Here is a 72,089-nt window from a genome sequence, read left to right as displayed (position 1 = left end):
AACTGCATGGTGAAGATGAAAAGAGGGAAAGTTTGGGACGAGGAATGCTTGGACAGGAAGTGGCAGGTTAAATACACAGAGCGAGGGGGGGAGTGAGAGAGAGACAGGCGGAATGTGGGTGAGGGAGGGAAGGCAGAGAAAGATGGAGAAAGACAGACAGAGAGACAGAGAGAAAGGAATCCACAATAAAATCCTTGGTTAACTGAATTTTTAAGTGTCACCATTGCTGGGAACTTGCTGTGCACAGCTTGCCTGCAGAATTCCCTGCATTGTGACAGTGACAACATTTTGGAAGTGAATTAATTGTGTGTAAAGCTCTCCTGAAGGCCTGGAATTAAAGTCCTGAGCTTGAAGCCGGTATGAATCCCGAATAATCCTGGTGTCTTGGGCAGTGCCGTGAATTTGAGGGTGAAATGGAATGTGCAGCTGCCATTTGAATTGAGAGTGGTGCTCTGAGAGTGGACTTTTCAGTCTCTCTTTCTCCATCTGTCTCTCTGAATGAGAGTAACAGGAGGGAGAGGGACGCAGGGAAGTGAGGGAAACATGGAGGGAATGAGAGGGCTTGCGAGTTGTTATCACACTGCTGCTTGTGGGATCTTGATCTGCACAAATGGCCCGTTTCCAGTTTAAAGAGTGAGTTTCGCTCTTTCTGAGGACTGAGGGGAAATCTAGCTATTGTATCATTGCTGCTTGTGGGATCTTGCTGTGCAAGATCCAACGGGGTACGACAGGCTCAAAGGGCTGAATGGCCTCCTCCCTTCCCTGTGCCAGTCAGTGTGTGTGTGTTTGTGTGTGTCTCCCTCTGTTTGATTTCCTGAAGCCGATGGAGAGAACAGGTGAAAGACCTTTCTGCAGAGAGGGATTTTGTGGGGCTGGGATCTTCCTGTGCGTTAAAGGCTCAGAATACCAGTTAGCCTCTGAAGGTCCTTGCTCTATGCCCGGCCCAGTGTTCGGCCTGACATGAGTTAAAGGTGCCGGGGGTCTGGGAGCCAGTTGTTGGAATACCAGTGTCTTATTCAGATCAGGAATTGAAGTGAATGAAAGATTGTCGGGAGACGGAGCCAAACCCAGGAAAGTGATGGAGGTGGGAATAACACGGGGGGGGGGGGTGTGGGGGAGGGAAGGGGTCTGTTCACGAGGGTGATGATACAGGGTGGGAATTAGTAGAGGGGGGGCTTTTGCAGGACATGGAGGGTATTTACAAAACGGGAGAGTTTACAGTGGTGAGCGGGGGGAGAAGTAGATTGGGTTCAATTAATGGGGGGGTATTTAGATGGGAGTCTGTTCACAGAGCGTGGGTATTTAGATGGGGGTCTGTTGCGGGCGGGTATAGAGATGAGAGTTTGTTCCCGGGGGATATTTAGATGGGAGTTTGTTCCCGGGGGGTATTTTGATGGGAGTTTGTTCATGGGTGTTATTCAGAGGGGAGTTTGTTCCCGGGTGGTATTTAGATGGTAGTTTGTTCATGGGGGTGGGTATTTTGATGGGAGTTTGTTCCTGGGTGTGTATTTAGATGGGAGTTTGTTCCTGGGGTGTATTTAGATGGGAGTTTGTTCCTGGGGTGTATTTAGATGGCAGTCTGTTCCGGGGTGGAGGTATTAAGATGGGCGTTTGTTCCCGGGGGGTATTTAGATGGGAGTTTGTTCCTGGGGGGTGGGGTGGTATTTAGATGGGAGTTTGTTCCTGGGGGATATTTTGATGGGAGTTTGTTCCTGGGGTGTATTTAGATGGAAGTTTGTTCTGGGGGGTGTATTTAGATGGCAGTCTGTTCCGGGGTGGGTGGATTAAGATGGGAATTTGTTGCCGGGGGGGGGTATTTAGACTGGGGTCTGTTCCTGGGGGGTGGGGGTTATTCAGATGGGAGTCAGTTACTGGGGGGTACTAAGATGGGAGTTTGTTCCCGTGGGGAAATTTTTATGGGTGTTTGTTCCCGGGGTCTATTTAGATGGGAGTCTGTCCTGTGGGGTGGTATTTTGATGGGTTGTCTTGTAACAGAGGGAAGGGGATAATTCGATGGGGGACTGTTGATAATGAGGGTATTAGATGGGGGTTATATAACAGGGGAAATCAGACAGTTGTCTGCAGACGAGCATTATTTAGATTGGGGGGTCTGTACAAGGGGGAGATGTTTTCGAGTGGGGGGAAATTGCAGGGTAAAAGATTTGCGTGGTGGATAAAAATTGCGGGCGGTGGATAAATTGAGGGCGGTGGATAAATTGAGGGCGGTGGATAAATTGAGGGCGGTGAATACGGTCAGGAAAAGACAGAAAAAGTCGGAAAGAGAGAGAGAAATGATGGAAAGAGAAATAGAGAAGACAGAAAGATACAAAGAAAAAGAGAGAAAAAGAGAAGGGAAAAAAGTGGTGGGAAAGAACAGAGACACAAATAAATTGCAGGCACCAAAGAGATAGACAGAAAGCCAGTGAGAAAGGCACAGAGAATCACAGAGAGATTGAGAGAGAGGACAGAGAATCACAGAGAGATTGAGAAAGCGAACAGAGAATCACAGGGAGATTGAGAGAGAGGACAGAGAAAGCCATTGAGACAGAAAGACGCACAATCACTCAGAGAGAGAGAGAAACACAAAGTGAGGGAGAGAGAGAGATGGAGGAACACAGAGAGTGAGAAATACAGAGAGAGAGAGAGAGAGATTGAGGAACAGAGAGAGAGAGAAACAGAGACAGAAATGCAAGGTGAGGGAGAGATTGAGAAATAGAGAGAGTGAGAGAGAGATTGAGTGCGAGAGAGAGAGATTGAGTGCGAGAGAGAGATTGAGTGCGTGAGAGATTGAGTGCGAGAGAGATTGAGTGCGAGAGAGACGTTGTGTGAGAGGGACGTTGAGTGAGAAGGAGGGAGAAAGGCAGAGAGTGACAGTAAAGATGTGATACTCACCATCACACACTGTCTGGGTTCTGTCGTTGGACTCGAACACGTTCCCTCCATCAGCTCATCCATGGGGAAAAGATCCTGGAGAGGGGCATTGGGGTGGGATTTGGAGAAAAGCGTCAGGACTGGGACAGAGACAGTGGGGGATTCAGACTGGACTCTCTCTCACACACACACTGTAATCAGTTCCAATTCACCTGGGCACAGAGACACAGAAACTGAGACTTACAAACTCACCTTCACAAACCAGCCGCAAGGAAAGAATGAATAGAGACTGATATTGTCCTAATATATACCAGAACCCGTCACTCAAAACGGACAGTCCACCCCAAATACAGCTCATCCAACCAGCTCTCAGCTTCCACCATCTCGACACTCCCTCCCAGGTATGGGACAGTCCAAGGTGAGTCTCTGTGTCAACGGGGAATGGGGAAGAGGATATTCCAGACGTGTCCCAAATGGACCATTCCAGACAAAAACCTGTCTGACTGTCTCTCTCTCTCCCTCCCACAAAATCCTCATTAACAGAGCAGAAAGGCTGCTGTCATTTAAAACCTGGGGAGACCGGTTTGGATGATGACCATTTAACACTCATTGTATTAAATGTCTTTCACTATTCACCTCCAGTTAACAGAAAGATCAGAAAATGACTCACTGCAATTACCTTGAAATTGTGACAGAGAGTTGTTGATGGAGAGGCCGGTTTGACTGTAGTATAAACAGGCAGTTTTTATTCGGTTTTTCATTTCCACTGTGTGACAAAGACTGAAACTAGAGCCAGGTTAATGAGGCAGCCAAGAGATCTTTTATCACCAAGATATTTCACACAACAATTCTTACCCATATTTACTGTTATATTTGTCAATGATTTTTTGCACTGTATTTGATGCTGCTGTATTTATGTATTAGCCTGTAATCAGTCGAAAGCAACCTTCTTAGCATTTACCAGTTTAATGTTACAAGCGTTTACAAAGCTGGGAAATGGCCATTTAACACAAATGGTATTAAAATTCTTCCACTTTTCACCTCCAGTTTATATTAAAGTTCAGCAATAAAGACGAAGAGTTTTTATTGTTGCAATAAAGTGTCACTTGTTTCCATTTGCTTCCTGACTGTTTCTTTCCTCTGCTGTCCTGGGAGATTCAGAGGGATTTTTGTTCATTGTTTGTCCACATTCCTCTTCAGCTGCTGTCCTGGAGAAATTATTTGTTTTGTATTCAAAATCTTTCCCCCAGTTTGGAGATATGAGGAGAGACTGTGTACACTAGCAGAGGGGAGAAACAAATAGGCAGGGAGTTGCTCTGGTCTGAAATTCAGTGTCTGACAGATTTCTGAAAGCAGATTCAATATTAACTTTCAAAAGACAATCGGATCAAAACTTCAATTACTCTGAATTATAGTAGAGAAGATACCAGCCTAGAGAAGTGAGAACGAGACAGAGATGTCATAACCAAAGTGATGAAGAATTCAACACAACTTATATAGAGAGTTTTTATTTGAAAATGATTGAGTTTAATTTGATGCTGTTGTTTTATTTATACATTACCTTTAATCACTGAAAATAATTTTCCAAACAGCAACCATTTTAATGTTACAAGTGTTTACATGGTAGTAAAATAGCCATTTAACACAAACTGTATTGAAATTATTTTATTAAGCATCTCAAGTTTACAGCAGGTAAATTCCTCAAAATTGTAAAAACTTTCAAACATTCAGAAACACAGAATCTCCCATCAGCAATGGCTCGGCATCTCCATCTGCTGGTGTCACTCTCTCACTGCAGTTCCAGTCCCCCTCTCACCACCTCCATCTGCTGGTGTCCCTGTCTCGCTGCAGTTACTGTCCCCTCTCACCATCGCCATCTGCTGGTGTCCCTCTTTCACTGCAGTTACTGTCCCCTCTCACCATCTCCATCTGCTGGTGTCCCGGTCTCACTGCAGTTACTGTCCCCTCCCACCATCTCCATCTGCTGGTGTCTCTGTCTCACTGCAGTTACTGTCCCCTCTCACCATCTCCATCTGCTGGTGTCCCTGTCTAATTGCAGCTACTGTCCCCCTCTCACCATCTGCATCTGCTGGTGTCCCTGTCTCACTGCAGTCACTGTCCCCTCTCACGATCTCCATCTGCTGGTGTCCCTGCCTCACTGCAGTTACCGTCCCTCTCACCACCTCACAATCCCTGCGAGTTGCAGCTCAGTCCACTGGCTGCTGTTGTTGACAAAGCACCCAGTTGGTGGCGCTGTAACGGCACATGCGCAAATGTCGCCTGCTCCACTTCAACGTCAGGGTCTGCCACGTTCTGGCAGCTGCCAGGACTAAAGATAGCGCCGGTCAAATAATCACAAAGGCGGGTGGAGGGTGGGTGGTGGAGCGGGGGTCGGGGGGGAGGGCGAATGGGATTTAGTTCCAGTGTTTGAAACCCTTCAGCTCTTTCTATGATTTCCCTAATTTAACAATGAGATTGAGAAGGTATTTCACCCCCTTCTTCAGCTCCTGTCTGAATTTAGTCTGGGTCACAATGTAAATACATGTGTTGATGCAGGAACTGAGAAGCTGCAGCATCTTTGATGTGTGATCTGTGATAAAGACAGGGTCCGTGTAGGAGGGATAATAGTAAATATCTGTAATTCGACTATAAATGATAAACACAACCCGGGTCACCCATAACAGTAAGAAACTGCCGGATATACTGAAGAGTAAAATAATTGATTTCCTTCGATTCTCCATCTCTGGGTCCTTGTGATTCTCTGCATTGCTGTGGCGCCGGAATCCCCTGCGGACTTTACTGGAGAATAAAATCCGTCTGACAGTCAGAACATTGAGCAGCAAAATCAGAAAGACCGGGACACAAGGGGTTAAAATGAGGTCAAACAATTCAAATGCCCCCCATATGGGGGAAGTAAAGAAGCTCAGTTTATTAACACAACCTATGGGAACATTATCAATAATGTAAACCTGTTCCAGGGAAAAGTACCAGGCGAGAGACTCGAAACAGCCCAGCACACTCACTGTTCCCACAACCACAGCCGCCGTTTTCTCGCTGCAATATTTTGTTTTCAGCTTCTCACAACAAATGGCCACAAATCGCTCAAAGGTGAAAGTGACTGTGAGCCAGACAGAAAAAACTGTGGATGCAGAACGCAGAATGGCAATGAGAGAACACACAGGTGTAATTCTCAGGAATGAATATGGGAAATAAATTGAAACAATCCAGGTCAATATGGGATCAGTGATAACGACCAGGAGATCAGACACTGCCATTCCCACCAGGTAGACGGTGATACATTTGGAGAGACCGCACTTTCCTCGGGACAGGATCACAATCGCCACCAAGTTAACTGGCAGAGAGAGAGAAAAGGAAGCTGAGAAATTACTGATCAGACCTGGAGACAAAGCAGCAGTTTGACAGGATCTGGGCTGAAATTTCCAGCTTTGTTGCTGCATCGAGCAGTGAAAACTGATTCATTGACCTGGGCAGTGCTTTGTCACAGTGTAATGTTTGAAAACACAGTTATTAATAATGAATTGGGAAATTGATACAGAAAGTGAATAAAGTCAGCACCGGATCTACTGGGAGTACTGAGTGAGGATGGAGTGCCAGGGAGGGATGAGAAGGTGTTTTACAGAGATGGAATCTTATGGGTTAATTGGGAATTTGTCTTCAGACTTTTGGGTGGGAAGGATTGGGGGCAGCTGGATGTGCAGCTGTTTTGTTGCTCTGGGTTCAAGGAACTGACAGGGACTGTTATCAAATGGGAAACGGCTGAAAACTGCAGCGGTAAGTTTGAGTATCAGCCATGATCTAGAATGGTGGAGCTGGTTAGAAAGGCTGAATGGCCTCCTTCGGCTCCTATGTTCCTGTATTCCTCTCACGTTGGACAAGGCAGCTGGATGTAGAACCATTGAGTGAGATTGGGAGGGAGAGAAGGGAAAGGACATGTTGGAGCAGGAGGGTGGAGTGGATCAGATGGTTTGGGAAAGTGGATATACCGAAGCAATGGATGAGGAGATTGAGGATTCAATACAGAGAGGAAAGGCTGAGATTCACAGGGAGAGACTACAGCAGAGTGTTAGAGGAAATCTCATCGATAGATCTCAGTAATACAACACAATTCATACATTCAAACAGTAATCCCTGTGGTTATCGGTTTTGGAAAGCACTTCATTGTTTCTACAATATGATCAATATATTTAATTTGTAAAGTCAATTAAATATAAATTTAAATATATTTCTGATATCAGCCTCGCTCTTCATTGAACTCAGCAGTCACAGAGATTTTAAAGTGCAGTATTTAAATAATGAATTACCATCAGTGAAGAACGGATGCCATTCTGTTTATTCAGTCACTAAGTAAGGAATAGGGACTTTCTACAAAACAAAATGAGGACCTGACAGAAATCAACACAGAGGATCAAGTCCAACAGGAAAATGAACACAATCTGACAATAGACAACTTCAACTCACAGTTTCTCTCACTAATTGTTATGGACATTCCGGCACTTCATGATCGTGAATTATTCACACTGCTGCTTCTTTCTCTTTGTCTTTACTTCTGCTATTCTTTTTCCCTCGGTTTCGTTTTCCCTGCTCCTTTCTCCTTCCCTATCTCTCTGGAGTACTCACACCCTGTAAATTGGTACTTAATGCTACTTTTCACATATGATTGATTCCTAACATTCTGCGTCTGTGTTCTGTTCACCAGCCCCAGGTTCAATGATTCTATTCTCAGAGTCAGATTGTTCAATGGTGAAACCTCTGTAATAATTTAATGTATCTACAGAACACCCAAGTGTCCACCTGTTCACCTACACTCTTCACTTCATCTACAATACATGGAATAAACAGGATCGACAGCTACTTCCAGACAAACCTCACAATCATTGAAATTCCTTCTCCTGGAATTATAAAGTAATCTGTTAGAATGTGGGATTGTTTAATTAATAAAACACAAACATCAGCGCTGGAGCTGATAATCTACAGATAAATGGAAGACTTTTGATTCCAACTGACAGAGTGAAAACCAGCAAAACATCACATGAATACTGTCTATTTTACAATGTAGTCCAGTGACAGTGAAGGTCCACTGTGAAGCAGAGAAGGAGAAGTGAAAGTGTCAGCAGCAAACTCAGTTCAGTATCCAGACCTCTGAAGCAGCGTCAGACACACACAGAATGAAATAATATTTGATAACATGATAATCAATAAATACATTGAATTTCCAGTTAAACTGAGCCATGTTATTGGGGAGGGAGGACATTGTTCTGTCCCATTGGAACACTGAGGCCGTGAGATGTCTCATTATCAATCACAGAAAAAAAAATCATAAAAATATTCCAGGACCGGTTAGATACACGTCATGAAACTGTTAAAAACTCCTCATGGTCTGATTATTGATCCTAACTGAAACATCTCATTCCAATACATTCAATACACAGAATAATCCAGTAATAATGCCACATTTACTTAAAACAATACCATTAAATACATAATACAGTTCCTGCAAGAATGAAACAGTAGACAATGAGGAGATTCCATCAGTAAATTGCTGGAAAAGAACAGGTGGCTGTGTAACACACACAGAGGGAAATAATACCCAGTGCAGCAGCACAGTTAACATCGATTTACACCATTAACAGCTGAGATACTGGCTTACCAGCAACTCCTATTGCTGCAAGTACCGGATAGTAAATGTCTTCTATTTGATAGATTACTGGATAATCCATTTCTATGAGAAGCAGAGACTTCTCTTAGCCTGGAATCCACAGCTCCACCAGGCACTCTGAGCTGATCCATTCCAATGGGTCCCGATTTATACAGGGGATAAGTCTCCACTGACACGGTTATATCCCTGATCATTGCTATTCGTTACACTCTCCTGAACAAACACATTACATCAGCAGCATTGACTCTGATGTACATAATATGGTGGATAAAACACAATCATTTCAATGTCAATGACATTTTCTGAGTAAGACCTCTCTCGGGAAGAAACCTGAAATCGGTACTCATACTGGATGGATGGCAATTATGAGAGGCGTCATTTACATTTTCCTTATTATTGTATTGACCTTGTTTACTCCTGGCATTTCTATTGTAAATGTAACGGATCTGTCTGCAGTGGACACTAAATCCAGGGACAAAAGCAATCCGTTTCACTCTGATCCTGCCTTTGCCCAGTTAAAATGTGAACTTTGAGTCTCTGATTCAGGACCATGTTCAGGGTTACAGCCCAGAAACTACTGTGAGTGATATTACGGGACAGACACTGTACGCAGCCATTTGGGAGGCAGTTGGGTAGTGATAATACCACTGGTCACGTAATCCAGAGGTCCAACCTGATGGCCTGGGGACAGGGGTTCATATCCCACCACGGCAGCTATATAAAACAGAGGGAGCTCCCTTTGTATGTGTAAAGTCGAGGGAGCTCCCTCTTTGTTTGTAAAGTGGAAGGAGCACACTCTCTATTTATAAAGTTGGGGGCGATGACGGAAAGAGGAGAGAGGGAAACAGAAACAAATGGGGAAATGGAGAGAGAGAGACAAGGTGGAAGACAGTGAGAGACAGAAGAGATAGCGAAATGATACCGTGACGGAACACCAGTAACATTCCCCATTGTCTGTCCAGTCCTGTATTTGGGGTTTAATGTGAGGGTTTTTGGGATGGGTGTTAGATGAGTGTTTTATATTTACAAACTGCATTGATATTCCCAACAAAAGCAAGAGTTAAAGATTCAAAATTAACCAAACAAATGGCTCAAAGCATTGCTGTCCAAGTACAGAGGGACGGAGAGATGGAGGGAGTGAGACACAGATGGAGAGAGACACTGACAGAGTGGGACAGAGACAGAGGGATAGACAGAGACAGAGCTAGAATGATAGAAAAAAGGAGAAACAGAGAATGAGGGAGAGAGACAGAAAGGGAGGCAGGCAAATGCAGAGGGAGAGAGACAGAAAGGGAGGCAGGCAAATGCAGAAGGAGAGAGACAGAAAGGGAGGCAGGCAGATGCAGCGGGAGAGAGACTGGGAGAAAGCGAGGGAGACAGATACAGAGGGAGAGAGACAGAAAAGGATGCAGGAAAATGCAGAGTGCGACAGACAGAAAGGGAGGCAGGCAGATGCAGAGGGAGAGAGACAGGGAGAAATCGAGGGAGAGAGACACAAAGGGAGAGAGACAGATGCAGAAGGAGAAAGGGGCAGAGAGAGAGAGAGAGAGGAAGAGAGACAAACAGAGGGAGAAACAGAGACAGAGGGAGAGGCAGACAGAGAGAGAGGGAGGGCGAGATTATAGGAAAATCTTTACATCTAATAATGTTGAAAAATGTGCGAGAACTAATTTTGAAAGGAAAGGTCAGGGGTTTAGTGTAAGTGTTTTGGGGGCAAGTGTTGGATCAGTGTTTGATATTTTCAAACTGAAGTGACATTTAATATTATTGAAAAAAATACTATGAAACACTGACAAACTTTAGAAGCAGGGAAATGGGATACAGTGTGTGAGGTGACCTTGTCAGAACCTCAGTAACAATCCCCATTATCTGCACAGTCCTGTATTGGGGCTTTAGTGTGAGAGTTCAGGAGGCGAGTGTTGAACAGTGTTTGATATTTTCAAACTGCAGTGAAGTTCCCAGCAAGGGCAAGATTTAGAGGTTCAAAATTAACCAAGAAATGGATAAAAACATTTCTGTCCAAGGAGAGAGAGATGGTGTTCGAGACAGAGTCATGGAAAGAGGTAGAGAAAGAGGGAGAGGGCGAGAGAGAGAGAAAGAGAAAGAGAGAAAGATGGGAAGAAACAGATATGAGAGGGAGAGACAGAGAGAGGATGAGACATGTTGTAACAATCATTAACATACCTCATTATCTATCCAGTCCTGTTTTTGGAGGTTAGTGTGAGTGTTTTCGGGGTGAATGTTGGATCAGTGTTTCATATTTTCAAACTGCAGTGCCATTCCCAACAAGGCTGTTAAAGTATATGAGAGCAGGGAGTTTATGCTGGAAGTGTTTAACTCATTGCTTAAGCACCAACAAGAGACCTCCCAGGGCAGGTACAGTGTGAGTTTAGATACAGAGTAAAGCAGTGGCTTTAGTGAAGGAGGGAGAGACGGGCAGAAAGAGTGAGGAGATACGGGGAGGCAGTCAGATTGTAAGAGAAACATTACATCTAACCACGTGAAAAAATAAATAATTAAAAACATAAATGGACTGCGAACTGAAAATACTGTCCGCACACAACAACTAAAGTCACACACCATCCTAACTTGAAATTATATCGCCATTCCTTCACTGTTACTGGGTCAAAATCCTGGAACTCCCTTCCGAACAGCACTGTGGGTATACCTACCCCACATGGACTGCAGCGGTTCAAGAAGGAGGCTCAACACCACCTTCTCAAGGGCAATTAGAATGGGCAATAAATGCTGGCCTGGCCAGTAACGCACACATCCATCAAATAAATAAGGCAAATAAAAAGTTGACAACGAGTCACTTAAGGGGATATTACACGAGACGAACAAAACTTGGTCAAAGAGGTTGGTTTGAGGGAGCGTCTTCAAAGTAAAAGAGAGTTAGTGAGACAGAGAGGTTTAGGAAAGGAATTCCAGAGTTAGGGCCTCGGTAGCTTGAAGGCACGGCCACCAATGGTGGGACGATTCAAATTAGGGATGCTCAAGAGGCAAGAATTAGAGGATCACAGATATTGGTGGATTGTGGAGCTGGGGGACATTGCAGAGATAGGGAGGGGTCAATTGCGGAAGACACTTCCAAACTTCTACACCCTTTGTATGTAGAAGTGTTTCTGAATATCATCTTTGAAAGGGCTTTCGACTACTTTTTGATTTTTAGACAGTCCCCCCCGTCCGAGACTGTCCCCATCGAATACTCACAGGGCAGGTACGCACGGGGTTAGATACAGAGTAAAGATCCATCCACCAATGCCAGACTCACTGTTCCTCTGTCTCTTTCTCCTCATCTCGCACTGCCTGCAACATCCTTTCCCTGCCTCTCTTTCTCCCTCTTCCCATCCTGAGGGCAAGAGAGAGAGCTTGAGATAGTGTACAGAGGGAGATAGAGAGAGAAAAGGGAGAGATAGACTTGGAAAGTGAGTAACAGAGAGAAGAAATAGGGTTTCAGAGAGTAGAAGAGAGGGGAAGAGAGAGATAGAGATGGAGAGAGATCACCAGCAAGAGAGTTTACCGGAGATTACCTCTCTCTCAGTCCCTGTCACTCCTTTCCAATTTGTTGCCATCTCCATCTATTTTTCACCCTCTCCCCCGATGTTTCACGCTCCATGCCTCTCGCTCGTATGTTTTTAGCTTTAGTTTTTAGTTTAGTTTAGAGATACAGCACTGAAACAGGCCCTTCGGCCACCGAGTCTGTGCCGACCATCAACCACCCATTTATACCAATCCTACACTAATTCCATATTCCTACCATATCCCCACCTGTTCCTATATTTCCCTACCTCCTACCTATACTAGGGCCAATTCATAATGGTCTGTGTATACTGCAGTGAAGGATTACATCAAATTATTATGTTTTACATTTGCTCTTTCAATCTAACTGAACAATCTCTCAGACTGTGAACAGAGGGGCCTTGGAGTGACTGTCCACTGATTCCTGAGGGTAACAGGACAGGTGGATCAGGTGGTTAAGAAGGCTTACGGAATACTTTCCTTTATTGGCCTATGTAGAGAATATAAGAACAGGGGGGATATACTAGAACTGCATAAAACACTAGTTAGACCACAGTTAGAGTACTGCGTACAGGTCTGGTCACCACATTACAGGAAGGATGTGATCACACTAGAGAGGGTGCAGAGGAGATTTACAGAGGATGTTGTCAGGAAGGGAGAATTTTAAATATGAGGAAAGATTGGACAGGCTGGAATTGTTTTCTTTGAAACAGAGAAGGCTGAAGGGAAGATTTAACTGAGGTGTATAAAATAATGATGGGCCAAGAAAGAGTGGATAGGAAGGACACATTTCCCTTAACAGAGGTGGTCCTGCTTAGAATACAGGATCTCCACACCAATATCATGAGGGTGTGATGGCTTCCATGGTGGAATACCTTGCTGGATGTTTACAATGGAGCGTTTTCCTTCCTGATCATCAGAAATGGCCGCCTGGGCCCCAACTTCATCCACATTTCTCCTACTCTACCAATATTTCACTCTACATATCTATCTTTCTCTATTTGCGTACACAGCAGTGAAGGATTACATCAAATGAATATATCTTACATTCTCCCTTTCAATCCACCCCAATAATCTCTCTCTCTCCAACCTTGTCCCTCTCGACAGCCCTCCCTCTGCCTGCATATCTAACCCTCTCTCCCTCTGTCTCCCTCTTAGTGTCAGAGATAGCAGGAGGGAGAGACAGAGAGAGGAAGACAGCGAGAGACACAGAGAACAACCCCAGCTTCTCCAATCTATCCACGGAACTGAAGTCCCTCATCCCTGGAACCATTCTTGTAAATCTTGTCGGCACCCTCTCCAATGCCCCCACATTTTTCCTAAAGTACGGTGTCCAGAATTGGACAATGCTCCAGTTGAAGGCAAACCAGCGTTTTGCAAAGGTCATATTTTCCTTGCTTTTGTATTCAATGTCTCTATTTATAATCTCAGGACCCTTATGCCGTTTAACCACTTTCTGAACCTGCCCTGCCACCTTCAGTGATTGGTGCACAAATACCTCCAGATGTGTCTGTTCTTGCACCTCCTTTAGAATTCTATCCTTTACTTTATATCGTCTCTCCTCCTTTTTCCTAATCGTGGAGGTGGAAGATGCGGGCATGGTTCTTAATGAATGCATAGCGTCTGTCTTCACAAAAGAGGGGACGACACAGACATTGCAGTCAATGAGGAGGGTTTTGAAATATTGAATGGGTTATTAGTGAGAGAGGAAATATTCAGGGGTTTAGCATCTTTGAAAGCTGATAATTCACCAGGCTCAGACTGTTAAGAGGTGCAAAGGAGGAAATAGCAGACCATCATTTTCCAATCCTCTCAGGTTATAGCCGTGCTGCCAGAGGACTGGACGACTGCGTATGTTGTACTGTTGTTTAACAAGAGAGAAAGTAATAGACTGAGTAATTACAGGCCACCCAGCCTAATCACAGTGGAGGGAAAATCATTGGGCACAAGGGAATGATTAATTCCTTTCTAGTACTGTGCGTCTCAACGTCTCCATGTCTGTGTCTCTGTCATAATTTGAGCACAACCCTTACTTTGGTGAGGAGTCGGTCTCTGGAATAAATGTCCCAGTGTTGTGGTAACATAAAATGGCCACCGAGAACCAGCCTAAAATAGCTGACGAATGTTTGTAGATTTCCACAGATGGTTATGAGAGGAGAGAGAGACAGACAGACAGCCAGAAAGAGAGACAAAGAGAGAGACACAGAAGGTGATAGCAAGATATTTGTCATTGGACTGAGGAAGAGGAGGAGGCCATTTGGCCCCTCAAAACTCTTCTGTCATTCAATGAGCTCATGGCTGATGTGTGATCTAACTCCGTGTACCTAAATTCGCCCCTTAATACCTTTGGTTAACAAAAATCTATCAAGCTCAGATTTAAAAACTAACAAGTGTCTCAGCATCAATTGCCGTTTGTTGAAGAGATTTCCAAACAGATACCACACCTGGTGTTTTGAAGTGTTTCTTCATTTCACTCCTGAAAGGTTTTTAGACTGCGTTTAGATTTTTAGACTATGCCCCCAAGTTCCTGACTCCGCAACCAGTGGGAATTGTTACTCTCTGTCCACCCTATCAGTTGCCTTTATTATATTGAAAAGATTCATCAAATTACACCGATCCAGGGAAAGGACATGTTGGAGCAGGAGGGGAGACTGGAGCAGATGGTTTGGGAAAGTGGATAAACTGAAGCAATGGATGAGGAGACTGACGATTCAATACAGTGAGAGGAGACGCTGAGATTCACAGGGAGAGACTGCAGCAAGAGTGTTAGACGAAATCTAATCTAGAGATCCCAGTAATACAACTCAATTAATACATTCAAATAATAATCCCTGTGATTGGTGTTGGAGAACTGTTCATTGTTTCTACAATATAGGCAATATATTTAGTTTGTACTGGCTATTGAATATAAATTTAATTATATTTCTGATATCAGCCTCGCTCTTTATTGAACTCAGCATTCACAGAGATTTTTAAGTGCAGTATTTAAATAATGAATTACCATCAGTGAAGAACTGATTCTATTCTGTTTATTCAGTCACTAAGTAAGGAATAGGAACATTCTGCAAAACAAAATGAGGACCTGAAAGAAATCAACACAGAGGATCTAGTCCAACTGGAAAATGAACACAATGTGACAACAGACAACTTCAACTCACAGTTTCTCTCACTAATTGCTCCGGACATTCCAGCACTTTATGATAGTGAATTATTTACACTGCTGCTTCTTTCTCTGTCTCTTCACTTCTGCTTTCCTTTTTCCATTGGTTTCGTTCTCCCTGCTCCTTTTCTCCTTCCCTATCTCTCTGGAGTACTCACACCCTGTGAATTGTAACTTAATGATTGCTTTTCACATATGATTTATTCCTAACATTCTGCGTCTGTGTTCTGTTCACCAGCCCCAGGTTCAATGATTCTATTCTCAGAGTCAGTTTGTTCAATGGTGAAACCTCTGTGAATAATGTAATGTATTTACAGAACACCCAAGTCTCCACCTGTTCACCGACACTCTTCACTTCATCTACAATACATGGAATAAACAGGATCGAAATCTTCTTCCAGACAAACCTCACAATCATTGAAATTCCTTCTCCTCGAATTAAAAAGTAATCTGTTACAATGTGGGATTGTTTAATTAATAAAACAGCAACATTAGCGCTGCAGCTGCTAATCTACAGATAAATGGAAAAAAAGCTATTGATACCAACTGAATGAGTGAAAACCAATAAAACATCACATCAATGCTTTCTATTTTACAATGTCGTCCAGTGACAGTGAAGGTCCACAGTGAAGCAGAGAAGGAGAAGTGAAAGTGTCAGCAGCAAACTCAGTTCAGTAGCCAGACTTCTGAAGCAGCGTCAGACACACAGAGAGTGAAATAATATTTGATAACAGTGATAATCAATAAATACATTGAAATCCCAGTTAAACTGAGCCATGTTATTGGGGAAGGAGGACATTGTGCTGTCCGCTTGTAACACTGAGACTGTGAGATGTCCCATTATCAATTACCAAAACAAAAATATTCGTATAAATATTCCAGGACGGATTAGGTCCCGATCATGAAACTGTTAAAAAGTACAGGATAATAAATGTCTTCCATCTGATAGATTACTGGATATCCCATTTCTGTCAGAAGCAGAGACTTCTGTTAGCCTGAAATCCACATCTCCACCAGGCACTCTGAGCTGATCCATTCCAATGGGTCCTGAGTTAAACAGGGGATAAGTCTCTACTGACATGGTTATACCCCTGATCATTGCTATTAGTTACACTCACCTCAACAAACACATTACATCAGCAGCTTTGACTCTGATGTAAATAATGTGGTGGACAAAACACAATCACTTCAATGTCAATGACATTTTCTTAGTAAGCCCTCTCTCGGAATAAACCTGTAATCTGTGCTCATACTGGACGGATGCTACAATTATGAGAGGCGTCACTTACATTTTCCATATTATTATATTGATCTTGTTCACTCCTGGCATTTCTATTGTAAATGTAACTGATCTGTCTGCAGTGGACACTGAATCCAGGGACAAAAGCAATCCGTTTCCCTCTGTTCCTGCCTTTTTCCAGTTAAAATGTGAACTTTGAGGATCTGATTTGAGATCATTTCCAGGGCTACAGCCTAAAAGCTACTGTGAGTGATATTAGGGAACAAACACTGTAGATATTCATGAAGGAGGCAGCCGCAAAGTGATAATAATACTGCTTAAGTAATCCAGAGGCCGAACCTAATGGCCTGAGGACAGGGGTTCAAATCCCACCATGGCAGCTGCATAAAATAGACGGAACTCCGTTCCTACTTATAAAGTGGAGGGAACACCCTCTGTATCGATAAAGTGGAGGGAGCTCCCTCTCTAAGTATAAAATGGAGGGAACACCCTCTTTGCCTCTCTGAATATAAAGTGGAGGGAGCACCCTCTCTAGGGACAAAGTGGAGGGAGCTCCCTCTCTATGTATATAGTGACGGGAGCTCCCCCTCTATGTATAAAGTGGAGGAAGCTCCCTCTCTATATATAAAGTGGAGGGAGCTCTCTCTCTATATAATGTAGAGGGAGCACCCTCTCTATGTATAAAGTGGAGGGTGCTTCCCCTCTACCTATAAAGTGGAGGGAGCTCCCTCTCTATGTATAAAGTGGAGGAAGCTCCCTCTCGACATATAAAGTGGAGGTAGCTCCCTCGCGACATATAACGTGGAGGGCGATTAAAGACAAAGGGGAGATGGAAATGTAAACAAATGGAGAAATGGAGAGAGGGACGAAATGAAAGACAGTGAGAGACAGAAGAGATAGTTAAGTGAGAGCTTGACAGAACCCCAGTAACAATCGCCATTGTCTGACCAGTCCAGTGTTGGGAATTTAGTGCGAGTGTTTTAGAACTGTGTTTTGGCTCATTGCTTGATATTTTCTGACTGCAGTGACATTCCCAACATGCGCAACTTAACCAGGGAATGGCTCGAGGCATTGCTGTCCAGGGATAGAGGGAAGGGGAGATGGAGGGAGACAGACACAGACAGAGTGGGACAGAGACAGAGGGAGAGAAAGAGAGTTAGAGGGACAAAGACAAAGCGAGAGACAGATACAGTGGGAAGGAGACAGACAGAGAAAAGGAGAGAGAAAGACAGAGGGTGAAACAGAGACTGAGGGAGAGACAGACAGAGAGAGTGTGACAGGGCGAGATTATGGGAGAAAATTTAGATCTAATAATGTTTGAAAAAAGATATAATTAAAAACTAAAATTGGCTGTGCGCAAGAACTGAATTTGAAAGGAAACATTAGGGGTAAGTGTTTTGGAGGCAACTGCTGGATCAATATTTCATATTTTCAAACTGCAGGGACATTTATGGTTGTTCAAAATATATTATCAAAAATTGACAAACTTTATAAGCAGGGGAAAGGGGAGACAGGGTATGAGGGGACCTTGACAGAATCTCAGTAACAATCCCCATTATCTGCACCGTCCTGCATTAGGGGTTTCGTGTGAGAGTTTAGGGGGCGAGTGTTGATCAGTGTTTGACATTTTCAAACTGCAGTGACGTTCCACGCAGGGGCAAGAATTGCAGGTTCAAAATTAACCAAGAAATGGATTAAAACATTTCTGTCCAAGGGGAGATAGAGGGAGAGATGGTGTGAGACAAGTACAGGCACAGTCATGGACTGAGGCAGTGAAAGAGGGAAAATGAGATAGAGGGAGAGAGAGAGATGGAGAGAGACAGACATGAGAGACTGAGACAGATAGAGGATGAGACAAGATGTAACAGTCAGTAACAATCCTCTTATCTGCTCAGTCCAGTATTGGGAGTTTAGTGTAAATGTTTTGCGGGTGAGTGTTGGATCAGTGTTTGATATTTTCAAACTGCAGTGACCTTCCCAACAAGGCAGGTATAGAATAGAAGAGCAGGGAGGTTATGCTGAAACTGTATAACACATTGGTTGGACCACAACTTGAGTACTGTGTGCAGTTCTGGTCACCTCATTCCAGAAAGGATGCAATTGCACTAGAGAGGGTACAGAGGAGATTTACGAGGATGTTGCTAGAACTGGAAAAATGCAGCTATGAGGAACGATTGGATAGGCTGGGGTTGTTCTCCTTGGAACGGAGAAGGCTGAGGGGAGATCTGATTGAAATGTGAAGGGCTTGGATAGAGTGGAGGTGAGGGGTCTATTCACCTTAGCAGACAGCTCAGTGAAGAAGGGGCATAGACTTAGAGTGATTGGTAGAAAGATTAGTGGGGAGATGAGGAAAATATTTTTCACCCAGAGGGTGGTGAGGGTCTGGAACACACAGCCTGAAAGGGTAATTGATGAAGAAAACGTGAACTCATTCTAAAGGAGTCTGGATATGCACCACAAGTGCCGTAATTTGCAGGGCTATGGACCAAATGGAGGCTAGTGGGATTAGAGTAGGAGGATCGTTTTTTGACTGGCACAGACACAATGGGCCAAGTGGCCTCTTTTTGTGCCTTAAATTTTCTGTGATTCTAAAGGAAAGAGTTACTGTGTCAAAATTAACCAAGAAATGCCTGAAAGCATTGCTGTCCTGGGACACAGAGGAAGGGAGAGAAGAAAAGAGAGCGACCGAGAGAGAAAGAGGGAGTGACAGAGAGAGAGGGAATCACAGACAGATAAAGAGGGGTGACAGAGACAGAGGCAGAGGGAGCAACAGAGACAGAGAAGGAGGGAGAGACAGACATAGGGGAGATAGAGACAGGGGAGACCGAGGGTGGGGAAATTCAGACAGAGAGGGCGTGGCAGAGAGACAGATAGAGGGAGTGGTAGAGGGAGAGATAGGGAGCGACAGAGGGAGAGGAAAAGACAGACAGAGGGACAGATGGAGATGGAGAGACAGAAAGAGAGAGAACGATTGGGAAAGACAGAGATTGGGGGAGAGAGGGGTAGAGGGAGAGACCGAGACAAAGAGAGAGAGGGCAGAGGTAGGGATTGGCAGAGAGAGGGAAGCGAAAGAAGGAGAGACCAAGAGAGAGCGAGGTAGAGCGAGAGAGATAGAGGGTGGGACAGAGGGAAGGACAGAGGGAGGAACAGAGAGACACGGGGAGGCCGAGAGAGAGAGAGACAGGACAAAGACAGAGAGAGAGAGAGAAAGAAAGTAAAGAGAGAAACACAGAGAGAGACAGAGAGAGAGAGTGAGGAGAACAACATCAGCAACTTTAGGTAAGTTATTTTAACTTCGGTGGTGGAAAACATCTAGAAAAAATAATTCGGATCAACATCAATAGTCACATGGACAAATGTGAGTTAATTAAGGAAAAGCAGCATGGATTTCCTAAGGGAAAATCATGTTGAACGATCTGGCTGGAGATTTTGACGAGGTAACAGAGAGGGATGATGAGGGCAATGTTGTTGATGTGGTGTACGTGGATTTTCAAAAGGCATTTGATACAGTGCCACACAACAGACGTGTAAGCAAGCTTTTAGCTCATAGAATAAATACTGCGGTAGCAACATGGATACGGAATTGGCTGAGTGACAGGAAACAAAGAGTAGTGATTAATGGATGTTCTTCAGGCTGGAGGAAGGTTTGTAGTGGAGTTCCCCAGGGGTCAGTGTTGGGACCCTTGTGTTTCTTGATATATATTAATGACAGAGACCCCGGTGTGCAGGGTACAATTTCAAAGTGTGCAGATGATACGAAACTTGGAAGCATTGTGAACTGTGAGGACGACAGTGACGAATTTCAAAAGGACATAAACAAGTTGATGGAATGGGCAGGAAGGTGGCAGATGACGTTCAATGCATAGAAATGTGAAGTGATTCATTTTGGTAGGAAGAACGTGGAGTGACACTATAGAAAAAGGGAACAATTCCAAAAGGGGAGCAGGAGCAGAGGGACCTGGGTGTATATGTGCAGAAGTCATTGAAAGTGGTAGGACAGGTTGAGAGAGCGGTTAATAAAGCATACAGTATCCTGGGATTTATTAATAGGGGCATAGAGTACAAGAGCAAGGAGGTTATGTAGAATTTGTATAAGACACTAGTTCATCCTTAGCACGAGTATTGCGTCCATCTCTGAGTGCCACACTTTAGGAAAGATGTGAGGGTATTGGAGAGAGTACAGAAGAGATTCACGAGAATGGTTCCAGGGATGAGGAATTTCAGTTATGAAGATAGATTGGAGAAGTTAGAACAGTTTTCCTTGGAGAAGAGAAGGCTGAGAGGTGATTTGATAGAGCTATTCAAAATCACGAGGGATCTGGACAGAGTAGATAGGGAGACACTGTTCCCACTTGTGAAAGGATCGAGAACGAGATGACACCGACAGAAAATATTTGGTAACAGAAGCTGAAGTGACATGGTGAAAAACCTTTTCTTGCAGTGACTGGTTAATGTCTGGAATGCGCTGCCTGAGAACGTGGTGGAGGCAAGTTTAATTGAAGCATTCAGAAGGGAATTAGGCAGTGATATGAAAAGGAAGAATGTGCAGGGTTATGAGGAGAAGGCGGGGTAATGGAACTGAGAGATTTGCACTTTCGGAATACCACTGCAGACAAGATGGCCTGAATGGCCACCTTAAGCACTGAAACAACTCTGAGACAGAGGCAGAGAAAGAGAGAGAGGGAGAGATAGAGAGAGAGAGAGCATGTGAGAGAGACAGAGACAGAGAAGGTGAAGCAGAGAGAGGGACAGGCAGCGGCAAAGTGAGAGAGGGAGAGGCAGAGAGACAGACAGACAGATGGAGACAGAGAGACAGAGACAGAGACATACAGAGGGAGGGAGACAGAGGGAGGGAGAGGCAGCGGCAAAGTGAGAGAAGGACAAGCAGAGAGAGAGTGACAGAGACATAGAGATAAAGAGGGAGACAGAGATAGAGTAAGAGAGAGAGAGAGAGAGAACGACAGATAGAGAGGTAGAGAAGGAGACAGAGTGGGAGGGAGAGATGATCTGAGAGAAAAACAAATTTAAGTATTGAGACAGAATAAGAGGGACAGAGAGAGGGAGTGACAGAGAGAGGGAGAAAGAGAGACAGAGACAGAAAGAGGGAAGGAGAGGCAGAGAAAGGGAGAGGCAGATAGAGAGAGAGAGAGAAGGAGAGGCAGAGAAAGGGAGAGGCAGATAGAGAGAGAGAGATCACACGGTGGACATACACTAATAAGAGAACCACACTGAGACACTGCCTGCGGAGATACTATAATAACAGATGCACTCAGAGACTCTCCCTGTGGAGATACTAGAAGAACAGACCCACTCAGTTACTCTCTCTGTGGATATGATAAAATACAAGAACCACTCAGTGACTCTCCCTGCGGAGCTACTGCTATAATAGACCCACTCATTCACTGTCCTTGTGGAGATAGTATGATAACAGATCCACTCAGTGAATCTCGCTGTGGACATACATTCAGAACAGAGCCACTCAGTGACTCTCCTTGTGGAGATACTATAATAACAGACCGACTCAGTAACTCTCTCTGTGAAGAGACGATAATAATAGACCCACTCAGTGACTCTCCTTGTGGAGATTCTATGATAACAGATCCACTCAGAGACTCTCCTTGTGGAGATACCATATTAACAGATCCACTCAGAGACTTTCCTTGTGGAGATACTATAATAACAGACCCACTCACTGACTCTCCCTGTGGAGATACTATAATAACAGACCCACTCAGTGACACTCCCTGTGGAGATACTGCAATTTCAGATCCACTCACAGACTCTCCCTGTGGTGATAGCATAAGAACAAAACAACTCAATGATTGTCCCAGTTGAGATACTGTAATTACAGACCCACTCAGTGACTCGCTCTGTGGACATGCTACAACAGACCAACTCAGTGATTCTCTCTGTGGAGATACTGCAATAACAGACAATATCATTCTCTCTCCTTGTGGAGATACTATAATAACAGACCCACTCAGTGACTCTCCCTGTGGAGATCCTATAACAACAGACACACTCTGTGACTCTCCCTGTGGAGATACTATAACAGACCCACTCAGCAACTCTCCCTGTAGAAATCCTGTAATAACAGACCCATTCAGTGACTCTCCCTGTGGAAATACTGTAATAACGGACCCACTCACTGAATCGCCTATTGGAGATACTGTAATAACAGACCCGCTCAGTGACTCTCCCTGTGGAGACACTATAATAACAGACCCACTCAGTGACACTCCCTGAGGAGATACTATAATACCAGAGACACTCTCAGAAACTCTCCCTGTGGAAATCCTATAATAATAGACCCATTCAGTGACTCCCCCTGTGGAAATACTGTAACAACAGACCCACTCACTAGTTCGCCCATTGGAGATACAATAATAACAGACCCACTCAGTGCCACTTCCTGTGGAGATACTCCAACAACAGTCCCACTCAGCGACTCTCTCTCTGGAGATACTATAGTAACAGACGCACTCAGTGACTCTCCCTGTGGAGATACTATAATAAAAGACACTCAGTGACTCACCCATTGGAGATACTATAATAACAGAGCCACACAATGACTCTCCCTGTGGCGATACTATAATAACAGACCCACTCAGCGACTATCCCTGTGGAGATACTACAATAACAGACCCACTCAGTGCCACTCCCTGTAGAGTTACTCCAACAACAGTCCCACTCAGCGACTCTCTCTCTGGAGATACTATAGTAACAGACGCACTCAGTGACTCTCCCTGTGGAGATACTATAATAAAAGACACTCAGTGACTCACCCATTGGAGATACTATAATAACAGAGCCACGCAATGACTCTACCTGTGCAGATAATACAAAAACAGATCCACTCAGTGAATCTGCCTGTAGAAATACTATAATAACAGACCCACACAGTGACTCTCCCTGTGGAAATACTTTCATAACAGACACAGTCATTCTCTCTGCATGTGCAGATACTCTAATAACAGAGACACTCAGTGACTGTCCCACTGGAGATGTTATAAGAACAGACACACGCAGTGACTCTCCTAGTGGAGATACTATTATATTAGATCCACTCAGTAACTCTCCCTGTGAAGATACTTTAAGAACAGAAACAGTGACTCTCCCAAAGGAGATTCTAAAATAACTAACCCACTCAGTGACTCTCCGTGTGGAGACACCAGAATGGCAGACCCACTCTGTGATTCTCCACATGGAGGTTATATAGTGACACACACACTCAGTGACTCTCCCAGTGCTGGTTATATAATAACACACCCACTCAGTGGCTCTCCCTGTGGAGTTACTATAATAAAAGATCAACTCAGTCACACACCCTGTAGAGATAATATATACAGACCCACTCAGTGACACTCCCGGTGGACATACTTGAATAACAGACCCACTCAGTGACTCTCCTGTAGAGATACTGTAATAACAGACCCACACAGTGACACTCCCTGTGGAGATACCATAATGACAGACCCACTCAGTGATTCTCCATTTGGCGATTATAAAGTGCCAGACACACTCAGTGACTCACCCAGTGGAGATTCTATAATAACAGACCCACTCAGTGACTCTCCCTGTGGCGATACTATAATAACAGACCCACTCAGCGACTATCCCTGTGGAGATACTACAATAACAGACCCACTCAGTGCCACTCCCTGTAGAGTTACTCCAACAACAGTCCCACTCAGCGACTCTCTCTCTGGAGATACTATAGTAACAGACGCACTCAGTGACTCTCCCTGTGGAGATACTATAATAAAAGACACTCAGTGACTCACGCATTGGAGATACTATACTAACAGAGCCACACAATGACTCTACCTGTGCAGATAATACAAAAACAGACGCACTCAGTGAAACTGCCTGTAGAAATACTATAATAACAGACCCACACAGTGACTCTCCCTGTGGAAATACTTTCATAACAGACACAGTCATTCTCTCTGCCTGTGCAGATACTCTAATAACAGAGACACTCAGTGACTGTCCCACTGGAGATGTTATAAGAACAGACACACGCAGTGACTCTCCTAGTGGAGATACTATGATATTAGATCCACTCAGTAACTCTCCCTGTGAAGATACTTTAAGAACAGAAACAGTGTCTCTCCCAAAGGAGATTCTAAAATAACTGACCCACTCAGTGACTCTCCATGTGGCGACACTAGAATGGCAGACCCACTCTGTGATTCTCCACGTGGAGGTTATATAGTGACACACACACTCAGTGACTCTCCCAGTGGAGATTCTATAATAACAGACCCACTCAGTGACTCTCCCTGTGGCGATACTATAATAATAGACCCACTCAGCAACTATCCCTGTGGAGATACTACAATAACAGACCCACTCAGTGACTCTCCCTGTGGATCGACTATATTAACAGATCCACTCAGTGACTCTCCCTGTGGAGATTCTATAATAACAGACCCACTCAGTGACTCTCCCTGTGGCGATACTATAATAACAGACCCACTCAGTGACTATCCCTGTGGAGATACTACAATAACAGAGCCACTCAGTGACTCTCCCTGTGGATCGACTATATTAACAGATCCACTCAGTGACACTCCCTGTGGAGATACTATAATACCAGAGACACTCTCAGAAACTCTCCCTGTGGAAATCCTGTAATAACAGACCCATTCAGTGACTCCCCCTGTGGAAATACTGTAACAACAGACCCACTCACTAGTTCGCCCATTGGAGATACAATAATAACAGACCCACTCAGTGCTACTCCCTCTGGTGTTACTCCAACAACAGTCCCACTCAGCGACTCTCTCTCTGGAGATACTATAGTAACAGACCCACTCAGTGACTCTCCTGTAGAGATACTGTAATAACAGACCCACACAGTGACACTCCCTGTGGAGATACCATAATGACAGACCCACTCAGTGATTCTCCATTTGGCGATTATAAAGTGCCAGACACACTCAGTGACTCTCCCAGTGGAGATTCTATAATAACAGACCCACTCAGTGACTCTCCCTGTGGCGATACTATAATAATAGACCCACTCAGCAACTATCCCTGTGGAGATACTACAATAACAGACCCACTCAGTGACTCTCCCTGTGGATCGACTATATTAACAGATCCACTCAGTGACTCTCCCTGTGGAGATTCTATAATAACAGACCCACTCAGTGACTCTCCCTGTGGCGATACTATAATAACAGACCCACTCAGTGACTATCCCTGTGGAGATACTACAATAACAGAGCCACTCAGTGACTCTCCCTGTGGATCGACTATATTAACAGATCCACTCAGTGACACTCCCTGTGGAGATACTATAATACCAGAGACACTCTCAGAAACTCTCCCTGTGGAAATCCTGTAATAACAGACCCATTCAGTGACTCCCCCTGTGGAAATACTGTAACAACAGACCCACTCACTAGTTCGCCCATTGGAGATACAATAATAACAGACCCACTCAGTGCTACTCCCTCTGGAGTTACCCCAACAACAGTCCCACTCAGCGACTCTCTCTCTGGAGATACTATAGTAACAGACGCACTCAGTGACTCTCCCTGTGGCGATACTATAATAAAAGACACTCAGTGACTCACCCATTGGAGATACTATACTAACAGAGCCACACAATGACTCTACCTGTGCAGATAATACAAAAACAGACCCACTCAGTGAAACTGCCTGTAGAAATACTATAATAACAGACCCACACAGTGACTCTCCCTGTGGAAATACTTTCATAACAGACACAGTCATTCTCTCTGCCTGTGCAGATACTCTAATAACAGAGACACTCAGTGACTGTCCCACTGGAGATGTTATAAGAACAGACACAGGCAGTGACTCTCCTAGTGGAGATACTATGATATTAGATCCACTCAGTAACTCTCCCTGTGAAGATACTTTAAGAACAGAAACAGTGACTCTCCCAACGGAGATTCTAAAATAACTGACCCACTCAGTGACTCTCCGTGGTGAGACACTAGAATGGCAGACCCACTCTGTGATTCTCCCCGTGGAGGTTATATAGTGACACACACACTCAGTGACTCTCCCAGTGCTGGTTATATAATAACACACCCACTCAGTGACTCTCCCTGTGGAGATACTATAATAAAAGATCAACTCAGTCACACACCCTGTAGAGATAATATATACAGACCCACTCAGTGACACTCCCGGTGGACATACTTGAATAACAGACCCACTCAGTGACTCTCCTGTAGAGATACTGTAATAACAGACCCACACAGTGACACTCCCTGTGGAGATACCATAATGACAGACCCACTCAGTGATTCTCCATTTGGCGATTATAAAGTGCCAGACACACTCAGTGACTCTCCCAGTGGAGATTCTATAATAACAGACCCACTCAGTGACTCTCCCTGTGGCAATACTATAATAACAGACCCACTCAGCGACTATCCCTGTGGAGATACTACAATAACAGACCCACTCAGTGACTCTCCCTGTGGATCGACTATATTAACAGATCCACTCAGTGACTCTCCCTGTGGAGATTCTATAATAACAGACCCACTCAGTGACTCTCCCTGTGGCGATACTATAATAACAGACCCACTCAGTGACTATCCCTGTGGAGATACTACAATAACAGACCCAGTCAGTGACTCTCCATGTGGATCGACTATATTAACAGATCCACTCAGTGACACTCCCTGTGGAGATACTATACTAACAGACCCACTCAGTGACTCTCCCTGTGGGGATACTGTACTCTAGAGTTTCACTCTCTATGCCTATTTCTTGTACCTCAGTGTACTCAGGTTTACATCAAACTCTGATTATATTTGACATTTGCCCTTTCGATCTAACCTAACAACGTGACTGTCTCCAACATTCTCTCTGTGTCGGTGAACAGCGGGACCTTGGAGTAAATGTTCACTGATTCCTGAGGCTGACAGGACTGGTGGATAAGCTGGTTCGGAAGGGATAAGGGAGACTTTCATTTCCTGACCAAATGAAATAATCTCTCAGTGTCGACCCTATCCAATCCCTTTCGAATATGTTTCAATGAGATCACCTCTCATTCTTCTAAACTCCAGAGAATACAGGTCCAACTTACTCAGCCTCTCATCATAGGACAATTGCAGAGAAGCTAAACAAATGCTCTGTGTCAGTCTACATGTTCTCTATCATGCTCTGTAATCTTCCTTGAATCATTGAACGCTGCAGTTTGTGGATCATTTCACTGTTTGTTGTTGAGCTGATGAATTTGTTTGAATGGCAGTGATAATATTTTTGGACCACTGCATTGAGTCCAATGGGTTGCAACCTGGATTATTGGGTGATTTCTCTCTGCAACCTTTAATCTTTAATAAAGCTTATCTGGGCCTTAACCTGCAATCTATTTTTATATGTCTGGCTCCACTCATTATGCGGTGGGAATAAAGTTAATTTTGACTGGTCGTGCACCCAATTAAATGATTGTTTGACACCGCAAGACTTTCTTTACTGTGAACATGTGCTGATCTCTCCCTCATGCAGACACACACACATACAATACACGCACACACACACACACACATATTACATCTGCCTTTCTCTCTGCCCACATCTATCCTGGACTTTCCCTCTCTCTCTGATGGGAATTCTATCTCTCATTCATTTTTCACACTTTCTGTACACCCTGTGTCTGCTCTTTTCCTCTAATTTCTCATTTTCCTTCCCACTCTCTCTGCAAATCTCTCTCTCTTTCGCTCTGTTACTCTCTCCTCACCTTTATCTCTCCATTGATTAGATTCCTCACTCTCAAACTCTACCATTCCCTCACTCTCCAACTTCTTATCTCTTTTATCTCTCTTCACATCTCTCTATCACTATCTCTCCATCTCTGTCCAATTGAGGAAATTCTTCCTCCATTTCTCAGCATCTCTTGCTCTCTCACTCTCTTCCTATCACCTATTTTCTCAGTCTCTCCATATTATTCTTTCAATGTCATTTATCTCTCTCTCTCTCTTGCCCCATCACTCTCTCTTTTCTATTTCCCTCTCCATTACACGCTCTCTAACTCTCTTGCTCTGTCTGTCCATGTTGGGTCCCTTCAAGAGTTTGGAACAGTTCTGGTGGTGCAGGGTACCTTTAAGAGTCTGGTGCTGGCCCCACCCCCACCCCGGGGTGGTCACATGCCGCCCAAGCCGCGGCTGTGCGGAGGCTGGAGGCAGCTTTTGACCCCTGTGACCTCCAAACACGTGGGGTGACGCAGCCAATCAGGGCTCAGTGAGGCGCGTGGAGGGACCGCGGCGTCATCACCCGCCATGTTTGAGTGACGTCCCGCCGGCTGTTTATTTCCATCAGAAAGCAGCTGCAAGGAAAATGAGAAACGGCTTCAGTTGTCGATCTCAATGGAGGAAACCTGAAAGTCTGAGCCGCGGGAGAATGTAAAAAGCGGCAGTTAACGGGCTTGTCGCAATGCGCATGTGCAGAGCTTCTTCCCAGGGTGCAGCGCGGCCCGTACCACAGGTGAGGGCTTTTTCCAGCCGCGCGGCCTTGTGGGAGCCGCAGGACGCCATTGCCTCCTCATTAACTCAGTCAAAATCAACTCATTCCGTCTCAGCTCCCGCTCTCTCCTTTTCATATTGCAGGCTGAAATGGGCTTTGTTGGCAACAACAACACCATCCAGGGTGTGATCAGGTACTCTGTTCCTTCGCAAACGATTTCCTGTCCCTCCAACAGCTTGTGCCATTGCCCTGTTTATCGGTGATTTTTTCCCGCTTCTGATGTTATTGAGTTTGTTAATGGCTTTTATCCTGCTGAAATGGCTGCTAAATTTGTTGGTCTTTTTCTCCTGGCTTCATAGCTAACCCTCTCTCCGTCTGTCTCAGAGATAGCAGGAGGGAGAGACAGAGAGAGGAAGACAGAGAAAGACGGAGATAGAGACACGGATAACAACCCCAGCTTCTCCAATCGGTCCACGTAAATAAGTCTCTCATCAAAGAACAAAGAACAAAGAACAGGACAGCACAGGAACAGGCCATTCAGCCCTCCAAGCCTGCGCCGATCTTGATGCCTGCCGAAACTAACACCTTCTGTACTTCCGGGGCCCATACCCCTCTATTCCCTTCCTATTCATGTATTTGTCAAGATGTCTCTTAAACGTCGCTATCGTATCTGCTTCCACCACCTCCTCTGGCAGCAAGTTCCAGGTCCTCACCACCCTCTGTGTAAAAAACTTGCCTCGCACATCTCTCTAAACTTTGCCCCTCGCACCTTAAACCTATGTCCTCTAGTAACTGACTCTTCCACCCTGGGAAAAAGCTTCTGACTATCCACTCTGTCCATGCCGCTCAGAACTTTGTAAACCTCTATCATGTCGCCCCTCCACCTGCGTCGTTCCAGTGAAAACAATCCGAGTTTTTCCAACCTCTCCTCATAGCTAATGCCCTCCAGACCAGGCAACATCGTGGTAAGCCTCCTCTGTACCCTCTCCAAAGCCTCCACGTCCTTCTGGTAGTGTGGCGACCAGAATTTCACGCAATATTCGAAGTGTGGCCTAACTAAGGTTCTGTACAGCTGCAACGTGACTTGCCAATGTTTATACTCTATGCCCCGACCGATGAAGGCAAGCATGCCGTATGCCTTCATGACTACCTTATCCACCTGCGTTGCCACTTTCAGTGACCTGTGGCCCTGTACGCCCAGATCTCTTTGCCTGTCAATACTGCTAAGGGTTCTGCCATTTACTGTATACTTCCCACCTGCATTAGACCTTCCAAAATGCATTACCTCACATTTGTCCGAATTAAACTCCATCTGCCATTTCCCCACCCAAGTCTCCAACCGATCTCTATCCTGCTGTATCCTCTGACAATCCTCATCATTATCCACAACTCCACCAACCTTTGTGTCGTCCACAAGCTTACTAATCAGACCAGCTACATTTTCCTCCAAATCATTTATATATACGACAAACAGCAAAGGTCCCAACACTGATCCCTGTGGAACACCATTAGTCACATCCCTCCATTCAGAAAAACACCCATCCACTGTTACCCTCTGTCTTCTGTGACTGAGCCAGTTCTGTATCCATCTTGCCAGCTCACATCTGGTCCCGTGTGACTTCACCTTTTGCACCAGTCTGCCATGCGGGACCTTGTCAAAGGCTTTACTAAAGTCCATGTAGACAACATCCACCGCCCTTCCCTCATCAATCTTCTTCGTCATTTCCTCAAAAAACTCAATCAAATTAGTAAGACACGACCTCCCCTTCACAAAGCCATGCTTTCTCTCGCTAATACGTTTATTTGTTTTCAAATGGGAGTAAATCCTGTCCCGAAGAATCCTCTCTAATACTTTCCCTGCCACTGATGTAAGGCTCACCGGCCTATAAATTCCTTGATTATCCTTGCCACCCTTCTTAAACAAAGGCACAACATGGGCTATTCTCCAGTCCTCTTGGTCCTCACCTGTAGTCAAAGACGATGCAAAGATTTCTCTCAAGGCCCCAGCAGTTTCTTCCCATTCCTCCCTCAGTATTCCAGGGTAGATCCCATCAGGCCCTGGGGACTTATCTACCTTAATGCATTGCAAGACACCCAACACCTCCTCCTTTTTGATAATGAGATGACTGAGACTATCTGCACTCCCTTCCCTAGGCTCATCATCCACCAAGTCCTTCTCTTTGGTGAATACTGATGCAAAGTACTCATTTAGCACCTCACCCATTTCCTCTGGCTGCACACATAGATTCCCATCTCTGTCCTTGAGTGGGCCAACCCTTTCCTTGGTTACCCTCTGACTCTATATATGTATAAAAAGCCTTGGGATTTTCCTTAATCCTGTTTGCCAATGACTTTTCATGACCCATTTTAGCTCTCCTAACTCCTTGCTTAAATTCCTTCCTACTGTCTTTATATTCCTCAAGTGCTTCATCTGTTCCTAGCCTTCCAGCCCTTACAAATGCTTCCTTTTTCTTTCTGACTAGGCTCACAATATCCCGTGTTATCCAAGCTTCCGAAACTTGCCAAACTTGTCTTTCTTCCTCACAAGAACATGCAGGTCCTGGATTCTAATCAGCTGACGTTTGAAAGACTCCCACATGTCAGATGTTGATTTACCCTCAAACAGCCGCCCCCAATCAAAATTCTTCAGTTCCTGGATAATATTGTTATAATTAACCATCCCCCAATTTATCACCTTCACCTGAGGAGTTATCTTATCCTGATCCACAAGTACCTTAAAACTTATGGATTTATGGTCACTACTCCCGAAATGCTCGCCCACTGAAACTTCGACAACCTGGCCGGGCACATTCCCCAATACCATGTCCAGAATGGCCCCATCCCTAGTTGGACTATCTACATACTGTTTCAAGAAGCCCTCCTCTATGCTACTCACAAATTCTGCCCCATCCAAGCACTAAGTGAGTCCCAGTCAATATTGGGGAATTCAAAATCACCCACCACTGCAACCCTGTCCAAAATCTGTATACATCTCTGCTCCTCTACCTCCCGCTGGCTGTTGGGAGGCCTGCAGTAACCCCCCAACATCGTGACTGCACCCTTCCTATTCCTGAGCTCCACACATATTGCCTCGCTGCATTACTCCTCGGAGGTATCCTCCTGCAGTACAGCTGTGATATTCTCCTTAACCAGTAATGCAACTCCCCCACCCCTTTTACTTCCCCCTGTATCCCGCCTGAAGCTTCCAAAGCCTGGAACAGTTAGCTGCCAATCCTGCCCTTCCCTCAACCAAGTCTCTGAAATAGCAACTACATCATATTTCCAAGTACTAATCAAAGGTCTAAGTTCATCTGCCTTACCTGTTATACTTCCCGCATTGAAACAAATGCACTTCAGACCACCAGTCCCGCTGTGCTCCGCAACATCTCCCTGCCTGCTCTTCCACTTAGTCTTACTGGCCTTATTTACTATGTTCTCCTCATTTATTTCACTTGCTATCCTACTGCTCTGGTTCCCATCCCCCTGCCACACTAGTATAAACCGTCCCGAGTGACGCTAGCAAACCTCACAGCCAGGATATTAGTGCCCTTCCAGTACAGGTCCCATCTGTCCCTGAAGAGAGCCCAATCGTCCAGATATCTGAAACCCTTCCTTCTACACCAGCTGCTCAGCCACGTGTTTAGCTGCACTATGTTTTTTAACTTACTACCTAACTCCCTGAACTCCCCTTGCAGGACCTCAGATGGGACTTAGATGGGAGTCTGTTCCCGGGGGGTATTTAGATGGAAGTCTGTGCCCGGGAGTTATTTCGATGGGAGTTCGTTCCTGGGGAGGGGGGGGTGGTATTTAGATGGGAGTCTGTTCTGGTGGGGGGTATTTAGATGGGAGTTTGTTCCCGGGCAGGGGGGTATTTAGAACATAGAACATAGAACATAGAAAATACAGCACAGAACAGGCCCTTCGGCCCACGATGTTGTGCCGATCCTTTGTCCTCTGTCAAGGACAATTTAATCTATACCCCATCATTCTCCTTTATCCATATACCTATCTAAAAGCCGTTTGAAAGTCCCTAAAGTTTCTGACTCAACAACTTCCCCAGGCAAGGCATTCCATGCCCCGACCACTCTCTGGGTAAAGAACCTTCCCCTGACATCCCCCTTATATCTCCCGCCCTTCACCTTAAATTTATGACCCCTTGTAACGCTTTGCTCCACCCGGGGAAAAAGTTTCTGACTGTCTACCCTATCTATTCCCCTGATCATCTTATAAACCTCTATCATGTCACCCCTCATCCTTCTCCGTTCTAATGAGAAGAGGCCTAGAATGTTCAGCCTTTCCTCGTAAGACTTATTCTCCATTCCAGGCAACATCCTGGTAAATCTCCTCTGCACCCTCTCCAAGGCTTCCACATCCTTCCTAAAATGAGGCGACCAGAACTGCACACAGTACTCCAAATGAGGCCTTACCAAGGTCCTGTACAGCTGCATCATCACCTCACGGCTCTTAAATTCAATCCCTCTGCTAATGAACGCTAACACCCCATATGCCTTCTTCACAGCCCTATCCACTTGAGTTGCAACTTTCAACGATCTATGCACATAGACCCCAAGGTCTCTCTGCTCCTCCACATGCCCAAGAACCCTACCGTTAACCCAGTATTTTGCATTCGTGTTTGTCCTTCCAAAATGGACGACCTCACACTTTTCAGGGTTAAACTCCATCTGCCACTTTTCAGCCCAGCACTGCAACCTATCCAAGTCCCTTTGCAGACGACAATAGCCCTCCTCGGTATCCACAACTCCACCAACCTTTGTATCATCTGCAAATTTACTGACCCACCCTTCGACTTCCTCATCCAAGTCGTTAATAAAAATCACAAACAGGAGAGGACCCAGAACTGATCCCTGTGGCACGCCACTGGTAACTGGGCTCCAGGCTGAGTATTTACCATCTAAGACCACTCTCTGCCTTCTATCAGTTAGCCAATTCTTAATCCAACTGGCCACATTCCCCACTATCCCATGCCTCCTGACTTTCTCCATAAGTCTACCATGGGGGACCTTATCAAATGCCTTACTAAAATCCATGTACACCACATCCACTGGTTTACCCTCATCCACTTGCTTGGTCACCTGCTCAAAGAATTCAATCAGGCTTGTGAGGCAAGACCTACCCCTCACAAAACCGTGCTGACTGTCCCGAATCAAGCAGTGTCTTTCCAGATGCTCAGAAATCCTATCCCTCAGCACCTTTTCCATCAACTTGCCTACCACCGAAGTAAGACTAACTGGCCTGTAATTCCCAGGGTTGTTCCTATTCCCTTTCTTGAACAGGGGCACAACATTTGCCACCCTCCAATCACCTGGTACCACCCCCGTCAACAGAGAAGATGAAAAGATCATTGCCAGCGGCTCTGCAATTTCATCCCTTGCTTCCCATAACATCCTTGGATATACCCCGTCAGGCCCGGGAGACTTGTCTATCTTCAAGTTATTCAAAAACCCCAACACATCTTCCCTCCTAACGAGCACTTCCTCGAGCTTACCAGTCTGTTTCACACCGTCCTCTTCAGTAATACACCCCTTCTCATTCGTAAATACCGAAGAGAAGTACTCATTCAAAACCTCACTTATCTCTTCCGGCTCAACACACAGTCTCCCGCTATTGTCCTTGACCGGACCTACGGTCCCCCTAGTCATCCTCATATTTCTGACATACGCGTAAAAGGCCTTGGGGTTTTCTTTTATCCTACCCGCCAAGCATTTTTCATGCCCTCTCTTAGCTCTCCTAATCCCTTTCTTCAGATCCTTCCTGGCCATCTTGTATCCCTCCAGAGCTATGCCTGTGCCCTTTTTCCTCAACCTTATATACGCATCCTTCTTCTTCCTAACAAGACTCTCAACCTCTCTTGTCAACCACGGTTCCCTCACATGACCATCCCTTCCCTGTCTGACAGGGACATGCTTATCAATGGCCCCTACTATCTGCTCCTTGAAAAAGTTCCACATTTCGACCGTGCCCTTCCCTGCCAGCATATGCTCCCAACTTATGCTCCTCAGTTCCTGCCTGACAGCATCATATCTACCCTTCCCCCAATTGTAAACCTTGCCCTGTTGCACATACCTATCCCTCTCCATTACCACAGTGAATGCTACAGAATTGTGATCACTATCTCCAAAGTGCTCGCCCACCAACAGCTCTATCACTTGCCCTGGTTCATTACCTAGTACCAAATCCAATATTGCCTCCCCTCTGGTCGGGCAGTCTACATACTGAGTCAGAAAAGCTTCCTGGACATACTGCACAAACACTACCCCATCCAAACTATTCGATCTAAAGAGTTGCCAATCAATATTTGGGAAGTTGAAATCCCCCATAATTACTACCCTGTGACTTCTGCTCCTTTCCAAAATCTGTTTCCCAATCTGCTCTTCCACCTCCCTGCTGCTATTGGGGGGCCGATAGAAAACTCCCATCAAGGTGACTGCTCCTTTCCTGTTCCTGACCTCAACCCACAGTGCCTCAGTCGGCAGATCCTCCTCGAAAATTCTTTCAGCAGTTGTTACACTATTTCTAACTAACAATGCCACCCCCCACCTCTTTTACCACCATTCCTAATCTTATGAAAACATCTATAACCAGGTACCTCCAAGAACCATTCCTCCCCCTCACCTATCCACGTTTCAGTGATGGCCACAACATCGTAGTCCCAAGTGCCCATCCACGCCTTCAATTCACTCACCTTATTCCTGATGCTTCTTGCGTTGAAGTATACGCACTTTAACCCTTCTCCGTGCCCATCTGTCCTCTGCGACAGTGCTACCTTCCCCAATACCTCACTACACTCTTTGTCTTTCTGAGTGGACCCACTGGTCCCTGGACTACAAGTCCGGTTCCCATCCCCCTCCCAAACTAGTTTAAACCCTCCCGAACAGTACTAGCAAACCTCCCTCCCAGGATATTGGTGCCCCTCTGGTTCAGATGCAGCCCGTCCTGTTTGAACAGGTCCCATCTTCCCCAGAATGCAGTCCAATTATCCAAGAACTGGAAGCCCTCCCTCCTACACCATTCCTGCAGCCACGTGTTCAGCTGTGCTCTCTCCCTATTCCTAGCCTCACTATCACGTGGCGCCGGCAACAAACCAGAGATAACAACTCTGTCCGTCCGAGCTTTCAGCTTCCAGCCTAACTCCCTAAACTCACTTCTAACATCTGTGCCACCCTTCCTTCCTACGTCGTTGGTGCCAATGTGCACCACGACCTCTGGCTGCTCCCCCTCCCCTTTAAGGATCCTGAAGACGCGATCACAAACATCACGGACCCTGGCACCAGGGAGGCAACAAACCATCCGTGCGTCTCGCTTGCTCCCACAGAACCGCCTGTCGGTACTCCTCACCATCGAGTCCCCGATGACTAGTGCTCTCCCGTTCTCCCTCCTTCCCTTCTGAGCCACAGTGCAGGACCCCGTGCCAGAGGCCCGTTCACTGCAGCCTGCCCCCGATAGGCCGCCCCCCCCATCAGTATCTAAAACTGTATACTTGTTGTTGAGGGGAACGACCACAGGAGATCCCTGCACTGACCTCTTCCCACCTCTAACTGTTACCCAGCTGCCTTTGTTTTGTGGAGTAACGACATCCCTGTAGCTTCTATCTATCACCCCCTCAGCTTCCCGAATGATCCTCAGTTCATCCAGCTCCAGCTCCAGTTCCCTAACACGGTCTGAACTCTGCTCCGCACCTTTAAAGAAAATACCTACCCAGGAGTCCTTGCTGCCGTCCAGCTTCCGGTTCCTCCCGCGCCAAAAGTAACTTGAACACAAGGAAAACAGTAAGTACAACTTTTAAAACACAGCTCCTGGTGCCTTCACTTACCCACCGAAGAGTCGCTACCTTCTCCTGCTGCTCCGCCGGGAAATGAGGCCGAGTCCACGGAGCTCCGCACCTTTAAAGAAAATACCTACCCAGGAGTCCTTGCTGCCGTCCAGCTTCCGGTTCCTCCCGCGCCAAAAGTAACTTGAACACAAGGAAAACAGTAAGTACAACTTTTAAAACACAGCTCCTGGTGCCTTCACTTACCCACCGAAGAGTCGCTACCTTCTCCTGCTGCTCCGCCGGGGAAAAAAAAAAAAAAAAAAGATGTGAGTCTGTTCACGGGGGGTATTTAGATGGGAGTCTCCTTCCAGGGGGTATTTAGAATGGAGTTTGTCCAGGGGTGGGGGCGGTGTAATTTAGATGGGAGTCTGTTCCCAGGGGGTAATTAGATGGGAGTCTGTCCTGTGGTGTTATTTAGATGGGAGTCTGTCCATGGGGGGTATTTACATGGGAGTCTGTCCTGGGGGGGTGGTATTTCGATGGGTTGTCTTGGAACAGAGGGAAGAGGATAATTAGATGGGTGCCTGTTGATAATGAGGGTATTAGATGGGGGTCAGTTAACAGGAGATATTTGATAGGGGTCTGCAAACCAGGATTATTGAGATTGTGGGGGAGAAATATTGCAGGGGAAAAGATTTCCGTGGTGGATAAAATTGCGGTGGGGGAATACATTGAAGGGGGCGATACATTGCGCGGGGGATAAATTGCTGGAAGGGGGAAATAAATTGCGGCGGGTGGGGGAATAAATTGCGGGGGGTGGATAGGGTTAGAAAAAGACAGAACAAGTCGGAAAGAGAGAAAGAGAAATGATAGAAAGAGAAATAGAGAAGGCTGAAAGAGACAAAGAGAGAAAAAGAAAGAGAGAAATGACAGAAAGAGACAGAGAATAAGAGAGAAAACATAGAAAGAGACAATAAAGAGAGAGAAAAAGAGATAAAGAGAGTCAAAGAAAGAGAAAAGATAGAAATAGAAAGAGAGAAGATAGAAATAGAAAGAGAGAAGATAGAATAGATAGAAAGAGACAGAAACAGAAAAGAGAGAGAAAGTCAGAGAAATAGAGAAAAGACAGAGAGACCAAAATAGAGAAAAGACAGAAAAAGTCAGAAGCAGAGAAATGCCAGAAAGTCAGAAATAGAAAAAGGACAGAAAGAGAGAGAAAAAGAGCAGGAAAAAGGTGGAGGGAAAGAACAGAGACACAAAGAAATTGCAGGCACCAAAGAGACAGACAGAAAGCCAGTGAGAAAGGCACAGAGAATCACAGAGAGATTGAGACAGAGGACAGAGAAAGCCATTGAGACAGGAAGACGCACAATCACTCAGAGAGAAAGAGAAACGCAAAGTGAGGGAGAGAGAGGGAGATGGAGGAACACAGAGAGGGAGAAAAACAGAGAGAGAGAGATTGAGGAACAGAGAGAGAGGGAAACAGAGACAGAAACACAAAGTGAGGGAGAGTAATTGAGAAATAGCGAGAATGGGAGAGATTCAGTGCAAGAGAGATTCAGTGAGAGAGAGATTCAGTGAGAGAGAGATTCAGAGATGGAGAGATTCCGAGAGAGAGATTCAGAAGAGATTCAGTGCGAGAGAGATTCAGAGAGAGAGAGAGATTCAGAGAGAGAGCGATTCAGAGAGAGAGAGATTCAGAGAGAGAGACTGAGTGAAAGAGACGGAGTCAGAAGGAGGGAGAAAGGGAGAGAGAGACAATAAAATGTGATACTTACCATCCAGCACCGTCTGCGTTCCATCGTTGGACTCCAACTCCTTCCCTGCATCAGGTCATCCATGGGGAAAAGATCCTGGAGAGGGGCATTGGGGTGGGATTTGGAGATAAGCTTCAGGACCGGGACAGAGAGAGGAGGATTCAGACTGGACTCTCTCTCTCACACACACACTGTAATCAGCTTGCAATTCACCTGGGCACAGAGACACAGAGACTGAGACACAGGAACTCACCTTCACAAACCAGCCGCATGGAAAGAAAGGATGGAGGCTGATGAGAGATCCCAGAATCTGTCACTCAAAACAGACAGTCCACCCCAAATACAGCTTATCCAGCCAGCTCTCAGCTTCCTCTACCTGGACACTCCCTCCCAGGTATGGGACAGTCCAAGGTGAGTCTCTGTGTAAACAGGAAATGGGGGAGAGAGGGGTATTCCAGCCAGATCCCAAATGGACCATTCCAGACAGAAACCTGTCTCTCTCTCTCTCTCTCTCTCTCTCTCTAACTCTCTCTCTCTCTCTCTCTCTCTCTCTCTCTCTCTCTCTCTCTCTCTCTCTCTCTCTCTCTCTCTCTCTCTCTCTCTCTCTCTCTCTCTCTCTCTCTCTCTCTCTCTCTCTCTCCCTCCCCCAAAAACCTCATTAACGGAGCAGAAAAACTGCTGTAATTTAAAACCTGGAGGGATCGCTTTGGATAATGGCCATTTAACACTCATTGTGTTAAATGCCTTTCACTATTCACCTCCAGTTAACAGAAAGTACAGAAAATGACTCACTGCAATTACCTTGAAATTCTGGCAGTGAGTTTTTGCTGGAGAGGCCGGTTTGACTGTTGTATGGACAGGCAGTTTTTATTCGGTTTTTCAATTCCACTGTGTGACAAAGACTGAAACTAGAGCCAGGTTACTGATGCAGCCAAGAGAACTTTTATAACCAGTGACATTTCAGACAAAAATTCTTACCCATATTTACAGTTATATTTGTTATTGATTCTTTGCACTGTATTTGATGCTCCTGCATTTATGTATTAGCCTGTAATCAATCGAAAAAAAACGACTTAACATTCACCCGTTTAATGTTACAAGGGTTTACAAAGCTGGGAAATGGCCATTTATCACAAATTAGATTAAAGACCTTCCACTTTTCACCTCCAGTTTATATTAAAGTTCAGCAACAGTCTGACGAATAATTTTTACTGTTGCAATAAAGTGTCACTTGTTTCCATTTGCTTCCTGACTGTTTCTTTCTTCTGCTCTCCTGGGGGATTCAGAGGGATTTTTGTTCATTGTTTGTCCACATTCCTCTGCAGCTGCTGTCCTCGAGAAATTCATCGTATTGTATTCAAAATATTTCCCTCAGTTTGGAGATATGAGGAGAGACTGTAAACACGAGCAGAGGGGAGAAATAAATAGGCAGGGAGTTGCTCTGGTCTGGAATTCACTATCTGACAGGTTTCTGAAAGTAGATTCAATATTAACTTTCAAAAGACAATCGGATCAAAACTTCAATTTCTCTGAATTATAGTAGAGAAGATACCAGCATAGAGAAGTGAGAGCGAGAGATAGATGTCATAAACTTAGTGATGAAGAATTCAACACAACTTATATGGGGAGTTTTTATTTGAAAATGATTGAGTTTAATTTGATGCTGTTGTTTTATTTATACATTACCTTGAATCATTGAAAATAATTTTCCTAACAGTAAAGTGTTTAATGTTGCAAGTGTTTACATAGTAGTAAAATAGCTACTTTAGACATACTGTATTGAAATTATTTTATTGAGCATCTCATGTTTACAGCTAGTAAATTCCTCAAACTTGTAAAAACTTTCAAACATTCAGTGACAGAATCTCCAATCAGCAATGGCTCAGCATCTGCATCTGCTGGTGTCCCTCTCACACTGCAGTTACTGTCCCCTCTCACCATCTCCATGTGCTGGTGTCCCTGTCAACTTGCAGCAATTGTTCCCCTCTCACCATCTCCATCTGCTGGTGTTCCTGTCTCACTGCAGTTACTGTCCCCTCTCACCATCTGCATTTGATGGTGTCGCTGTCTCACTGCAGAAACTGTCCCCTCTCACCATCTCCATCTGCTGGTGTCCCTGTCAACTTGCAGCTATTGTTCCCCTCTCACCATCTCCATCTGCTGGTGTTCCTGTCTCACTGCAGTTACTGTCCCCTCTCACCATCTGCATTTGATGGTGTCGCTGTCTCACTGCAGAAACTGTCCCCTCTCACCATCTCCATCTGCTGGTGTCCCTGTCTCACTGCAGTTACTGTCCCCTCTCACCATCTCCATCTGCTGGTGTCCCTGTCCAATTGCAGCTATTGTCCCCCTCTCAGCTTCTCCATCTGCTGGTGTCCCTGTCTCACTGCAGCTACAGTCCCCCTCTCACCATCTCCATCTGCTGGTGTCCCTGTCTCACTACAGTTACTGTCCCCTCTCACGATCTCCAACTGCTGGTGTCCCTGTCTCACTGCAGTTACAGTCCCTCTCTCACCATCTCCATCTGCTCGTCTCCCTGTCTCACTGCAGTAACTGTCCCTCTCTCACCATCTCCATCTGCTGGTGCCCCTGCCTCACTGCAGTTACTGTCCCCTCTCACCATCTCCATCTGCTGGTGTCCCTGTCCAATTGCAGCTATTGTCCCCCTCTCAGCTTCTCCATCTGCTGGTGTCCCTGTCTCACTGCAGTTACAATCCCCCTCTCACCATCTCCATCTGCTGGTGTCCCTGTCTCACTGCTGTTACTGCCCCCTCTCACCATCACCATCTGCTGGTGTCCCTGTCTCACTGCAGTTACAGTCCCCCTCTCACCATCTCCATCTGCTGGTGTCGCTCTCTCACTGCAGTAACTGTCCCTCTCTCACCATCTCCATCTGCTGGTGCCCCTGCCTCACTGCAGTTACTGTCCCTCTCACACCGTCTCCATCTCCTGGTGAACCTGTCTCACTGCAGTTACTGTCCCCTCTCACCATCTCCATCTGCTGGTGTCCCTGTCCAATTGCAGCTATTGTCCCCCTCTCAGCTTCTCCATCTGCTGGTGTCCCTGTCTCACTGCAGTTACAGTCCCCCTCTCACCATCTCCATCTGCTGGTGTCCCTGTCTCACTGCTGTTACTGCCCCTTCTCACCATCACCATCTGCTGGTTTCCCTGTCTCACTGCAGTTACAGTCCCCCTCTCACCATCTCCATCTGCTGGTGTCGCTCTCTCACTGCAGTAACTGTCCCTCTCTCACCATCTCCATCTGCTGGTGCCCCTGCCTCACTGCAGTTACTGTCCCTCTCTCACCGTCTCCATCTCCTGGTGAACCTGTCTCTCTGCAGTTTCTGCCCTGCTCACCATTAGCAGGTGGACCTGCTTCACTGCAGTTAATGTCCCTCTCCCACCATCTCCATCTTCTGGTGTCCCTGCCTCACTGCAGTTACTTCCCGTCTCACCACCTCACAGTCACTTCGATTTGCAGCTTTATCCACTGGCTGAAGTTGTTGACATAACAACCACTAGGTGGCGCTGTATTGGCACATGCGCAAACGTATCCTGTTCCAGTTCAACTGGGCGGCACAGTGGCACAGTGGTTCGCACTGCAGCCTCACAGCTCCAGCGACCCGGGTTCGATGCTGGGTACTGCCTCTGTGGAGTTTGCAAGTTCTCCCTGTGTCTGCGTGGGTTTCCTCCCACAAGCCAAAAGACTTGCAGGTTGGTAGGGAAATTGGCCATTATAAATTGTCACTCGTATAGGTAGGTGGTAGGGAAATATAGGGACAGGTGGGGATGTTTGGTAGGAATATGGGATTAGTGTAGGATTAGTATAAATGGGTGTTTGATGGTCGGCACAGACTCTGTGGGCCGAAGGGCCTGTTTCAGTGCTGTATCTCTAATCTAATCTAAAACGTCATGGGCTGCCACGTTCAGGCAACTGCCAGGACTAAAGATGGCGCCGGTCAAATAATCACAGAGGTGGGTGGAGGGTGGGTGGTGGAGCGGGGCGGGGGGAGGGAGATGGAATTTGCTTCCAGTGTTTGAAACCCTTCAGCTCTTTCTATGATTTCACAAATTTAACAATAAGATTGAGAGGGTATTTCACCGCCATCTTCAGCTCCTGTCTGAATTTCGTCTGGGTCACAGTATAAATACATGTGTTGGTGCAGGAACTGAGAAGCTGCAGCATCATGGCTGTGCGATCTGTGATAAAGACAGGGTCAGTGAAGGAGGAATAAGACTGAATATCTGCAATTCGAGTATAAATGTTAAATACAAGCCGGGTCACCCATAACAGTATAAAACTTCCGGATATACAGAAGAGTAAAATAATTGATTTCCTGCGATTCTCCATCTCTGGGTCCTTGTGATTCTCTGCATTACTGTGGCGCCGGTATCCCCTGCGGACTTTGCTGGAGAATAAAATCCGTCTGACAGTCAGGACATTGAGCAGCAAAATGAGAAAGACCGGGACACAAGGTGTGAAAATGAGATGAAACAATTCAAATGCCCCCCATATGGTGGAAGTATAGAAGCTCAGTTTATTAGCACAACCCATGGGAACATTATTAATATTGCACTCTTGTAGCAGTGTAAAGTACCAGGGGAGAGACTCTAAACAGCCCAGCACACTCACTGTTCCCACAACCACAGCCGCCGTTTTCTCACTGCAATATTTTGTTTTCAGCTTCTCACAACAAATGGCCACAAATCGATCAAAGGTGAAAGTGACTGTAAGCCAGACAGAAACAGCTGTGGATGCAAAAAGCAGAAAGATAATGAGAGAACACACAGGAGTAATTCTCAGGAATGAACCTGGGAAATAAATTAAAACAATCCAGTACAATATGGGATCAGTGATAACGACCAGGAGATCAGCCACTGCCATTCCCACCAGGTGGACAGTGATACATTTGGAGAGACCGCACTTTCTTCGGGACAGGATCACAATCGCCACCAAGTTAACTGGAAGAGAGAGAAAAGGAAGCAGAGAAATTACTGATCAGGCCCTGAGACAAAGCAGCAGTTTGACAGGATCTGGGCTGAAATTTCCAGCTTTTTGCTGCATCGAGCGGTGAAAACTGATTCATTGACCTGGGAAGTGCTTTGTCACAGTGAAATGTTTGAAAACACAGTTATTAATAATGAATTTGGGAATTGATGCAGAAAGTGAATAAAGTCATCACCGGATCGACTGGAAGTACTGACAGTGAAGGTCCACAGTGAAGCAGAGGAGAGGTGAAAGTGTCAGCAGCAAAGTCAGTTCAGCAGCTAGACTTCTGAAGTAGAGTCAGACACACACAGAGTGAAATAATATTTGATAACAGTGATAATCAATAAATACATTGAAATCCCAGTTAAACTGAGCCATGTTATTGGAGAGGGAGGACATTGTTCTGTCCCCTTGGAACACTGAGACCATGAGATGTCTCGTTATCAATCGCTGACAAAAAAATCATAAAAATATTCCAGGACCAGTTAGATCCACATCATGAAACTGTTAAAAACTCCTGATGGTCGGATTATTGATCCTAACTGAAACATCTCCTTCCAATACATTCAATACACAGAATAATCCAGTAATAATGCCACAGTTACTTAAAACAATACCATTACATACATAATACTGTTCCTGCAAGAATGAAAGTGTCGACAATAAGGAGATTCCAGCAGTAAATTGCTGGAAAATAACAAGCGGCTGTGTAACACACACAGTGAGAAATAGTGCCCAGGACAGCAGCACAGTTAACATCGATATACACCATTAACAGCTGAGATACTGGCATACCAGCAACTCCAATTGCTGCAAGTACTGGATAACAAATGTCTTCTATCATAGACATTGCTGGATATCCCATTTCTGTGTGAAGCAGGGAATTCGATTGGCCTGGAATCCAAAGCTCCAGCAGGCACTCTGAGCTGATCCATTCCAACGGGTCCTGATTTATACAGGGGGTACGTCTCCACTGACACGGTTATATCCCTGATCATTGCTATTTGTTACACTCACCTGAACAAACACATTACATCAGCAGCTTTGACTCTGATGTAAATAATATGGTGGATAAAACACAATCAATTCAATGTCAATGACATTTTCTGAGTAAGACCTCTCTCGGGAATAAACCTGAAATCTGCACTCATACTGGATGGATGGCAATTATGAGAGGCGTCATTTACATTTTCCATATTATTGTATTGACCTTGTTCACTTCTGGATATTCTATTGTAAATGTAACTGATCTGTCTGCAGTGGACACAGAATCCAGGGACAAAAGCAATCCCGTTTCACTCTGTTCCTGCCTTTGCCCAGTTAAAATGTGAACTTTGAGTCTCCGATTCGGGACCATGTTCAGGGTTACAGCCCAGAAACTACTGTGAGTGATATTACGGGACAGACACTGTATGCATCCATTTGGGAGGCAGTTGGGTCGTGATAATATCACAGGTCACGGAATCCAGAGGCCTAACCTGATGGACTGGGGACGGGGGCTCAAATCCCACCACGGCAGCTATATAAAACAGAGGGAGCGCCCTTTCTATGCATAATGTAGAGGGAGCTCCCTCTCTATTTGTAAAGTGGAAGGTGCACACTCTCTATTTATAAAGTTGGGGGCGATGAAGGAAAGAGGAGAGAGGGAAACGGAAACAAATGGGGAAATGGAGAGAGACAGACAAAGTGGAAGACAGAGAGAGACAGATGATTTAGCGAAATGAGAGCTTGACGGAAGCCCAGTAACAATCCCCATTGTCTGCCCAGTCCGGTATTTGCGGTTTAATGTGAGGGTTTTAGGGATGCGTTTTTTTTCCAGATATAGCAATGAAACAGGCCCTTCGGCCCACCGAGTCTGTGCCGACCATCAGCCACCCAATTATACTGATTCAACACTAATTCCATATTCCTACCACATACCCACCTGTCCCTAACATTTCCCTGCCACCTACCTATGCTCGGGGCAATTGATAATGGCGAATTTACCTAACAACCTGCAAGTCTTTGGCATGTGGGAGGAAACTGGAGCACCCAGAAGAAGCCCACGCAGACGCAGAGAGAACTTGCAAACTCCATACAGGCAGTACCCAGAATTGAAACCGGGTCGCTGGAGCTGTGAGGCTGCGGTGCTAACCACTGCGCCACTGTGCCGCCCAGAGAGTGTTAGATGAGTGTTTGATATTTTCAAACTGTATTGACATTCCCAACAAAAGCAAGAGTTAAAGATTCAAAATTAACCAAACAAATGGCTCAAAGCAATGCTGTCCATGTACAGAGGGACAGAAAGATGGAGGGAGTGAGTCACAGATGGAGAGAGACACAGACAGAGTGGGACACAGACAGAGGGAGAGAGAGAGAGACAGAAAGGGAGGCAGGCAAATGCAGAGTGAGACAGACAGAAAGGGAGGCAGGCAGACGCAGAGGGGGCGAGACAGGGAGAAAGCGAGCGAGACAGATACAGAGGGAGAGAGACAGATGCAGAGGGAGAAAGGGACAGAGAGAGAGAGAGAGAGGGAGACAAACAGAGGGAGAAACAGAGACAGAGGGAGAGACAGACAGAGAGAGAGGGGGGCGAGATTACAGGAAAAACTTTATATCTAATCATGTTGAAGAAATATAGAATTAAAAAGTAAAACTGGCTGTGTGCAAGAACTAATTTTGAAAGGAAAGATCAGGCGTTTAATGTGAGTGTTTTGGGGGCAATTGGTGGATCAGTGATTGATATTTTCAAACTGAAGTGACATTTAATAATCTTGAAAAAATATTATTAAACACTGACAAACTTTAGAAGTAGGGTAATGGAATACAGTATGTGAGGGGAGCTTGACAGAACCTCAGTAACAATCCCCATTATCTGCACAGTCCTGTATTGGGGGTTTAGTGTGAGAGTTCAGGGGGCTGGTGTTGAACAGTGTTTGATATTTTCAAACTGCAGTGATGCTCCCAGCAAGGGCAAGATTTACAGGTTCAAAATTTACCAAGAAATGGATAAAAACATTTCTTTCCAAGGAGAGAGAGATGGTGTTAGAGAAAGAGTCATGGAAAGGGGCAGAGAAAGAGGGAGAGGGTGAGGGAGAGAGAGAGAGAGAAAGATGGGAAGAAACAGACATGAGAGGGAGAGACAGAGAGAGGATGAGAAAAGTTGGAACAATCATTAACAATCCTCATTATCTGCCCAGTCCTGTTTTTGGAGGTGAGTGTGAGTGTTTTAGGGTGAATGTTGGATCAGTGTTTCATATTTTCAAACTGCAGTGCCAATCCCAACAAGGCTGTTAAAGTATATAAGAGCAGGGAGGTTATGCTGGAAGTGTGTAACTCATTGCTGAAGCAGGTACAGTGTGGGTTTAGATACAGAGTAATGCAGTGGATTCAGAGAAGGAGGGAGAGACGGGCAGAAAGAGTGAGGAGATCCGGGGAGGCAGGCAGATTGTAGGAGAAGCTTTACATCTAACCACGTGAAAAAAATAAATAATTAAAAATGTAAATGGACTGCGCACTGAAAATACTGTCCGCACACAACAACTAAAGTCACACACCACCCTAACTGAAAATATATCACCATTCCTTCACTGTTACTGGGTCAAAATCCTGGAACTCCCTTCCTAACAGCACTGTGGGTATACCTACCCCAGATGGACTGCAGCGGTTCAAGAAGGAGTCTCAACACCACCTTCTCAAGGGCAATTAGGAATGGGTAATAAATGCTGGCCTGGCCAGTAACGCACACATCCAACAAATAAATAAGGCAAATAAAAAGTTGACATCGAGTCACTTAAGGAGCTATTGGACGAGACCAAAAAATTGGTCAAAGGCGTTGGTTTGAGGCAGCGTCTTCAAAGACGAAAGAGAGTTAGTGAGACGGAGAGGTTTAGGAAAGGAATTCAAGAGTTAGGCCTTGGCAGCTTGAAGGCACGGCCACCAATGTTGGAACAATTCAAATTAGGGCTGCTCAAGAGGCCAGAATTAGAGGATCACAGATATTGGTGGATTGTGGAGCTGGAGGAGATTGCAGAGATATGGAGGGGTCATTTGTGGAAGACAGTTCCAAACTTCTAACACCCTTTGTATGTTGAAGTGTTTCTGAATTTCATCTTTGAAAGGGCTTTCGACTAATTTTTGATTTTTAGACAGTTCCCCCGGTCCGAGACTGTCCCCATCGAATACTCACAGGGCAGGTACAACACGGGGTTAGATACAGAGTAAAGATCCATCTACCAATGCCAGACTGGCTGTTCCTCTGTCTCTTTCTCCTCATCTCTCACTGCCTGCAACACCCTTTCTCTGCCTCACTTTCTCCCTCTTCCCATCCTGAGAGCAGGAGGGAGAGATTGAGGTAGTGCACAGAGGGAGATAGAGATAGAGGGAGAAAGGTAGAGAGATAGACTTGTAAAGTGAGTAACAGAGAGTAGAAATAATGTTTCAGAGAGTAGAAGAGATGGGAAGAGAGAGAAAGAGATGAAGAGAGATTACCAGCAAGAGAGTTTACCAGAGATTACCTCTCTCTCAGTCCCTATTACTCCTTTCCAATTTGTTACCATCTCCATCTATTTTCGCCCTCTACCCCGATGTTTCACAATCCATGCCTTTCGCTCGTATGTCTGTGTATACTGCAGTGAAGGATTACATCAAATTATTATGTTTTACATTTGCTCTTTCAATCTAACTGAACAATCTCTCAAACTGTGAACAGAGGGGCCTTGGAGTGACTGTCCACTGATTCCTGAGGGTAACAGGACAGGTGGACAAGGTGGTTAAAAAGGCTAACGGAATACTTTCCTTTATTGGCCGATGTAGAGAATATAAGAGCAGAGAGGTTATGCTCGAACTGTATAAAACACTAGTTAGACCACAGCTAGAGTACTGTGTACAGTTCTGGTCACCACACTACAGGAAGGATGTGATCACACTAGAGAGTGTACGGAGGAGATTTACAGCGGATGTTGTCAGGAATGGAGAATTATAGCTATGAGTAAAGATTGGATAGGCAGGAATTGTTTTCTTTGGAACAGAGAAGGTTGAAGGGAAGATTTAACTGAGGTGTATGAAATAATGGCGGGCCAAGATAGAGTGGATAGGAAGGACCCATTTCCCTTAACAGAGGGGTCAATAACCATGGGCATAGATTACAAGATTTCCACAACTATATTATGAGGGTGTGATGGCTTCCATGGTGGAATACCTTGCTGGATTTTAACAGTGGAGCGTTTTCCTTCCTGATCATCAAAACTGGCCGCCTGGGCCCCAACTTCATCCACATTTCTCCCACTCTACCAATATTTCACTCTACATGCCTATCTTTCTCTGTTTGTGTACAGAGCAGTGAAGGATTACATCAAACGAATATATCTTACATTCTCCCTTTCAATCTACCCCAACAATCTCTCTCTCCAACCTTGTCCCTCTCAACAGCACTCTCTCTGCCTGCATATCTAAGCCTCTCTCCCTCTGTATCCCTCTTAGTGTCAGAGATAGCAGGAGGGAGAGACAGAGAGAGGCAGACACAGAGAGACACAGAGAACAACCCCAGCTTCTCCAATCTATCCACGGAACTGAAGTCCCTCATCCCTGGAACCATTCTTAAGAATCTTTTTTGCACCCTCTCTAAGGCCTCCACATTCTTCCTGAAGTACGGTGTCCAGAATGGGACAATGCTCCAGTTGAAGGCAAACCAGCGTTTTACATAGGTCATATTTTCCTTGCTTTTGTATTCAATGTCTCTATTTAGAATCTCAGGACCCCTTATGCCGTTTAGCCACTTTCTGAAACTGCCCTGTCACCTTCAGTGATAGGTGCACAAACACTCCCCAGATGTGTCTGTTCCTGCATCTCCTTTACAATCGTATCCTTTATTTTATATCGTCTGTCCTCGTTTTTCCTAACCGTGGATGTGGAAGATGCGGGCATAGTTCTTAATAAATACATTTCGACTGTCTTCACAAAAGAGGGGACGACATAGACATTGTAGTCAATGAGGAGGTTCTTGAAATATTGAATGGGATAAATAGTGAGAGAGGAAATATTCAGGGGTTTAGCATCTTCGAAAGCTGATAATTCACCAGGCTCACACTGTTTAGAGGTGCAAGGGTGGAAATATCAGAGGCTCTGACCATCATTTTCCAATCCTCTCTGGTTATAGTCGTGCTGCTAGAAGACTGGAGGACTGCGTATGTTGTACTGTTGATTAACAAGTGTGAAAGTAATAGACTGAGTAATTACAGGCCACCCAGGCTAATCAGAGTGGAGGGAAAATTATTCGGCGCAAGGGAATGATTGATTCCTTTCTAGTACTGTGTCTCAGTGTCTCCATGTCTGTGTCTCTGTCACAATTTGAGCACTACCCTTACATTGGTGAGGTGTCGGTCACTGAAATAAATGTCCCAGTGTTGTGGTAACATAAAATGGCCACCGAGAATCAGCCTAAAATGTCTGACTAATGTTTGTGGATTTCCACAGATGTTTGAGTGAGGAGAGAGACAGACAGACAGACAGACAGAAAGAGAGACCGGGAGAGAGACACAGACCAAGACACAAAGAGTGATAGTAAGATATTTGTCATTGGACAGAGGAAGAGGAGGAGGCCATTTGGCCTCTCAACCCTCTTCTGTCATTCAATGAGCACGTGGCTCATGTGTGATCTAACTCCATGTACCTATCTTTTCCCCGTAATACCTTTGGTTAACAAAAATCTATCAACCTCAGATTTAAAAACTAACAAGTGCCTCTGCATCAATTGCCGTTTGTGGAATTGATTTCCAAACTGATACCAAACCTGAAAGGTTTTTAAGACAGCGTTTAGATTTTTAGACTATGCCCCCAAGTTCCTGACTCCGAAGCCAGTGGGAATAGTTTTTCTCTGTCCATCCTATCAGTTTCCCGTATTATCTTAAAAGTATTCATCCAATATCCTTCTAAATTCCAGAGAAAGGACTTGTTGGAGCAGGAGGGGAGACTGGAGCAGATGGTTTGGGAAAGTGGATAAACTGAAGCAATGGATGAGGAGACTGAGGATTCAATACAGTGAGAGGAGAGGCTGAGATTCACAGGGAGAGACTGCAGCAGAGTGTTAGAGGAAATCTAATCTATAGATCCCAGTAATACAACTCAATTAATACATTCAAACAATAATCCCTGTGGTTATTGGTGTAGGAGAACAGTTCATTGTTTCTACAATATAGTCAATATATTTAGTTTGTACAGGCTAATAAATATAAATTTAAATATATTTCTGATATCAGCCTCGCTCTTTATTAAATTCAGCAGTCCCAGAGATTTTAAACTGCAGTATTTGAATAATGAATTACCATCAGTGTAGAACTGATTCTATTCTGTTCATTCAGCCACTACGTAAGGAATAGGATCTTTCTGCAAAACAAAATGAGGACCTGACAGAGATCAACACAGAGAATCAAGTCCAACAGGAAAATGAACACAATCTGACAACAGACAACTTCAACTCACAGTTTCTCTCACTATTTGTTCTGGTCATTCCAGCACTTTATGATAGTGAATTATTTACACTGCTGCTTCTTTCTCTTTCTCTTTACTTCAGCTTTTCTTTTTCCATCGGTTTAGTTCTCCTTGCTACTTTTCTCCTTCCCTATCTCTCTGGAGTACACACACCCTGTAAATTGTTACTTAATGCTGCTTTTCACATATGATTTATACCTAACATTCTGCGCCTGTGTTATTTTCACCTGCCCCAGGTTCAATGATTCTATCCTCAGAGTCAGTTTGTTCAATGGTGAAACCTTTTTCAATAATTGAATGCGTCTACAGAACACTCAAGTCTCCATATGATCACCTACGCTCTTCACTTCATCTACAATACATGGAATAAACAGGATCGAAAGCTACTTCCAGTCAAACCTCACAATCATTGAAATTCCTTCTCCTGTAATAATAAAGTAATCTGTTAGAATGTGGGATTGTTTGATTCATCAAACACCAACATCAGCGCTGCAGCTGATAATCTCCAGATAAATGGAAAGACTCTTGATTCCAACTTTAGAGTGTAAACCAATATAACATCACATCAGTACTTTCTATTTTACAATGTAGTCCAGTGACAGTGAAGGGTCCACAGTGAAGCAGGGAAGGAGATGTGAAATTGCCAGCAGGAAACTCAGTTCAGTAGCCACGTTTCTGAAGCAACGTCAGAAACACAAAGCATGAAATAATATTTGATAACAGTGATAATCAATAAATACATTGAAATCCCAATTAAATTGAGCCACGTTATTGGGGAGGGAGGACATTGTGCTGTCCCCTTGTAACACTGAGACTGTGAGATGTCTCATGATCAATCACTGAAAAAAAAGCATCCTTAAAAAGTATTGCAGGACGGGTTAGATCCACATCATGAAACTGTTCAAAGCTCCTGATGGTCTGATTCGTGATACTAACTGAGATGCTTGATTTGAATGCTCTCAATACACTGAATAATCCAGTAACAATGCCACGGTTGCAGAAACCAATACCATCAAGGACATAATACAACTCCTGCAGGACTGAAAGAACAGACAATGAGGAGATTCGATCAGTAAATTGCTGGAAAAGAACAGGCGGCTGTTTAATACACATACAGTGAAAAATAACACCGTGTACAGCAGCACAGTTAACATCGATTTACACCAATAACAGCTGAGATGCTGCTTACCAGAAACTCCAATTGCTGCAAGTACAGGATAGTAAATGGATATGAACTGATAGATTACTGGATATCCCATTTCTGTGAGAAGCAGAGACTTCTGTTAGCCTGGAATCCACAGCTCCAGCAGGCACTCTGAGCTGATCCATTCCAATGGGTCCTGATTTATACAGGGGATAAGTCTCCACTGACACTGTTATACCCCTGATCATTGCTATTAGTTACACTCACCTGAACAAACACATTACATCAGCAGCTTTGACTCTGATGTAAATAATGTGGTGGATAAAACACAATCATTTCAATGTCAATGACATTTTCTCTCTCGGAATAATCCTGAAAACTGTACTCATACTGGACGGGTGCTCCAATTATGACTGGCATCATTTACATTTTCCATAATATTGTATTGACCTCGTTCACTCCTGGCATTTCTATTCTAAATGTAACTGATCTGTCTGCAGTGGACACTGAATCCAGGGACAAAAGTAATCCCGTTTCACTCTGTTCCTGCCTTTTCCCAGTTAAAATGTGAACTTTGAGGATCTGATTCAGGAACATGTTCAGGGTTGTAGCCCAGAAACTACTGTGGGTGATATTGGGTGACAGGCTCTGTACATGTACATTAGGGAGGCAGTCGCACAGTGATAATATCACTGAGCTAGTGATCAAGAGGCCCAACATGATGGGTAGGGGACAGGGGTTCAAAACCCACCATGGCAGCTGTATAAAATAGAGGCAGCTCCCCCTCAGTGTATAAATGGGACGGAGCTCCCTCTCTATGTATAAATTGGAAAGAGCTCCCTGTCTATGTATAAAGTGGAGGGATCTCCCTCTCTCTGTATAAACTGGATGGAGCTCCCTCTCTATGCACAAAGTGGAGGGAGAACCCTCTCTTCGTATAAAGTGGAAGGTGCACCCTCTCTATGTATAAAGTGGAGGGAGCTCCCTCTCTTTGTATGAAGTGGAGGGAACTCCCCCTCTAAGTATAAAGTGAGGGCGCTCCCTCTCGACGTCTAAAGTGGAGGGAACTCCCTCTCTACTTATATAGTGAGGGAGCTCGCTCTCTGCGTATAAAGTGGAGGGAGCTCCCTGTCTATGTATGAAGTGGAGGGAGCCCCTTCTCTACGTATAAAGTGGAGGGAGCTCCCTCTCCATGTATAAAGTGGAGGGCGATTAACGACAAAGGAGAGAGGGAAATGTAAACAAATGGAGAGGGAGACGAAATGAAAGACAGTGAGAGACAGAAGAGACAGTGAACTGTGAGCTTGACAGAATCCCAGTAACAATCGCCATTGTCTGACCAGTCCGGTATTGGGGATTTACTGCGACTGTTTTAGGGCCGAGTGTTGGCACAGTGTTTGATATTTTCAGACTGCAGTGACATTCCCAACAAGGGCAAGAGTTGCAGGTTCATAATTAACCACGGAATGGCTCTAAACATTGCTGTCCAGGGAAAGAGGAAAGGGGAGAGATGGAGGGAGACAGACACAGAGAGAGTGGTACAGAGACATTGCGGGGAGAGAGAGTGAGTTAGAGGGAGAAAGACAAAGCGAGAGACAGATACAGAGGGAGAGAGGCAAACAACGAGAAGGAGAGAGACAGACAGAGGGTGAAACAGAGACTGAGGGAGAGGCAGACAGAGAGATTGTGACAGGGCGAGATGATAGGAGAAACTTTAGATGTACCAATGTTTGAAAAAAGATAAAATTTAAAGATAAAACTGGCTGTGCACAAGAACTAAATCTGGAAAGAAACATTGGGGGTTTAGTGTGAGTGCGTTGGAGGCAACTGTTGGATCACTGTTTCATATTTTCAAACTGCAGGGACATTTAATGCTGCTGAAAAATATTATCAGAAATTGACAAACTTTAGAAGCAGGGGAATGGGGATACAGAGTGAGAGGGGACCTTGACAGAACCTCAGTAACAATCCCCATGATCTGCCCAGTCCTGTATTGGGGGTTTAGTGTGTCTGTTTAGGGGGCGAGTGTTGATCAGTGTTTGATATTTTCAAACTGCAGTGACGTTCCCAGCAAGGGCAAGATTTACAGGTTAAAAATTAACCAAGAATTGGATAAAAACATTTCTGTCCAAGGGGAGATAGCGTGAGATATGGTGTGAGACAGGTGCAGGCACAGTCATGGACTGATGCAGAGAAAGAGTGAGAAGGAGATAGAGGGATAGAGAGAGATGGCGACAGACAGACATGAAAGGGAGACAGATAGAGGATGAGACAAGATGTAACCGTCAGTAACAGTCCTCATTATCTGCCCAGTCCTGTATTGGCAGTTTAGTGTGAATGTTTTACGGGTGAGTGTTGGATCAGTGTTTGATATTTTCAAACTGCAATGACCTTCCCAAAAAGGCAGGTATGGAATAGAAGAGCAGGGAGGTTACGCTGGAACTGTATAACACATTGGTTCGGCCACAACTTGAGTACTGTGTGCAGTTCTGGTCACCTCATAACAGAAAGGATGCAATTGCACTAGTGAGGGTGCAGAGGAGATTTACGAGGATGATGCCAGAACTGGAGAAATGCAGCATGAGTAAAGCTTGTACAGGCTGGGGTTATTCTCTCTGGAACAGAGAAAGCTGAGGGGAGATCTGATTGAAATGTGAGGGGCTTGGATAGAGTGGAGGTGAAGAATCTACTCACCTTAGCTGACAGCTCAGTGACGAAGAGGCATAGAATTAAAGTGATTGGTAGAAAGTTTAGAGGAAAGATGAGGAAAATGTTTTTCACCCAGAGGGTGGTGAGGTTCTGGAACACACTGCCTGAGAGGGCAGTTGAGGCAAAGAACCTCAACTCATTCAAAAGAAGTCTGGATATGCACCTCAAGTGACGTAATCCACAGGGGTATGGGACAAATCGTGGCAGATGGGATAAGAATAGGTGGATCGTTTTTAGGCCGGCACAGAGACGATGGGCCAAATGGCCCCTTTCTTTGCCTTAAATTTTCTATGATTCTAAAGGAAAGAGTTGCTGGTGCAAAATTAACCAAGAAATGTCTGAAAGCATTGCTGTCCTGGGACAGAGAGAGGGAGGGAGAGATGAAAGGAGGGAGAGAGATACAGAGTGAGGCAAAGAGGGAGATACAGGGAGAGAGGAAGAGAGAGAGACAGGGACGACAGAGAGAGAGAGAGGGTGGGGGTAGAGACAGAGCGAGAGGGGGAAACAGACACAGAGAAGGAGGGAGAGAAAGAAACAGGGGAGAGAGAGACAGGGGAGGCAGAGGGGAGTGAAAGACAGACAGAGGGAGTGGCAGAGAGAGAGATAGAGGATCGGCAGGGGGATAGACAGGGAGGGACAGAGGGAGACGGAAAAACAGACAGAGAGAGAGCTGGAGATGGAGAGACAGAGAGAGAACGTTTGGGAGAGACAGAGATGGGGGAAAAGGGATAGACGGAGAGACTGAGACAAGGAGGGAGTGGTGAGACAGGGATTGGCAGGGAGAGGGACAGCGAAAGGAGGAAGACCAAGAGACAGCGAGGCAGAGCGAGAGAAATAGAGTGTGGGACAAAGGGAAGGACAGAGAGAGGGGCAGAGAGAGACGGGGAGACCGAGAGAGAGAGAGAGACAGGACAAAGAGAGAGAGAGAGAGAAAGAGAGGAATGATAGAAACATACAGAGAGACAGCGACATAGAGTGGAGAGACTACAGCAGCAACTTTCGGTCAGTTATTTTCACTTTGGTTGTGGAAAACGTCTGGAAAAATAATTCGGATCAATATCAATGGACAAATGCGAGTTAATTAAGAAAAGGCAGTATGGATTTCTTAAGGGAAAATCATGTTTAACTAACTGGCTGGAGTTTTTTGAGGAGGTTACAGAGAGGGTTGATGAGGGCAATGCTGTTGATGTGGTGTACATGGACTTTCGTTGATACAATGCCACACAACAGACTTGTGAGCAAACTTGTAGCTCATAGAATAAAAGGGATGGTAACAACATGGATACGGAATTGGCTGAGTGACAGGAAACGAAGAGTCGTGTTTAATGGATGTTTTTCAGGCTGGAGAAAGGTTTGTAGTGGAGTTCCCCAGTGGTCAGTGTTGGGACCCTTGCTTTTCCTGATATATATTCATGACCAAGACTTGGTGAACAGGGTACAATTTCAAAGTTTGCTGATGATACGCGATTTGGAAGCATTGTGAACTGTTAGCAGGATAGTGACACACTTCAAAAGGACATAGACAAGTTGGTGGAATGGGCAGGCAGGTGGCAGATAACGTTCAATGCATAGAAATGTGAAGTGATTCATTTTGGGAGGAAGAACATGGAGAGACAATATAGAATAAAGGGAACAATTCCAAAGGGGGAGCAGGAGCAGAGGGACCTGGGTGTATCTGAGCAGAAGTCATTGAAAGTGGCAGGCCAGATTGAGAGAGCGGTTAATAAAGCATACAGTATCCTGGGATTTATTAATAGGGGCATAGTGTTCACGAGCAATGAGTTTATGTTGAACTTGTATAAGATACTATTTCGTCCTCAGCTGGAGTATTGTGTCCATTTCTGAGTGACAATTTCAGGAAATTCGTGAGGGCATGGGAGAGAGTACAGAAGGGATTCAAGAGAATAGTTCCAGGGATGAGGAATTTCAGTTATGAATATAGATTGGAGAAGTTAGGACTGTTTTCCTTGGAGAAGAGAAGGCTGAGAGGTGATTTGATAGAGGTATTCAAAATTATGAGGGATCCTGAAAGAGTAGACAGAGAGACACTCTTGTCTCTTGTGAAAGGATCGAGAACGAGATGGCACAGATTGAAAATATTTGGTAAGAGATGCAAAAGTGACATGGGGAAAAACGTTTTCATGCAGTGAGTGGTTAATGTCTGGAATGCGCTTCCTGAGAACGTCGTGGAGGCAGGTTCAGTTGAAGCATTCAAAGGGAATTAGACGGTTATATGAAAAAGAAGAATGTGCAGAGTTATGAGGAGAAGGCGGGGTAATGGAACTGAAAATTGCACTCTCGGAAAACCAGTGCAGACAAGATGGCACGAATGGCCTCCTTAAGTAATGCAACAAATCTGAGACAAAGGCAGAGAAAGAGAGAGAGGGAGAGATAGAGAAAGATGCAGAAGGAGAGAGAGCATGTGCGAGAGACAGAGACAGAGAGGGTGAGACAGAGTGAGGGAGAGGCAGAAAGAGAGACAGACAGGCAGATGGAGACAGAGACACAGTGACATAGAGAAAGAGGGAGACGGAGAGAGAGAGGGAGAGGCAGAAAGAGAGACAGACAGGCAGATGGAGACAGAGACACAGTGACATAGAGAAAGAGGGAGACGGAGAGAGAGAGGGAGAGGGAGAGAGCGAGAGAGAGAGAGAATGACAGATAGGGAGGTAGAGAAAGAGACAGAGTGGGGGGGAGAGATGATCTGAAAGAAAAGCAGAGCTATGGATTGAGACAGAATAAGAGGGAGATAGAGAGGGAGAGACAGTGAAAGAGAGAGGGAGAAAGAGAGATGGACACAGAAAGAGAGGAGAGGCATAGAAAGGAAGATGGAGAAAGAGAGAGAGAGAATCTCACAGTGGAGATACACGAATAACAGAGCCACACAGTGACACTCAGAGCAGAGATACTATTATACCAGACCGACTCAGCGAATCTCCTTGTGGAGATATTATATTAACAGACTCACTCAGTGACTCTACTTGCAGATATACGATCAAAAGAGACCCATACAGTGTCTCTCCCTGTGGAGATACTAAAATAACAGATCCACTCAGTGACTATCCATGTGACGATACTATAATAACAGACCCACTCAGTGACTCTCCCTGTGGAGGTATTAAAATAACTGACCAACTCAGGGACGCTCGCTGTGGAGATAGTATAAAAACAGACCCACTCAGTGAATCTCCCTGCGGAGATATTATAATAACACACCTTTCAGTGACTCTCCCTGTGGAGATATTAAAATAACAGACACAGACAGTGAATATCCCAGGGCAGATACTATGATGAAAGACCAATGAGAGACTCTCCCTGTGGAGATAAAATAATAACAAATCATCTCAGCCATCCTCACTGTGGGATCGACTAAAGACATTCCCTAACAGTGACTCTCCCTGTGGAGATACCTAAATAACAGACCAACTCCGTGATTCTCCCGATGGAGATACCATAATAAAATACCCAATCAGTGACTCTCCAGTGGAGATCAAATAATACGAGATCTACTCCGTGACTCTCCATGTGGAGATACTCTGACAAAAGACCCACTCAGTGACTCTCCCTGTGGAGATACTATAATAACAGACCCACTCAGTGACTCTCCCAGTGGAGCTACTATAATAACAGACCCACTCAGTGACTCTCCCAGTGGAGATACTATAATAACAGACGGACTCAGTGACTCTCCATGTGGAGATGGTGTAATAGCAGAACCACTCAGTGACTCTCCCTGCGGAGATACTGTAACAACAGACGCACTCAGTGGCATTCCCTGTGGAGATAAAATAATAACAGACCATCTGAGCTACCTTCACTGTGGGCATTCCATAATGACATACCCTATTAGTGACTGTTCCTGTGGAGATACCTGAATAATAGACGAAATCCGTGACTTTCCCTGTGGATAGACCTGAACAAAAGTACCAGTCAGTGTTTCTCCAGTAGAGATACAATAATAACAAACCCATTCAGTGACGCTCCCAGTGGAGATCAAATTAATAACAGACTCGGTACGTGACCGTCCCAGAGCAGAACACATAATATCAGACCCACTCAGCGACTTTCCCTATGGAGATACTAAAGTAACAGACACATTCAGTGACAAACACAGCGGAGTACTTTGATCAAAGACCCATTCAGTGACTCTCCCTGTGGAGAAAAAATAATAACAGAGCATCTCAGCTTCCTTCACAGTGGGGATCCTATAATAACATACCTTGTCAGTGACTCGCCCTGTGGAGATAACGGAATAACAGACCCACTCTCGGACGTTCCTTGTGGAGCTACCATTATAACAGACACATTCAATCACTCTCCCTGCGGAGATGCTGTAATAACAGAGCCACTCAGTGACTCTATCCGAGCATATACAATAATAACAGAGCCACTCAGTGACTCTATCCGTGGAGACACAATAATAAGAGACCCACTCAGTGAATCTCCCTGTGGAGATACTATAACAACAGACCCACTCAGTGACTCTATCCGTGGATATACAATAATAACAGACCCACTCAGTGACACTATCCGTGGAGACACAATAATAGACCCACTCAGTGAATCTCCCTGTGGAGATACTATAACAACAGACCCACTCAGTGACTCTATCCGTGGATATACAATAATAACAGACCCACTCAGTGACACTATCCGTGCAGATACTATAATAACAGACCCACTCAGTGAATCTCCCTGTGGAGATACTATAATAACAGACCCACTCAGTGAATCTCCCTGTGGAGATACTATAATGACAGACCCACTCAGTGACTCTCCCTGAAGAGATACCATAATAAAAGACCCACTCAGTGACTCTCCCAGTGGAGAGACCATAATAGCAGACCCACTCAGTGACTCTCCCTGTGGAGATGCTATAATAACAGACCCACTCAGTGACTCTCCCTGAAGAGATACCATAATAAAAGACCCACTCAGTGACTCTCCCTGTGGAGATACTATAATAACAGATCCAACAGTGACTCTCCCAGTGGGGACAATATAATAAAAACACATTCATTCAGTCTTCTTGTGGAAATACTATGATAACAAACACATTCAGTGACTCTAACGGAGAAAATACTGGAATAACAGACCCATTTAGTCACCCGCCCTGTGGAGATACTATAAAGAGACACCCAACCCGTCACTCCCGCAGTGGAGATACCATAATATCGGTCATACTCAGCGACTCTCCTTGTGGTGATTCAATAATAACTGACCCATCAGTGACTCTCCCTGTGGAGATATCATAATAACAGACATACTCATGGACTCTCCTTGTGGAGATAGCATAGCAGACTCATGCAGTCACTCGCCTGTGGTGATGCTATAGAAATAGACCCACTCCGTGACTCTCCCAGTGGAGATACTGTAATGAAGGAGCCACTCACCCACTCACTCTGTGGAGGTACTATAATAACAGAACCACTCCGTAACTCTCCCTGTGGAGATACTGCAATAACAGACCCAATCATTCAGTGACTCTCCCTGTGGAGATAAAATAATAACAGAGCATCTCAGCCACCTTCACTGTGGGGATCCTATATTGACATACCCGATCAGTGACTCTCGCTGTGGAGATACTGGAATAACAGACCCACTCTCTGACATTCCCTCCGGAGCTCCTATTATAACAGATCCAATCATTCACCTTCCTAGAGGAGATACTATAATAACAGACCCGCTCTGTGACACTCCCTGAGGAGCAACTATAATAACAGACCAATCCGCCACCTCACTGTGCAGATAATATAATAACAGAACCATTCATTTACTCTTCTTGTGAAAATACTATAATAACAGACACACTCAGTGACTCTAACAGAGGAGCTACTGCAATAACTGACCCATTCAGTGACACTCCCGGTGGAAAAGTAACAATAGCAACAGAGGTACAATAGTAACAGAGACACTCAGTCACTCTCCCTGCGGAGATACTGTCAGAACAGCTCCACTCAGTGACTCTATCCACGGAGATAGAGAAATAACAGACCCACTCAGTGACTCTCCCTGTGGAGGTATTAAAATAACTGACCAACTCAGGGACGCTCGCTGTGGAGATAGTATAAAAACAGACCCACTCAGTGAATCTCCCTGCGGAGATATTATAATAACACACCTTTCAGTGACTCTCCCTGTGGAGATATTAAAATAACAGACACAGACAGTGAATATCCCAGGGCAGATACTATGATGAAAGACCAATGAGAGACTCTCCCTGTGGAGATAAAATAATAACAAATCATCTCAGCCATCCTCACTGTGGGATCGACTAAAGACATTCCCTAACAGTGACTCTCCCTGTGGAGATACCTAAATAACAGACCAACTCCGTGATTCTCCCGATGGAGATACCATAATAAAATACCCAATCAGTGACTCTCCAGTGGAGATCAAATAATACGAGATCTACTCCGTGACTCTCCATGTGGAGATACTCTGACAAAAGACCCACTCAGTGACTCTCCCTGTGGAGATACTATAATAACAGACCCACTCAGTGACTCTCCCAGTGGAGCTACTATAATAACAGACCCACTCAGTGACTCTCCCAGTGGAGATACTATAATAACAGACGGACTCAGTGACTCTCCATGTGGAGATGGTGTAATAGCAGAACCACTCAGTGACTCTCCCTGCGGAGATACTGTAACAACAGACGCACTCAGTGGCATTCCCTGTGGAGATAAAATAATAACAGACCATCTGAGCTACCTTCACTGTGGGCATTCCATAATGACATACCCTATTAGTGACTGTTCCTGTGGAGATACCTGAATAATAGACGAAATCCGTGACTTTCCCTGTGGATAGACCTGAACAAAAGTACCAGTCAGTGTTTCTCCAGTAGAGATACAATAATAACAAACCCATTCAGTGACGCTCCCAGTGGAGATCAAATTAATAACAGACTCGGTACGTGACCGTCCCAGAGCAGAACACATAATATCAGACCCACTCAGCGACTTTCCCTATGGAGATACTAAAGTAACAGACACATTCAGTGACAAACACAGCGGAGTACTTTGATCAAAGACCCATTCAGTGACTCTCCCTGTGGAGAAAAAATAATAACAGAGCATCTCAGCTTCCTTCACAGTGGGGATCCTATAATAACATACCTTGTCAGTGACTCGCCCTGTGGAGATAACGGAATAACAGACCCACTCTCGGACGTTCCTTGTGGAGCTACCATTATAACAGACACATTCAATCACTCTCCCTGCGGAGATGCTGTAATAACAGAGCCACTCAGTGACTCTATCCGAGCATATACAATAATAACAGAGCCACTCAGTGACTCTATCCGTGGAGACACAATAATAAGAGACCCACTCAGTGAATCTCCCTGTGGAGATACTATAACAACAGACCCACTCAGTGACTCTATCCGTGGATATACAATAATAACAGACCCACTCAGTGACACTATCCGTGGAGACACAATAATAGACCCACTCAGTGAATCTCCCTGTGGAGATACTATAACAACAGACCCACTCAGTGACTCTATCCGTGGATATACAATAATAACAGACCCACTCAGTGACACTATCCGTGCAGATACTATAATAACAGACCCACTCAGTGAATCTCCCTGTGGAGATACTATAATAACAGACCCACTCAGTGAATCTCCCTGTGGAGATACTATAATGACAGACCCACTCAGTGACTCTCCCTGAAGAGATACCATAATAAAAGACCCACTCAGTGACTCTCCCAGTGGAGAGACCATAATAGCAGACCCACTCAGTGACTCTCCCTGTGGAGATGCTATAATAACAGACCCACTCAGTGACTCTCCCTGAAGAGATACCATAATAAAAGACCCACTCAGTGACTCTCCCTGTGGAGATACTATAATAACAGATCCAACAGTGACTCTCCCAGTGGGGACAATATAATAAAAACACATTCATTCAGTCTTCTTGTGGAAATACTATGATAACAAACACATTCAGTGACTCTAACGGAGAAAATACTGGAATAACAGACCCATTTAGTCACCCGCCCTGTGGAGATACTATAAAGAGACACCCAACCCGTCACTCCCGCAGTGGAGATACCATAATATCGGTCATACTCAGCGACTCTCCTTGTGGTGATTCAATAATAACTGACCCATCAGTGACTCTCCCTGTGGAGATATCATAATAACAGACATACTCATGGACTCTCCTTGTGGAGATAGCATAGCAGACTCATGCAGTCACTCGCCTGTGGTGATGCTATAGAAATAGACCCACTCCGTGACTCTCCCAGTGGAGATACTGTAATGAAGGAGCCACTCACCCACTCACTCTGTGGAGGTACTATAATAACAGAACCACTCCGTAACTCTCCCTGTGGAGATACTGCAATAACAGACCCAATCATTCAGTGACTCTCCCTGTGGAGATAAAATAATAACAGAGCATCTCAGCCACCTTCACTGTGGGGATCCTATATTGACATACCCGATCAGTGACTCTCGCTGTGGAGATACTGGAATAACAGACCCACTCTCTGACATTCCCTCCGGAGCTCCTATTATAACAGATCCAATCATTCACCTTCCTAGAGGAGATACTATAATAACAGACCCGCTCTGTGACACTCCCTGAGGAGCAACTATAATAACAGACCAATCCGCCACCTCACTGTGCAGATAATATAATAACAGAACCATTCATTTACTCTTCTTGTGAAAATACTATAATAACAGACACACTCAGTGACTCTAACAGAGGAGCTACTGCAATAACTGACCCATTCAGTGACACTCCCGGTGGAAAAGTAACAATAGCAACAGAGGTACAATAGTAACAGAGACACTCAGTCACTCTCCCTGCGGAGATACTGTCAGAACAGCTCCACTCAGTGACTCTATCCACGGAGATAGAGAAATAACAGACCCACTCAGTGGCTCTCCCTATGGAGTTACTATAATAACATACCCACTCAGTGACTCTCCCTGTGGCGATACTGTAATAACAGATCCACTCAGTGACTCTGTCCGTGGAGATACAAGAATTTCAGCCCCACTCCGCCACTCTTCCTGTGAAGTTACTAAAATCACAGAACCACTCAATGACTCTCCCTGTGGACATACTATAATAACAGATGCACTGCATGACTCTCCCTGTGGAGTTACTAAAATAACAGACCAACTCAGTGACTATCCGCGGGGAGATACTGCAATAACAGAACCACTCAGTGACTTCCCCTGTGGACATAAAATAATAACAGACCCACTCAGTCACTCTCCCTGTGGAGGTACTATAATAACAGAGACACTCAGTGACTCTACCTTTGGAGATACTATAATAACAGACACACTCATTGAGTCTCCCTGTGGAGGTACGATATTAACAGACTCAATCAGTGACTCTCCCAGTGGAGATCAAATAATAACAGAACCACTCAGCGACTTACCAGTGTAGACACTAAAATAACAGACCCACACAGTGACAATCACAGTGTAGATACTATGATCAAAGACCCACTCAGTGACTCTGCCTGTGGAGAAAAAATAATGACAGAGCATCTCCGCCTCCCTGTCAGTGGGGATCCTACAATAACATACCCTATTCGTTACCCACCCTGTGGAGATACTAATCAACAGACCCACTCAATCACTCCACTGTGGAGATACAATAATGACAGACCCACTTAGTCACTCTCCCTGTGGAGCAAAAATAATGACAGAGCATCTCCGCCTCCCTGACAGTGGGGATCCTACAATAACATACCCTATTAGTGACCCTCCCTGCAGAGCTACTAAACAAAAGACTCACTCAGTTACTCGCCCTGTGGAGATACAATAATAACAGACCCACTCAGTCACTCTCCCTGTGGAGATACTACAACAGACGCACTCTGAGACTCTCCCTGTGGAGATAAAGTAATAACAGACCATCTCAGCCACCTTCACAGTGGGGATTCTATAATCACATACCCTATCAGTGACTGCCCCTGTGGCGATGCCTGATTAAAGACCAACTCAGTGACTCTCTCTGTGGAGAGACCTTAATAAAAGACACAGTCAGTTTTTCTCCTGTGGAGATACTATAATAACAGACACAATCAATGACTCTCCCAGTGGAGATCAAATAATAACAGAACCACTCAGCGACTCTCCCAGTGTAGATGCTAAAATAACAGACCCATGCAGGGACAATCACAGTGTAGATACAATAATCAAATACCCAATCGGTGACTCTCCCTGTGGAGAAAACATAATAACAGACCATCTCAGCCTCCCTCACAGTTTGGATCCCAGAATAACATCCCCTATTAGTGACACTCCCTGTGGAGATACTTATCAACAGACCCACCCAGTCACTCGCCCTGTTGAGATACAATAATAACAGACACACTCAGCCACTCTCCCTGTGGCGATGCTGTAATAACAGACCCTTTCAGTGACTCTCGCTGTGGAGATACTGCAACAACAGACTCACTCAGTGACCCTCCCTGTGGAGATAGTGCAATAATAGACCAATCAGTGACCCTCCCTGGGAGATAATATAATAACAAACCACTCAGTCACTCTTCTTGAGGAAATACTATGATAACAGACGCACTCGCTGTGGAGATACATTCAGAACAAACCCACTCAGTAATCCTTCCTGTGGAGATGCTATAATATTCGATGCACATGTTGACTCTAGCTGAGGAGATACTGGACTAACAGACCCACTCAGTGACTCTCCCAGTGGAGGTACTTCAATAACACACATTCAGTCACTCTCCCTGTGGCGATTCTGCAATAACAGATCCACTCAATGACTCTCCCTGTGGAGATACAATAATAACAGACCCACTCAGTGACTCTCCCAGTGGATATACTAAATTACAGACCCACTCTGTGACTCTCCATGCGGAGATACTAAAATAACAGACCCACTGTGGGATTCACCCTGCCGATATACTAAAATAACAGACCCACTGAGTGATTTTCCCTGTGGACATACAACAATAACAGACCCACTCAGTGACCTTCCTGTGGAGATACTATAATAAAACTACCACTTCCTGCAACTTACTTTGGTGGTACTAAAGTAACAGACGCACTCAGTGAGTCTCCCTATGGAGATACTTTAATAACATTCACACTCATTCACTCTCGCTGTGGAGATACCATAAGAAGAGAACCACTCAGTGACTCTCCCAGTTTCAATATTATAATAGATCTGCTCAGTCAATCTCCCTGTGGAGATACTGCAATAACAGGTCCGCTCCGTCACTCTCCCTGTGGAGAAACTATGATAACAGACCATCTCAGCCACCTTCACTGTGGGCATCCAACAATGTTATACCCTATCATTGACTATCCCTGTTGAGATGCCTGATTAACATACCCACGCAGAGTCTCTCCAGTGGAGATCAAATAATAACAGACCCACTCAATCACTATCCCTGTGGAAATATCATAATAACAGACTAACTCAGTGACGGTCCCTCTGGAGATTCTGTAGTATCAGGCCCCCTCAGTGACTCTCTCCCTGGAGATAATATAATAACAGACACACTCAGTGAAGCTCCCTGCGGATGTAGTAAAATAACAGACACACTCAGAGACTCTCCCAGTGGAGAAAACGTAATATCAGACCAACTCAGTCGCTTTCCCTGTGGAGATAATATAATAACAAACTCACTCATTGACTCTCCCTGTGGAGAAACGATAACGCAGACCCCTTCAGTGACACTCACAGTGGAGAAAAAAATAATATCAGACCCACTCAGTCACTCTCCATTTGGAGATACTATAGTAACAGTGTAGCCCCTTCTCTACTAGGGCCAACCACATACTGCTTCAGAAAATTATCCTGGACATACTTAAATTTTTCTCCATCTGATACCTTAGCACTAAGGCAGTCCCAGTCAATATTAGGGAAGTTACCTACTATTACAACCCTGTAATTCGTACACCTATCTGTCATTTCCCTACATATATGCTTCTCCACTTCCCTCTGACTATTGGGGGGTGGGGGTGGGGGGCTATATTATAATCTCATCAAAATGATCACCTTTTCTTATGTCTACGTTCTACCCACATCACCTAGCTGGACGTTCCCCACGGGATATCCTCTCTAAATACTGTCGTGATGTCCTCCCTAATCAATAGTGCAACTCCCCCTCCTCTCTTACCTCCACCTCTGCAACACCGGAAGCATCCATATCCTGGAACATTCAGATGCCAGTCCTGCCCATCCCACAACCACGTTTCCGCAATAGCTATAATATCACAATTCCAATCTACCGAGCAATGCTCTGAGTTCATCTGCCTTACCTTTAAGGCTTCTTGCATTAAAGTAAATGCAGCTTAACCTACCAGACCTTCCACGCTCCCTGTTCTGCCCCTTCCCGGCCTGCCTACTGGACTTGCTTGCTTTAACCTTTACATTTGCCTCATCTATCTCATAGGAGAGACTACTACTTTGGGTGCCACCCCACCTGCCAGACTAGTTTAAACCCTCCAGAGCAGTACTAGCAAACCTGCCAACAAGGATATTGGTCCCCCTCCAGTTTAGATGCAACCCGTCCTTCTTGTCCAGGTCACCTCTGCACCAGAAGAGATCTCAATGATCCAAGTAGCTGAAGCCCTCCCGCCTACACCAGCTCTTCGGCCACGCATTCATTTGCCTTATCCTCCTATTCCTACTCTTACTTGCACGTGGCACAGGGAGTGATCCTGAGATTGCAACCCTAGAGGTCCTGCATTTTAACCTTCTGCCTCACTCCCTATATTCACTTTGCAGGGCCTCATCTCTCTTCCTGCCTATGTCGTTAGTACCAATATGGACCACGAACTCTGGATGCTCACCTTCCCCTTTCAGAATGTCCTGCAGCCACTCCGAGACATCCTTGACCCGAGCACCAGGGAGGCAATATATCATCCTGGAGTCTTGTTTGCAGCCACAGAAACGCCTGTCTGCACCCCTAATGGTAGAATCCCCTATCACTAACGCTCTTCCACCACTTTTCCTCCCCTGCTGTGCAGCAGAGCCCTCCGTGGTGCCACGAACATGGATATTGCTGCTTTCCCCTGGGAATTCATTACCCCCCCGCCACCCCCCCCCCCCACACCCAACAGTATCCAAAGTGGTATGTCTGTGTGAGAGGGGTATGGCCACAGGGGACTCCTACACTACCTGCTTGCGGGTACTGCTCATTCTGGTAGTCACCATCTCTTGTCTGCCTGTGCAGCCATTATCTGTGGTGTGACCACCTCACTAAACGTGCTATCCACGACGTCCTCGGCATAGCGGATGCTCCACAGTGAACACACCCGCAGCTGCAGCTCCGTAATGCAAGTAGTCAGTAGCTGCAGATGGATACACTTGCTGCACACATGGTCATCAGAGACACTGGAAGCATCCCTGACTTTCAAAATAGCGCAGGAAGAGCATATCACGGGGCTGAACTCTCCTGTCATGACTTACCCTTAGATCAATTAGTTATTCCCTTCGTTAAAGAATGCGAGGGGCCGTGTTCTACCCATTCCAATCTAAAATCCTTCATAAGCTACACTGAATTTTTAAAAAAACACTTTAGCAGCACTCACATTATCAACAGCGGGGTTTTCTTCAACAACAAATAAAATCCTCTTATTTTGTGACATATTTAAATGCACTAACAGCCATGACTCACCAACCAATCAGCTTGCAGCTCTCCTCTGACATCACTGTTGGCTTTTTGACAAAACTCGGGCGCGCTGGAAGAGCTCCGTTCCACTCCACTCGCAGAATAAAACACACCAGCCAGATTTGTTTAATAAACAACAATATTATCGGTTTATTATTAAATAAGGCATAACCAGTAATGACGTGAAACATAAACACACAGATTGAAATTCTAAAGTTCCCTTTTTACCTTCACCCCTCACACTCATGCACAGATACACCGTTTAACGGGAAAAACATTTTTTTTTGCTTTTGAGAGCCCTGTTACAGACAAAAAAACACTTGGGCTGAATATTTGTTAATTCTTGAAGAAGCAGCAGATGAGATATCTTGTGTTCCCAAAACTGGCATACAGTCTGCCCTCCGAGTACATGTAGACAGGTCACTGGGACCTTCTTGAACAGTTCTTTTCAGGCAGTATTGAGAAATAAATTAGCAGGAATTTATTCAATGACAGGAGGCGGATGAGTTGACACAGTGGACAGCTCAGGGTCTTTTAGAGAGGTGCTGGGAACCTCAGCTGGGTTGTGGTCTTCACTCCAGCATTGGGAATTCTCTTCTCTCCTTGGATGTTCTCTCCCTTCTTATACAGTTCAACCCCAGCTCAAAACAATTCAAAAGAGAAACCGACAGTAGGAGGTCAACCTTTGCCCTGTATCAAACTTGGCCTATCACTTTTTTGTAAACAATTGCTCCAGGTGTCCAAAGCTCTCTGTCGTTTACTGAGCTAGAAGTCAGGTGGTTTCCCAGAAAGGCTTGCTTCCTCACAAGACCTATCAGGGCCCCTTTTAGAAAATATTTCCAGGGACTGTTTCTCCAAAGTCATGTGGCCTTTACATGACCCCCTTTGGCAAGCCCAAAGTTTAATGTTTCTTCATTCTTTCAAAAATGAATCCTCAAAAAATATATTTAGCAAAACACAGAGACACTTTTGTAACAATATATAGTCCACCAGTGTCATGAGGATATCAGTGACTTGCTGAAGCAACCTTTTGATAACCATTTTGTTTCTCGTTTGACAGGCGATGTTATCGAAGGAGTATCTTCTGTTGGAAAGGACGATGAAGATGCTGCAGTGTGAAAGAACTATATTTAAGATGCACTATCTATACTTATTTGCGTCGCTCGTCTTCAGTGTATATGGGCGTGTGTGAGAGAGCGAGGCACCATGTGACTCACATGCAAATTGATATGTGAAGTTGGATTGCATTCATTTTTGGAATTGCAGCAATGCAGTTGAACTGCTGCTGTGTATCCGGGTTATGGCTTTCATTTGTTTCTCTGTTTTGGTCGATACTTCCTGCAATTCAGTTTGATTTTATTACTATCTGTTTCAAATTACAATTCATCTTCTTTTGCTTATATGCATATCAGACTTGAGTCAGCAGAACCTGCTCGGTGAATTAAATGTCATGTGCTCTCGTGTAGGAATATGGGAACATCGGAGCATAGGAACAGGAGTAGGCTATTTAACCTATCGAACCTTCTCTGTCATTCAGTTAGAGCATGGCTGATCATGTACCTCCATGCCACTTTCCCGCGCTATCACAATATCCCTTGATGCCATTAGCATCCAGATATCCATCGATTTCTGTCTTGCACATGCTCAATGATTGAGACTCCACTGCTCTCTGGGGTAGAGAATGCCACAGATTCACGACCGTCTGAGTGAAGTAATTCCTCCTCATCTCAGTCCTAAACGGTCTGCCCCTTCTTCTGAGACTGTGTGCCGTGCTTCTCGGCTCACCAGCCAGGGGAAACATCCAATCTCCATTTACCCTGTCACGTCCTGTAAGATTTTTTGTACGTTTCAACCAGATCACCTTTCATTCTTCAAACTCTAGAGAATAGAGGCCCAGTTTCTTCATCCTCTCCTCAAAAGACAATCCCGCCATCCCACGGATTAAGTTGGCCAACATACCATTTGCCTTCCTAATTGCTTGCTACACCTGCATGCTAGCTTTCAGTGACTCAGTGAACAAGGACACCCTGGTCCCTTCAGACGTCAACATTTTCCAACGTCTCACTGTAGATAGATAAATAGACAGGTTGACAGATGGTCAGAGAGAGACAGATGGTGAGACAGAGAGACAGATAAAAATGTGGCTAGTGAGAGATACACAAAGGTAGACAGACGGACAGAAATTCAGATAGATGGACTGACAAAAAAATAGAATGATACATTTACTGGGGCTGGAAGCAATGAAATGATTAAAGTAGTTCATTTCAAGGACACTTTAGAATTAATGTGTCAGGGTACAATTTAGTTGACTGTGGTGTTTAGTGTCTGATTCATGTCTATTTGACTAATGTTTACCTATACATTGCGAGACGAGAAGGGCTGAATATGCTCATCACAAGGGAAATAATTTGACAGAATGTGGGGACAGTTTGGCATGTGATCTTTTGTAGGAAGCATCAAATATCTTTGGGTCTTGTTCATAATAACGGTGAGCAGGATCGAATGAATTGTCTGGAACTTTGCGCATGACGAGAGGTCTATAAAGCTCTCGAGCTTTCCGCCACATGCCAGAGAGAGTGACTGTACTAAAGTTTCAATAAAGGTACATCTGGACTGAGATGGGAAAGTGGGTAATTGCATTTAGTACTCTGTTCTTAAGGCCGAGGAGGGAGGAGAGCACTATTTTTCTGTTTCTAGTTCTAGATCTGCGCAGATCACAACAAATATTTAAATTTTTTACCCAGTTACCCGATCCGGTCAATTCTCGACTATAGTTTTAACCCCAAAATAAAATACAATCAGGTTTCTTGAATAAGCAACAAAATTATCAGATTATCATCCAACAAGACTTAACGAGTAATGACGCAAAGCATTGACACACAGATTGAAATATGAAAGTTCCCTTTTTACCTTAGCCCCTCACACACACACATGCATGTACCAGATATCCGAAAGAAACATGAGATTATATCTTTAGGTCACAATTAATAAAAAAACAGATAAAAAAATACTTTGCCAAATGCTTGCTAATTCTTGAAGAAGAAAAAAATACGGTAAGACGTCAGATATCCTTTGTTTTTCTTTGCTTTCCCAAATGCACATGGACTGGGATCTTCCCAGACCGTTTTTTTCGGCGACGTTGAACATCAGTTGGGGTAGGCTTTCCAGAAGAAATGCGACAACAGGCGTTTCAGGTAGGCCTTGCAGGAGAAATGCAGCATCAATTTCTCTATTTCTTACATTCGATTCTCAGAGCTTTTCAAAGATCTGGAAAAGGCTGCGTTAGGGCTAATGGGAAGATTCTTGGTAGTGTAGATGAGCAGAGAGATCTTGGTGTCCAGGTACATAAATCCCTGAAAGTTGCCACCCAGGTTAATAGAGCTGTTAAGAAGGCATATGGTGTGTTAGCTTTTATTAGTAGGGGGATCGAGTTTAGGAGCCACGAGGTCATGCTGCAGCTGTACAGAACTCTGGTGCGGACCTGGAGTATTGCGTGCAGTTCTGGTCACCGCAGTATAGGAAGGATGTGGAAGCTTTGGAAAAGGTGCAGAGGAGATTTACTAGGATGTTGCCTGGTATGGAGGGAAGGTCTTACGAGGAAAGGCTGAGGGACTTGGGGTTGTTTTCGTTAGAGAGAAGGAGGAGAAGAGGTGACTTAATAGAGACGTATAAGATAATCAGAGGGTTGGA

The 72,089-nt window shown here is 45.0% G+C and overlaps 1 protein-coding gene across 1 annotated transcript; it reads right to left on the bottom strand.

The window, feature by feature from the left end:
- Positions 1–42,511: 42,511 nt before the first annotated feature.
- Positions 42,512–44,309, bottom strand: LOC137381177 (G-protein coupled receptor 15-like). Its single transcript, XM_068053559.1, has 2 exons — positions 44,240–44,309; positions 42,512–43,416 (listed from the first exon to the last, which is right to left on the bottom strand). The coding sequence occupies exons 1-2, from the start codon at positions 44,307–44,309 to the stop codon at positions 42,512–42,514; spliced, it is 975 nt and encodes a 324-aa protein (XP_067909660.1).
- Between the last annotated feature and the right edge of the window lie 27,780 nt (positions 44,310–72,089).

This window comes from Heterodontus francisci, chromosome 21 (genome assembly GCF_036365525.1).
Source record: "Heterodontus francisci isolate sHetFra1 chromosome 21, sHetFra1.hap1, whole genome shotgun sequence".
NCBI classification, from domain to species: Eukaryota; Metazoa; Chordata; class Chondrichthyes; order Heterodontiformes; family Heterodontidae; genus Heterodontus; species Heterodontus francisci.
This window is presented reverse-complemented; position numbering and strand designations above follow the sequence as displayed.

Bases quoted from the DNA above. Each gene is read 5' to 3' on its own strand.
- LOC137381177 (XM_068053559.1), bottom strand. From the start codon at position 44,309: ATGGGATATCCAGCAATGTCTATGATAGAAGACATTTGTTATCCAGTA. The intron at 43,417-44,239 runs GTATGCCAGTAT...TCTCTCTTCCAG, and splicing joins TGCAGCAATTGGAGTTGCTG to TTAACTTGGTGGCGATTGTG.